This window comes from Argentina anserina, chromosome 6, assembly GCF_933775445.1.
Source record: "Argentina anserina chromosome 6, drPotAnse1.1, whole genome shotgun sequence".
Lineage (NCBI taxonomy): Eukaryota > Viridiplantae > Streptophyta > Magnoliopsida > Rosales > Rosaceae > Argentina > Argentina anserina.
The window spans coordinates 9,341,734-9,413,822 of record NC_065877.1 but is presented as its reverse complement, the minus strand read 5'-3'; the positions used below and the strand labels follow the sequence as shown (position 1 = coordinate 9,413,822).

At 37.0% G+C, this 72,089-nt stretch overlaps 5 protein-coding genes across 6 annotated transcripts in view; 4 read left to right on the top strand and 1 right to left on the bottom strand.

The window, feature by feature from the left end:
• Nucleotides 1–219, top strand: part of LOC126796823 (uncharacterized) — a 2,965-nt gene extending 2,746 nt beyond the window's left edge. The window contains exon 5 of the mRNA XM_050523549.1: nt 1–219. This exon is cut by the window's left edge and continues 529 nt beyond it. Coding sequence (XP_050379506.1) covers nt 1–219 — 219 coding nt within the window.
• Nucleotides 220–6,957: 6,738 nt separating this feature from the next.
• Nucleotides 6,958–11,794, top strand: LOC126799681 (probable CoA ligase CCL10). The gene is made up of 6 exons (XM_050526924.1): nt 6,958–7,951; nt 8,241–8,430; nt 8,567–8,712; nt 11,295–11,362; nt 11,463–11,565; nt 11,657–11,794. Exons 1-6 carry the CDS (start codon nt 6,995–6,997, stop codon nt 11,768–11,770), a joined length of 1,578 nt encoding a protein of 525 aa, XP_050382881.1. The 5' UTR covers nt 6,958–6,994; the 3' UTR covers nt 11,771–11,794.
• A 16,218-nt stretch (nt 11,795–28,012) lies between these two features.
• LOC126796822 (uncharacterized) lies at nt 28,013–28,975 on the top strand. The gene is made up of 3 exons (XM_050523548.1): nt 28,013–28,076; nt 28,221–28,330; nt 28,421–28,975. The coding sequence occupies exons 1-3, from the start codon at nt 28,013–28,015 to the stop codon at nt 28,973–28,975; spliced, it is 729 nt and encodes a 242-aa protein (XP_050379505.1).
• A 17,678-nt stretch (nt 28,976–46,653) lies between these two features.
• LOC126799296 (tryptophan N-monooxygenase CYP79A68-like) lies at nt 46,654–50,215 on the bottom strand. Of its 2 annotated transcripts, XM_050526467.1 has the most exons (3): nt 49,781–50,215; nt 49,086–49,675; nt 46,654–47,422 (listed from the first exon to the last, which is right to left on the bottom strand). In XM_050526467.1, the coding sequence occupies exons 1-3, from the start codon at nt 50,142–50,144 to the stop codon at nt 46,793–46,795; spliced, it is 1,584 nt and encodes a 527-aa protein (XP_050382424.1). In that variant the 5' UTR covers nt 50,145–50,215; the 3' UTR covers nt 46,654–46,792. The 2 variants fall into 2 exon arrangements, with proteins under 2 accessions (XP_050382424.1, XP_050382425.1); XM_050526468.1 differs by lacking the exon at nt 49,781–50,215 and having other exon boundaries at nt 46,654–47,403; nt 49,086–49,221.
• A 7,966-nt stretch (nt 50,216–58,181) lies between these two features.
• Nucleotides 58,182–61,031, top strand: LOC126796821 (zinc finger BED domain-containing protein RICESLEEPER 3-like). The gene is made up of 6 exons (XM_050523547.1): nt 58,182–58,266; nt 58,352–59,987; nt 60,174–60,481; nt 60,626–60,692; nt 60,786–60,804; nt 60,921–61,031. Exons 1-6 carry the CDS (start codon nt 58,182–58,184, stop codon nt 61,029–61,031), a joined length of 2,226 nt encoding a protein of 741 aa, XP_050379504.1.
• The last annotated feature ends 11,058 nt before the right edge of the window (nt 61,032–72,089 follow it).

Here is a 72,089-nt window from a genome sequence, read left to right as displayed (position 1 = left end):
TGTTTGCCCTACGGCGAGCGAGTTGATGGTCATGGTAAATGGTCTGCTAAATGGGAAGGTCCTTTTGTGATTGATCGAGTAATGGACAAGGGCGCTTACTATCTTCGCGACACTGATGGGAATGTTCACAGGAATCTCATGAATGGTTGCCATCTTAAGAAGTACTTTCCTAGTGTTTGGGAGTATGAAGATCCACCGGCAGCGGTGCAATCCCAGTAACTGGTGTTCGAACTTAGTGTTTTCTTGGTTTCCATCCTGTCAACCAAGTCAACAAGGGGGCAACACCATGGATAATCAGTACTTGTACTTAACGGTCGCGAGCCCAGAAATTTTTTAGAGGCTCGCGAGTAGCACTTATGGTCGCGAGTGTTATTTACCCTCGCGAACCCATAATTTTTTTTTGAAACTACGCGAGTTTCTGAAACTTTATGAGTTTCTTAATTCATGCTCCGGCATTTTTTGTAACAGCATTGGACCAATACCTGTGGTTAAGAATATGTTGTAACTTTTGTTATGCAGTAATAAAACAATACATGTGTTTTTGAAACAAGTTGTGTTTTATTCATATGGCTTTGTGGCCAGAAACTTTATACAAGACCTATACTATTACATGTGAGCTTTAGCAAGTTCTGATACCATCTATGCTAGGTGGAAAGGTCTTCGCGATTCCTCCTGTTCATCCTACCACCGCGAGAAACTCGAGATTAAGTTGTACCGCTTGAAGGCCAATTGGAACCAGCTTGGTGCCAAACATAGGTTCTAATTGCAAGACTGGTGGTAGCATGAGGGATCCAGAACATTGATTTGTACACTTCTCCCCGGGTTCCTTCAAAGAAGAGAGATTGAAGGATATTGCACATAGGAAATGCAACAGCTTGCATCGCGTATCAAAAGAGGTACGAAATGAGCATGAAGCACCTATTGGCTCTGGTCCTAAAAATGGCTACCTGCTTCCTGATGCCCGGCGATTAAAGAATGATAAATGGGGCTCATGAAAGGCTGCCATTTCCTCTCTCGCATTGTAATCCTTCACCAGGAACAGCTCTTAATGTAGGGCAGATCTCTAGTGCTGAACTATAAAGAAGGGAGGATGTGAGGGTGGAATAAGACTCCCACCTCATATTTAAGGGTAGAATAAGGCTCTCAAAAGCTGTTATAGAGTTTGCAAATCTGGAGGATGAAACTTAAGAAACCTAAGGGGTTTCGAGGGAAGAAATGGAACAGACATGGTTGGAGGCTGCAGAAGAGAGTGTTGTGTGTTCTTACCTTAGGGTTTCGTTTTATAGCAGAAGAAACTTGGATTCAAGGTCTGAGATTAAAGATACAGATTGGGAGATCGCGCCCGGGATTTATTGCAACAATAATGGTCAAACTGAAACGATTTGAGCGTTTCCCGATATTGATTGCTCCTGTTTTCGAGAGTTTGCATGCAAAATTGGACGGTGGTGAGTTAAGCTGGGCTCTGGCCTTGGGCCTTTACTTGGGTTTTTGTCGGGTCAAGGAGACTCAAGTAGAGTGAGCAAACAGAGATAAACTGTAATTCTTACTATTAAAATACTTTGGTGTTCACATTACATTCTATGTCCGACAAGGCGGATATCTAGGAGAAGTTTTCCAGTATCACTAGCTTTATTGCAAATCAGGTTGTTGATCCTCCTTTCCTCAGCCTCAGAAACTGCCAGTTGCCCTTTGCGCTCTTGTACTTGGGGTATGGTACTTCTTATCTCTTCCTCCACAGCCTTATGCTCTCTAGCTTGCTCAGCTTCAAGCTCCGCTATTTGTTGCCGCAATGCGCTAATTTGTTGCGAACGGCTGGTCTTGGCATGCTGAAGCTTGACCTTAAGTTGGGCAGAGCTTTGCGCAATGAGGTTTCGAGCATCAGCGTTGCGATGCGACAGACTCTGGGATTGGTCCCTCAAGGCTTGCCATTCTGCCATGAGGCATAAAATTGTGCTTAGTGCCTGTTCAACCTTCGCTACTAGGCTGAGATCAGGTGAGTGCAGTTTGAGGTAGCGAAGGGCATCTTGGACCTTAGCTAGGCGCGCTGGATCAGTTAAATCCTCAGCAGATACCTCCGCAAGTTGTGCCCGGGCCTGAACAAGTTCTTGAGACGCTAAGGGCGTCAAGGGGCTGGCAGGACCTAGCATATCATCCAGAAGGTCTTCCAGGGATGGACTAGAACGATGCTCTGATGGATTAACAACTGGTGTCGATCTAGAGGCTGCAACAGTTAGAATGATTAGCGGGCTGGAAGTAGTCAGGATTGCTACAACCTGCAGAGGGTAAAGAACAGTTAACAAGACAGTTAAGTGTTTACAAGACAGTTAAGTGTTTACAAAGGGGAACATAAACATATAGACCAAGAGGTGGTTAAGGGTTTTACCCCATCAGATTGAGAAGAAGGAACATTGTTTCCTGAAAGGGGTTCTGGTGCAGCATTATCGCTCGCTGAGTCCGCATTCGCGAGGGAAGGCTCCACATTTTCACCTTCGCGGTGAGGGCTGGTCACACCTTCTTCATCTCCTACCTCATTCTCCAGACTTTGAGTTGAAGAGGAGTGGGAGAGTACTGCTGTTGGGTTGATTGATGTTTGTGGCTCCAAGGTCCGAGTGCTCGCCACCGTGTTGAGAGGAGTAGCTTGAATTGGTTCTCCATATGCGATCACAGCCTATTGGATGGCAGTCGCGACTCCCATGGTAGGTGAATGAGCTTCCGCATGAGCCTGTGTAGTACATCATTGATTCACATACGACCAATATAAGATAAAGGAACTACATCTTAGCAAATAACAAAATGTTGCTTGGGGGGCAACCGTGTGTTTAACTACTTACAGGAACGTCTTCCATCGTGGTTGCGGCAGCATGAGTGGTAGACAGAGGTGGTGAAGTTGGGTTCTCGCAAACCTACAAATCAAATAAGAATCAGTCAAAGTGGTTCATGAGTGAATATCTAGTTGGAACAAATAAGGTGTTCTTCTTACTTCAATTGCTCTCTTTGGGTTGCTGGTCCCAGTTACTGGCTCAGGGTTGACCTGGTCAGCTGATGCAAGCGGCATTGCCTCAATCGCGAGCGGGGCAGAGGTGCTTGAGGCAGCTATTCTTCTCCTCTAAATCAATGGATGATCACAGACGTTGATCAGTGGCGAAGGTTGCAACAGCCTTTAAGATTGTTAATCAAATATGGATGAAAACTTACAAGATTGAAGTCTATGGCGTCAGGATCATCCTCGTCGTTGCAGATTCCATGGTTCTCCCTCGTTTGCGGCCTTGGGAGGAGGAAGCACCAGCTGTGTTCTCAAAAACCTGCAACATGAACCGATTAGCGGTTTTTAATCAATGATGGAATAGAACTGTGGGAGTTCTAAGGAGAGTTAGGATTTTACCCTTGAAGGGACAATTATTGCGGCATTTGGAATTACTGTCCGCAGCAAATCCTCATCACCGGGAACCTCAGGATCTTCTTGCAAGTATCTTCTGAGCCCAGCCTGGAAGATGTGTTGGAAGATGACTCGCGATCATTGCTCCACTGGCCAAAATTGATCTTTCTCCACCATTGGGGGTAAGACTTGTCAACACGGAAGCAACGAAGGATACTCCCACTTGTTATCACAGGAAATGGTGTAGGTCGCAGCTGCGATTGGTGCCCAGGATTGGCGGCAGTGGCAGGAACCATGGGGCGTCACCATGATGAAAACAAGTTCAGGCTCTCAATGGGAGGGAATTGAACCATTTGAGCCATGCAGAGTTGCCTCACGAATAGATAGGGGGCATAGAGTTCCATTCCAGTGCGGGGGCGTCGGGGTAAGTCCGCCATCGAAACAGCATGTTCAAACAGATGCTGGCTCTCCCATCATAGCGTCTGAGGATTAGAAAACCTCCACGGAGGGCATCAGGGTGAGTGCGGTCTAGGAGCAGCCGTGCTGAGTCAAGAACAGAGGCGTCCAGGGTGTAGAAGTACTCGAAGCATGCTGCATAGCGAAGAGTGAAATTGGGCTCCAACCCAACAAATGCTTCTCCCAACACCTGAGTCAGGTGAAAGACCCTTGCGTTTTCGTTCCGCAATTGCACAAAGTAGACCTGGATCCAGAAGTCTAGAATCCACATAGGCCCAGAGAGCTTGTGATAATCGAGGGGTTCCATAGTGAGCGAGCGCATCATACAGTAGAGTTCTGCCAGAACTATTTGTGCTAGGCCCACAGTGTGGCCATTGTAGAGGAGGGTCGCGAGTTGCAGGTGGTGCCCAGTCATCATCTTGGAGTTGGAGCAGAACATAAACTTTGATAGCCAAAATTCCAAGAAGGCGATTCCAGCATTGACAGTATGATTGCGATTAAAACTGGAAAGCCAGGAGCCATATGATTGATAAATGCCAATCGCGCGGGTGGCGGTAACCGGACATTCCACATCAAGATAATCCTGATATCTATAAGGCTTGGTACCAACTGGTAGACCTAAGATAACATATATGTCTAGCAGAGATATACCCATTTGACCAAATTGAAAGTCGAAGGTATTACTTGCGGAATTCCAGAAGCAAGCAGCGATCATGATGGCACATCTGTTGCCTCCATCTTGGGTCAGGTTGAAGAAGAGATCGTTACATTCCAAGATTCCTGCTGCTTCCTAGATGTTTCGATCGATCAAGCGGCGACCTTCATACGATGTTCGCATGGCTGTGGAAACAATGGGCCATGCTCCAACGGGGGACCCGTGATGATTGTGCAATTTCCATCCATTGAAAGTGGCTGGGGTGTTCCTAAAGGTAAGCGGAGGAACTCGCGAGCGGTGGTGATAGTCATCGTGGATGTGCTCTGGGATTACAGTAAGAGAAGGGCCCAAGAACACGGTGTTGTCGTCATTCACTCCAATGGTGGTGTGATTGGTGGGTTCATTGTTTTGGTAGCCAAGAAGAGGCCTTGCACCTTCCTGGGCATCATTGTGATTGGGTCGTGGTGCCATGATTGTTGAAGGTTAAGAATTTGGAAAGAGGGCTTTCTGGGTTTCCTGATGATGGAGCAATCGGGTTGGATGAACTGGTAGAGTTCGAGATCGCGATTTATATAGGAATTGAAGGGGTTTCTGAAATCGAAACCGATTGAGTTATGGGAAGAGTCGCGTCTGCTCGATTGAAACTGGTTTGAGTTTCTAAAACAGTAAGTGTTTCTCGCGTACTTCAGCTCGAAAGGTTGTAGTGATTTGAGGTGAGGTCGCGCGTCAGTTGGCAACGGGAGAACGTAAAGCGTTTCGAATTTTTTTTTTTTTTAAAAGATAACCGTTTGGGTTTTTCTTCTAACCATTTTCAATTTCGCATGGTCTTCAATTTCAAGGCCTGGGGGGCAATGTTTGGGCCTAAAATAGTACTCCGGTATTATCTAGACTATTTAGGCTCGTGGACCGGTTAGTTGGGGAAAATTTATCATACATCAAGATTACCTACCGTGTTAGAATAGATTTAGGGGACTATCGCTGTATAGAATCTGAGTTGATTAAGGAAGGTGAATCTAGATCAACTAGTAGGTTCTCAAGACTTGATCCGTAAGAAAGAACAATTTGTGTTCTCTATATAAAAGGGTCGAATGTGCAGAATAACACACAGAACATCAAACAAACTATCGCGCAACCGCATATCAAATCTTCACACAGAGTAAAAGTCCTATTCGCTTCGGCAACCAAGTCTCACATCGGAGCGGAGCTACCCAGATGCACGCCTCGCGCTGCATGTAGCAAACAAGTCTGATTAACCTCGGCATCTAGAGTCAAGTCCATCGAGTCGCTAGCCTAGCTTCTAGCAAACACAAAAGCCTGTACTAGTCAGCAATTCCTTACAGCGAGAGAGTCCTGCTATCGACGACGCAATATAAGCTCTGTTTTTCCCCAAACGGTCTAAAGTAAGATCAGCCATCTACTTGAGGTGGAGTGAAAGGTACCTAGCAACTCCGGTTGTGTATAGGTCATTCGAACTTCAGCAGTTTATCAGCAACTGCGGAGTAATCGTTTGAGACGAAGACAGTACGTGAGCGCAATCATCGTCAAACAAAGTAAGAGTTGTACCTAACTGAAAGGTTCTGGCACGCCGGCAACAACAGAGAACGAAGGTTAGAACCGTCTAGGGTTCAATACCGGGACTTACTGATTGTTCTCTGAGGAGGATCTTTTTTCCCAGCTCGAACACCGATTAAACCTCACAGACATAAAAATCTTATTCCTCCGCCACAACACCTCAAATGAGACCACCATACTTTCCTCTCCAAATTACTTCAACTCCATCATCGAGCTACCGTACTACGGTGGCACGATCTTCACCTCCTCAAATTCAAGCTAATTCGCATCCAACCACAACAATCAATTCACATATCCTTCTTTTTTGTAAAACAGAAACTGCCGGGGATGAAGATAACGACGGTGGTGCCGGGTCGAAATTTTATGGAAACCTCAACGGCTCAACTCCACTGATTAGCAAGAACCGCATATTCGTTTAGCTTACATAAGTGGAGTGGATAAGAATGAGGAAATGTAGAAGGAATCTGGTCAGAACTTGATAGATTTCGCGGTGGAGTTGGTTTTTTTAGGTATGGGTTCTAGAGGGATTTTCTTATTCTCATTTAATTTCAAATGAAGGAGGAGAAGGACATATTCAAAGAGCAAACAATGAAGCTCTAGCAGAGCAGCAGAAAATGAGTGAGAGCTCATGGGTGCGTCCATAGTGAGAAATCGTGAGTAAAAAATAATAATAGAAAAAGAGAAGCCTGAAGTAACCAAATTACCCCTTAAAATTACTAATTTAATGGCATGTATGCATATTAGGTCAAATATATTTACTAAAATTTATGTTTTGAAAGTTGATGTATTGAAATTCATAATGGCCCTTAAATTTAATGTACTAAAATTTTAGTTGACATATCTACTAAAATTTAATGTATTGTTCTTAAAATTTTCCCAAACAATTTCATCAGAAACAAATACTCCACATTTTGATCCTCAGCTCCCCAAAAGCCATGGCAAAGTCCTTCAACTCCAAAACCGGAATCTACACGTCCCCCCGGCCTCCGGTTCACTTCCCCGAAGACCCGAACCTCTCTCTCACCTCCTTCCTCTTCCAATCGTCCTCTTCTTTCCCTCACAGCCTCGCCCTCGCGGATGCCGACTCCGGCGAAACCATAACCTTCCTTCAGTTCAAAACTCTCGTCTCCAGGCTCGCACAAGCCCTCATGAAATTAAACATCAAGAAAGACGACGTCGTCCTTATCCTCTCCCCAAATTCCATCCACTTCCCCGTCTGCTTCTTCTCCGTCGTCTCCATCGGAGCCATTGGCACCACCTGTAATCCTCTCTACACCATATACGAGCTCTCAAACCAAATCAAAGACTGTAACCCTAAGCTCATCATCACCGTCCCGGAACTCTGGCATAAAGTGGAGAGCTTCAATATTCCAACTAAGTACTTCTCCGACTTAATCACAATATCAAACTCTATTTCCGATTTACCGGTGGTTAGTGTCACACATAGTGATGTTGCGGCTCTGATGTACTCATCCGGCACGACCGGGAAAAGCAAGGGAGTGATTCTAACTCACCGGAACTTCATTACAGCGTCGTTAATGATGACGTCTGACCAGGACCATTACCGGGAGCCGAAACACGTGTTTTTGTGTTTTGTTCCCATGTTCCACATAATGGGGCTGTCGGTGATTCTGTATTCGCAGCTCAGGCGAGGCAACGCCGTCGTTTCAATGGCCAAGTTTAATATTGACAAGGCGTTGAAAGCGGTAGAGGAGTACAAGGTCACTCAATTGTTCGTCGTTCCGCCGGTGATGATTGCGCTGACCAAGCAGAGTGTGGTTAACAAGTACGATTTGACTTCGGTGAAGTTAATTGTGTGCGGTGCGGCACCGCTTGGAAAAGAGTTGATGGAGGAGACGGCCAAGAATATTCCTCAGGCTGCCGTTGTTCAGGTTCTTGTTTCACCCCATTTAATTACTTGTCAATTTGGTTCATATGAAACTTGTAGTACGTGCAAGCAAATTGCCGAGTTTCTGTTTTGGGAGAGCGACATGTGATACATGTCATGCATGTCTGTCTAATCCTATAACTAAATGCATAAGTTTTCCATTTCAATATATATGCTACCAACTTTCAGGTGTAGGCCATTTCATTACATATTTTGAGCGACTCTTAACTGGCATGTATATCTAATGTGATATGGTATGATTGAATTTGTGCATACTTGTTGTATTGTTGCAGGGATATGGTATGACAGAAACTTGTGGAATAATTTCACTAGAGAATCCAAGAGAAGGATCTCGATTTTCTGGTTCAACCGGGGTGCTTGCTACTGGAATTGAATGCCGGATAGCTAGTGTAGATACCCTCAAGGCTCTTCCCCCAAATGAATTGGGTGAAATATGGGTTAGAGGACCAAATATGATGCCAGGTTAATAAACTTAAATATAATCATGTTTATCTTTGATTAACAGTGCATATCAATTAGTACAATCATCGCTTTCTTCGCTTGAGAACTTGACTAATTAATATTGTGTTTTATGATACAATTAATATATCAATGCCAGGTTATTACAATAATCTGGAAGCAACGAAGTTGACTATAGATGTACACGGGTGGGTACACACCGGAGATCTTGGATATTTTGATGAAGAGGGGAGATTGTATGTTGTGGATCGACTGAAAGAGCTCATCAAGTGTTATGGTTATCAGGTATAACTCATAATTGGAGTTGTTTGGCCGAGCATACCTGATAAATTAATAGCTTAATTAGTTTTTAGAGCACTGTTAGGGAGTGATGTCAGATTTAACTCCATAATCTTATGTGATATGCATTTTGACATTGACACGTCAATAATTAAAATAATTATTAAATATCATTTTAAATGAAAAGACAATCATATCTTTATTAATCAAACGGCTCTAGTTAACTATAAAAATTATATTTTTGTGGTTTATTTTTTATCATTTCTTTTTCATCACGATAATGCTTCTAAGAAAATATGCTTGAAATATATATATTATATATATTGTATATCCGTCCCTATCCAGAGTGAACCTTCACTCTGAAATTACAGAGTGAAGTTCCAATTTTAGCACACTTTTCGGTCAAATTTTTTCATCACAAGTGATTCAATATTTAGGTATGATATTTAAGATTATCTATGCAAAATTTCATCCAATTCGGTTATCGTTAAGGTATTAAAATTAGATTAAATCAATGAACGACTTAAATTTGTTCAACGTAAACTATTCATGTAAATCTCAATTTTGAAAGCTCAAACCATTGTTAAATTGAATGAAACTTTGCAGAAATGATCTTGAATAACATACCTAAAACTGGAACTTCACTCTGTAATTTCAGAGTGAAGGTTCACTCTAGATAGAGATTGTATATATATATATATATATATATATATATATATATATATATATATATATGTGTGTGTGTGTGTGAGTGGGTGTGCGTGCAAAAAATATTTTCAAAATTAAATTCATCTAATAAAAATATAAACGTGTGTATCATAAAGAATTTTGTTAGAAAGTTTTTCATACTTTTGTAATCTAATTAATAATTCGATATAAAATATATAGTAGTTGTAGTAATTTATTATAGCCATTAATATAATTCATAAATGTAAATAAAATTTAGAAACTGAAAAAGTCATTAATTAAATTTGAAAATTTCAAGAAAATATTTAGTGACAGAAAAATGAGATTTTTTTGGGTAAGATTCTTAATTAAGAGGATACACAAATTCAAGGATAATTGATTAATTTAATTAGATGAAAACTTTTTGGTAAGATTTTTTTTGTTTTGGTAATTAATTATAACTTAATTATTGTTGAAATCATCTTTAATAAATAAAGGATAAAAAATTAAATTACAAGGATATGATTGTCTTTTCATTTAAAATAAAATTTTATAATAGTTTAATTACTGACGTGAAATGGTGATGTGACATACTACACAGGATTATGAGGCCAAATTTGACGCCATATTGTGAGAAATTTTTATATGCCACTGTAATATCACGTGTTAATGTCTAGTGGTCATCCTTACTTGTTATATTTCGACATGTGGATTTATTATACCAAAATTATAATTTAAGATATTTTTATTATTTGTGAAATAACCTTCATGGGTATTAATGATTTTGAACTAGGATTTCGGGTTTAGAGTTTAGAGTTTAGGGTATAGGGTTTTAGGGGTTTACGGTTTAGGGTATTCGACAAATATAAAAAATTATTTTGTTGGACGTTTAGGGTTTAGGGTTTATGGTTTTAAAGGTGCGATAGGCGAATGCCTCAAATTTTTTTTTAGTTCAAGATTTTGTTTTTGAATAGACAATTTTTATTTAAAAAACTATTTTTTTGGACGGAGTCTTTTAGATTTTAAGATTGAGACTTTAGAAATACCACCTCTATCAATCCCCTCTACTAAACCTCTGTTGGTGTTGGAGGGGATGGTGATGATGACATTTAGATGATGATTTAAATGGTGATATTTTAATTTATGATGATGACGATTTTGAAGTTTGAAATTATTTCAAACATTGTTCTTGTTTTTTTATATATATATTTCAAGACTAGTTAGTACTTTAATATATAGATTTATGTTATGCAAGGTGATTTGATTAATTGCATGGTTTTGATATGTATTTATTATGAAGGAATAACCATTTATCATGTATATTTTGGTTACAAATCATGTTATATACAAGACTACATATAAGATTAATCAATGCACAAGTATATGAATTCATACATAAGGCTTACGTCGTTTGCCTCAAGACTTACGTCTTGGTGAGACTTTTCCGAAAACGCCTCGGTTACGCCTTAGTCTTTTAAAACATTGAAAAAGGACAAATTAATTAAATGTGGACTGCATGTTAGTTTATTCATCCGTCTTAACTAATTAATTGTCTGTTACTCTGTTTACTAATATCTCCTAATCCTCAAGACTTGTCTAATAAGTGCATCGATCTAATTTATCTTCATTTTCTCTTGTGTACATAAATGTGTGTGTGTTCGTTTATATATATAAGCATTCCCAAAGTACTTCTCCATTTTTAAGCAATTCCTTGTTGACCATGCATGATCAATGGCGGAAGCAACTTACTGCATGTAGTTGTTTTGGGTGGGTTTAGAAAGTTATTTCATGCATATATAGGAGTTACTACTTTCAGATTCCATGCGTATGATATGTAAATACTGAAATTTAAAAACAAACTCCTATACAATGATATAAAATGATTATGAAATTCGTCTTTTTTGCCTTATATGATGATAAAGGTTGCCCCAGCAGAGCTTGAAGGGTTGTTACTCTCTCACCCTGAAATATTGGATGCAGTAGTAATCCCGTAAGTAGAGACTTGTTCAACTTGAACAATTTGTATATCCACTGCGATTTATTTCTCCAACTGCTTAATTTGGAATTCTGCCTTCTATATCTGATTGCAGATTTCCAGATGCTAAAGCCGGTCAGGTTCCGATTGCTTATGTTGTTCGTGCACCCAATAGCCTGCTAACAGAACAAGATATCCTAAAATTTGTAGAGAAACTGGTATGGCAAGGCGCAAAGCGCTCTTCCTTGTTTGCTTAATTTCTTGCGTACGTGTTTCTGATATGTTGCATGTCCTTACTTTAATCGACAGGTTGCACCATTCAAAAGATTGCGGACCATAACTTTCGTAACCAGTGTTCCCAAGTCGGCTTCCGGAAAGATTTTGAGAAGGGAGCTTATACAGAAAGTTCAGTCAAAAATATGATTTCATGATGATTTGATGATACAGTCGCTACAAGAAATAAGGGCATATATATATAACAAATGTGCATATAATAAATGTCCCATTTGGTATCTATAGAACATATATATAAGTCTCTATTGAGCTATATAGACACTTAGTACATTTGTGCCTTTTGCTAGTGTTTTTATTGCTAACTTGGACATTTAATTTATGTGTAACCAAATATTTATGTAGGTCTCATGATTTCTCATACTAGAAAATATAGTACAAACATCATACATTTGTACAAATACACTTCACCAATTGGGGACACTTAACAAATTGTCCCCATTTGACTTTATTTCTTTTACTTTTCAACCCCTCAAAAACCCAATAGAGACTAGATTGAAAAACTAGAATCAATATTTTTCTGAAATATACAATATCAAATATCAAAACAGTAAATGATATAGCAGGAATTTCAATCAAACAATCTCATATTTTCCATTCAAATCTTCTAGTTTGGATATTCAACAATACATCAACAAGAATCCAGTTTTACATTTTTCTCTCCCCAAAGCTAATATCCAATCAACAAGAATCCAGATCTTGCGATTATTAGAGAAGAAAGCATACAACAATGAACTTACCAATATATGTGGTGAACCCAAAATACATGATCTTATGTAGGTGAATTGGTATATCGTTTGGAATGTCATGATGAATTATGGGCCTAAATGCAGGAAAGTTTTTCTTATCACCAATAACACCATCTGCCAGCACTGAACAAATGATTATATCTCATGCTGTAATTGGACTTTGATCTCGATCATAGCTTCTCTTTAGCACATATCAAAGAAACTTACCAGCACTAGTCATCCCAATACCATTGTCAATAATGGTCAATGTGTTGTTGGTCTTGTCGGGGATGATGTGGATGAAGAGCTCTGGTTGAGCCTCAAGCTTGCTCTCGCGGCCAAGTTTTCAAATCTAATCTTGTAAAAAGCATTCATAAATAAATCACCATATATAAGCAAAAGCACTATTTCATTGAATTAAAAGAAAGTACAAATTCAACTAAAATTGAAAGAAAGTACAAATTCAACTAAAAATGACACTCAAATACAATAACCCCTTAGAGACAGCTACTTAACATCTTCGCAATCACACAAAGCACTTTAAATATAACTCAATTACTTGAATAAGATTATCAAAGCATGCACTCATAACTCATTGCTCGTATACTATGCACCCTACCAATTTGCTGAGGGAAAAAGCACTGCAAGTGGAGTTAAAGTTAGTAACTGACCAAACAACATAAATGAACTTTATATATGAAGTTATGTACTTTTCCAATGTTTCTCTAACGATTAAGTTCAAGCAAACAAATTACCAAATTTCAGGTTGAGGTGATTAGTACAATTCTCTGGAAGGGTCTTCTTTGCTCCCTTCAATGTAATTTTATTTATTAGTTAAAATAGTTCAATAGCTATTAATAAAAATTAATTATTTTCTTTTGAGTATAAATGTTAGATTTTAACTGCATAATATCAAAATAAACAAATTTAATTACGAGCGAACTACGCTCCGTCAAAATAAAAACAAAGTACTAATACAAAGTAAAAAATGTTGCAAAAAGTTGAACCAAGTCATCCGGTTTTTATTTTGGAAAAAACATATTGCTTACCTAAGCTAATTTGGCTTTTAGCTTGTCTGCACGGTATGCATGCCCTGTATTATAGAATTCTCCCTATAGTAGCAGGTTTTTATTTTGGAAAAAACATATTGCTTACCTAAGCTAATTTGGCTTTTAGCTTGTCTGCACGGTATGCATGCCCTGTATTATAGAATTCTCCCTATAGTAGCAGACTATTTCATCGCGAAGGGAAGTAGTGTTGTTCTAAGTTGTTTAGCCCTTGGACGCAACCCCAAAGTCTGGGAAAACCCATTGAAGTTTGACCCTGACCGTCGTATAAATGGAGATGCCAATCAACGAGTGGAGCTGGATCGAAGAACATGAATTAAGGTTCATTTCATTCACTACCGGAAGGAGAGGTTGCATGGGTAGTGCACTTGGGACTACCATAGCTGTGATGCTCTTAGCCAGACGTACTTCTGCAAGGATTTACATGTTAAACCTTGCTTACCTAGCCTTTGTATGCACATGCTAAACCTTGCTTACCTAGCCTGCTGCTATATACCCGTTTTAGCTACTATGATCCTAGAGTAAATTGCATGTTAAACTCTAGGATAGTTATTAATAAAGGTCCTACCATTAGTATTGGGGTAAATTAATATATAAAGAAAAAAGGAGAAACTTTGAGGTACGATTTGAATCGTTTCCTTAATGTGTTATTTGCCCCTACTCAATGAGTTTGCTAAATGGTTCTTGGCAAATCACTAATATAACAAAATTGAAGAATTCCCTTAGAAAATACTAGAAGGAAATTGTATGATTAAAAGAGGAGGAGAAGGAATAAGAGAGATCGAGTAATGGCAGAATGATTTGATAATGCAAATTGGTGGCATGTAGTGTTGTTTATATAGAGATGAATAGATACTAGAGACACATTTTCATCATCAACAACTGCTCTCTCTTGAAGAGGTATGTACCTTTTGAAATACCTCAATATACATATCTGATTATAATTCAAACATCACATCTCTTCAACTATATATATATATATATTGTAATTACCAATAATCCTCCCCAATTTCATATATATATATATATATATATATATATGAAATTCATATAATTATCTTCTTTCAATTCTCTCCAAAATATAGCCATACATATATAATCACGCATACAAGTAAGGTGTCTTTCGAATTAAACCTTCAATTAGTGTAAGTAAGTCAAAGCATCAACGAAAACATTGGTACCACACAGATTACAATGAATTTCCTTGAAGCAAATTCTGCTATAATTAAGCACTATAATGGCCTTGTGCTTCATCCTGGTTTCATGAATATGTACAAAAGAAAACCCAACTTTTGGTAGAAGCGGCACCACTTCTTATATTCATATAGATGAGATTTCTTTCCATGTCTTTGCTACTATAGACACCAAGCTATAAACCTTATTAAAAGAAATAAACTCATCCTCTACAACGTAGCAGTTTTGCACTGATCATCTTGGAATAGGCTTTGTAATTAATTTTAGTGCTTCTACAATCACATACAATAACTTGTTATTACCCATTAAACTTTCAACTAGTATTTTTCTAGAGAAAGTTGGGTTACTATTACTAGTGATTTAAATTAAGGGTTTTAACCCCATTCCACTAGATGTTTTAATAACTAAATCTCTCGAGAGTGCTTTCGTAAATGGATCTGCCAAGTTATTACTAGACTTAACATAAGTAATATTGATAATTCCATATGTTATCAATTGTTGGATATACTCATGTCTCAAGCTAATATATCTAGATTTTCCATTGTAAATCTTACTATATGCTCTAGACAAAGTAGCCTCATTGTCGCAATACAAAGTAATGGATAACATTGGTTGTGGCCACAACTCTATTTCTAATAAAAAATTTCTAAGCCATTCTGCTTCTTTGCCAGCAACTGCTAAAGCTATGAATTCTTATTCCATGGTTGAATGTGCTATTAATGTCAGCTTCTTAGAATCCCAAGATATTGCTCCTCCGGTGATTGTAAAAATCCATCCGGATGTAGACTTATTATCATTAGCACTTGTGATCTAACTTGCATCTGAATATCCCTCAAGTACTGCTGGGAATTCAGAATAAGATAACCTTAAATTTATGGTTCTTTTTAAATAACCAAAAATTTTACTAATTGCTTTCCAATGAGCAATTCCAAGGTTACAGGTGTATCTTGAAAGTTTGCAAACCGAAAATGCAATATCTGGCCTTGTGCAATGTGTTGCATACATTAAACTTCCCACTGCACTAGCATACTCAAGTTGGGCAACTGATCTACCCGAGTTACTAAGTATAGTACCATTAGTCTCATAAGGGGTTGTTGCTTCTTTTATTTGTAAATGCTTAAATTTAAGAAGCAATTTCTCTATATAATGTGACTGACGCAACGCATAACCGCCATTATGCTTCTTTATCTTAATCCCTAAGATAATATCTACTTCTTTCAAGTCCTTCATCTGGAACTTTGATTTTAAGTACTCCTTAGTTTCAATTATGTCATTCATATTTGTTCCAAATATGAGTAAGTCATCAACATATAAACATATAATGACACCATAATCATTTGTAAATTTAGAGTATATGCACTTATCAACATTATTATGTCTAAATCTAAATGACAATATGACATGATCAAACTTCTCATGTCATTGTTTTGGTGCTTGTTTCAAATCATATAATGATTTGACTAATTTACAACCTTTATTTTCATGTCCCGGGAGAACAAATCCTTCCGGTTGTTCCATGTAGACTGTAACGACCCCAAAATTTCGAGCTTAAAAACTTAAAATTTCAAAGTCGTTAACACAAAATAATCTCAATGAAATCGAAATCATTTAAAATGTCACAGCGGATCAATTCTGAGTTCTCAATACAACTCAAACAACCAATTATTACAACCCAAATTTATAATCCATACATAAAATGGAAATGTAATAATCCTCACAATCACTCACAAATCTCACAAATAAAACCACGCTGAAAACCTCACCACAAGTAGGATTCGAACGACTTCGAGCCTCCGGAGTTGTCACTCAATCTCCACTAATCGACACCTGCGGAATTATCCCCTACACCATCGGATTGGTGCACCGGGATTGTAAACACAAACCCGGTAAGCTTATAGCTCGTATGAGTAAAATGAAAATATAATCGTATATCAATATATACGAAAAATCACAAATCATCAAATATAAATGCACTCATGAGTCAATGGACGGCCCATCTGGTCGTCCCAAAGAAATATAAAATAAAACGCTCATGAGAAATTAAGTAACCCTTCTGGTTACCCAAATGCATTCATATTACGGGTACCAAGAACGCTGGTACACATCTGTTACCCCTCTCGTAATACACCGCCGATATTGGATAGCCACCCGCTACCCAACATCCAAAACAATCTGAGTACCCATGAGCAGATAACCACCCGTTACCTCACATGCAGTACTAAGGCAGACAGACTAGAGATCTAACTCTATCGTAACTTTCGCCCGGCCAAAGGCTAGGTTTCGACTTGCCAAACACGTACAATAATCTCACATCATATTGTACCAAACATCAGATCCGAAGACAATTCACATTTTAACAATCTCAATGTCAAAAATCACGTACAATAATCTCACATCATATTGTACAAATCAAAATCACAATAAAATCATAACAGTATATTATATAGCAAACTATATATATATACGTATTTATTTACCATTTGTACGATGTATATATATATAATTCATTATATATTATACATGTCATAATTTATAAACACGTCCGAAGACAAAACGTTTAACAATCTCAATATTAAACTCACATGCTTGTCATCGAAATGACCTATTTCAAATGAATTCATAACAGTATATATTATAGCAAATCATATATATATGTACTTATTACCATTTATACAATATATGTATAATTCACTATATTGTATACTTGTCGTATTTCAATATTTAAAACTCTTGCAAAAATCTTAAAATCACCGCAAGGGTGGATTCATAAATATGTGAGATTTTACTCACCTTATCGAGTCGAGCGTAATCCCACAATTTCCGAAGATAATTCTTTTCTTCGCTTTATAGATCACCTTGAAAAGATAAGAAAAAAATTTAGAAACATTTCGTAAACCTTTAAATGCCAAAACAGTAATAATCGGTTACTGTTAAGCAATTTTCGGTTTTACGAATTTACAGTTCACGGTACTATTCACTATAATGTTCATGTATTACTGTACAAATACACAAAATAATACGTATTTCTATACGTATACATACAGTTTCTGTACGTATACATAATGTTTATGTATTTTTGTACGTATACATACTGTTTAAATGTAAATACAATCTCAGTAAATAAAATTTACTAATTACCTTTTTACAATTACTGAAAGTAATTTAAATTTACATTTACTGTACTGTAAATAAAATTTACATTTACCGTACGTAAATAAAATTTACATTTACATTTACCGTATGTAAGTATATTACCAAAATACCCTTCTCGGAATCACTGTTCACACCTCCGTCGCATGTGGCGGTGCGTGGGGTGCACGCGCCACCTCCGGCAGGCCGCGCCACTCACTGTGGCAGCGCGTGGGGCACACGCGCCGACGCCAAACACGGCGCGTATCACGCCACCGCTGTGCCCAAACTCTCCCCCTCCTCCCCCTCTTCCTTTCTACGGTCTCCGACTACCCCTAGGCTGCTCCACGCCCTCACACGCGCCGCCTAAGGCGGCGGTATTCATCATTTCCCCCCCCGATCTCACTCGAATCTCCCTCACAAATCCTCCAAAACTTCCACACATCACACAACAACAATCACAACATCGTTTATAATCGAAACCTCACCTATTTTGGATTTGGAGGCGCCGGAGCTCGTCGGAGGGAAATGGATCGCAGGCGGTGCTGGGTACCTCGAGGAGGGCTTCTCACGGCTCGAGTTGCATCGAACTTGCTAGCTTGCAGCGTCAGAAGGTGGAGAAGGTGAGGATCGCGTGCTTGCGTCGGCGGAGGGCTGCTCGCACGGCGAGGGTTGTTGCAGGAGGTTCGGTGTAGCTTCACAACGACGGTGGCAGTCGCGTCCTGCCCAGGAGAGGAAGGAGTCGAGCTTGCGGTGGTGTTGGTGCCGACGGTGAGGGACGTCCCTCGGAGGAGGGAGATCGTCGGCGTGCCGAGAGGGTGAGAGAGAGTCGCGAGGAGAGAGAGAAAACCGAGAGAGAGAGAGAGAGAGAGAGAGAGAGAGAGAGATGATGGAGGCGGAGGGAAGAGAGAGAGAGGGTTTTCCAATTATGGAAACCCTAATCTCATAAATACTCTATTTATACTAGTTTCCAAATCGGAAACTAACTTTCGACGTTAATAACTTTTACGTACATCGTCCGATTAGAACGCGTCACATATCCACAAACTCGTATCGACGCTCTCTACAACTTTTGTGAAGAAAGTTTTCGCAACCGAGCGACGGAATAAAAGTCGATAATTTTGTTCGGAAACGTAACGTTTTTCTTATTAAACGTTCCGAAAACGTTTCCGTTTTTCGTTTCAAAGCATCGCAAACAATCACATTCGTTTTAATCGAACTTCACAACTTAATAGAATTTAAATTAAACCAAATATTGTTTGGAAATTTAGGGTTATTACATAGACTTCTTCATCCAAATCGCCATTTAAAAATGCAGTTTTCACATCCATTTGATATACATGTAAATGATATAATGATGTCAATGCAAATAATACTCTAATGGATGTGATTCTAGTAACTGGTGCATAAGTATCAAAGTAATCTATTCCTTTTTTCTGCTTAAAGCCCTTAGACACTAGCCTTGCTTTAAAAGTCTGAATAGATCCATTTGTGTTGTATTTCCTTCTAAATACTCACTTACAGCTTATTGCTTGTGATTCTGGTGGTAAATCTACTAAAACCCATGTCTGATTTGAGATTAATGAATTCATTTCATCATCAATAGCCTTTTTCTAGAAGGCTGCATCTTTTGAAGCCAATGCTTCACTTAAACTTTTAGGATCATCTTCTACATTGAAAATAATGGCTATTTTCTTCTTTATTTTATTTCTATCTCCTTCTACTAAAAATACAATAGACTGAGATGAAATAAAATCTGGGTCTAGAGTTTTTTTTTTTTCTAACTCTCTGACTTCTTCTAGGTTCAGTAATACCTTTAGGTTGTTTTCTTTTCTCATTTTGAGAACTAGGATTCTCATTATTCATATGTGCATCTCTATAGCTTACATCAGAATCATCATCATTGTAGAACTTAGTTTCTATAAACTGTACATCTCTAGACTCAACTATTGTATTAGAGTCCTTATTCAATAATCGGTATACCTTTGAGTTTTCTGCATATCCCACAAATATGCTTTTAATCCCTCTAGGACCCAACTTATGGCAGTATGCCAATAAGACCAATGGTGCAAACATTGGTGGAAGATGGTGCTGGATCAAGTACATTTAAATTGCAACTTCATTGAAGAAACTAACGATTACAATCGTTTAGAATGACATCCCGTGTCATGACGGGAGCAGTTACAAACCAAACATGCTCTCACAAGAACATAAATCATACTTGGCAAGAATATGAGCTACTTGGTTGGTTTCACGCTGAGCATGAATCACCTTAAAATTTGGATACCTAATCATAATCTCTTTCACCTCATCAAGGATAAGGCCCAAGCTTGATAGGTCAGCTGAAGCTTGATTCAGAGCTTGTACTAGCAGCAAACAATCTGTCTCAAAGATTACTTTGGAAAAACTAATATTTTGTGCTAGTTTCATACCTTCAAAGAGAGCCAATAATTCTGAATGGAATGGTGATGACAATTGCAAACAAGGTTTGTCACTCCCTACCAATTATCATGAGATAATGACATTGAATTACACATCAAGTACATTGAAAAACAAGAGATATCCTTCCGTACTACTCAAAAGGATTAGCTCAAAGCACATGCATAAAAGTGCATAGTTCCGTAGATCAAAGGGAATTATTGAGATACATAGACAAAGTCTAGTAGAATCTTTAAAAACGAGATTTAATATCAGAAATAACCCAATTAGTAATAGAGGCATGAACTCTACTGATTGTCAATCACATAGCCACTCTCCTTAGCATCACCATCATGTTGCAAGCACACCCAAAGAACACTCAATAAAGCGAGCAACCTGCTTCATAAAAGGCCACCGTCATGCGCCGCAGCCTAGAGAACTACACGTGAAGATAGAGGAAGACGAAGATTCTTAGACATACAAGTGAGAAACCCTTCGTTGTTTCTCTCTAGTGAGAGTTTTATTTAGCACCAGTGGTAGGACCTTTATTATGAGTTAACCTAGAGTTTAACATGCAATTTACTCTAGGATCATAGTAGCTAAACCGGGTATATAGCGGGTATATAGCAGCAGGCTAGGTAAGCGAGGTTTAGGATGTGCACACAAAGGATTGAGCTTAAGAGGGTTTTTCTGCCTCAGTGAGATCAATCTTATCCACATGGGTGGCATGCTCCATGTAAATCCTTGCAGAAGTCTTGCTAAGAGATAGGAAACAACCTCGAAGAACGTACAGTTTTGAGAGTTAAGTAGCAAAATCTCAAATCTACAAAAATCTATAAAGAAAATGAAAGAAGGAACAAATGAAAAAAATTAATGAAGAGGAGTTGGCAAAATTATAGCTAGGACGATCAAGATACCCTCACCAAAAGGGTAAAATACACTTAAGTTTAGTAAACCTAAACTACTCGAGTGGAGAAAACCCAAATCCACAAGAGACATGAAGATGTTAAGTAGAATCCTTAGTAAGAAGAGTACAGTACCAGTACAATACTAGTACAATATCAGAGAAGCATCTGCTCCTAGGTTCATAGTCAATGAGATATATAAGAGATTATCTTTTATCCTAGATTCATACATATTCAAGATCCTAGAACTAACAATTCCGGCTACAAGTGGAGAAACATACATTAGATTAATCACTTCTAAAGAAGTGAATAAAGCCATTCAGAAAAGGTACTATTACATGCACATTGGAGCTATTTTAAGTTGGTATAAAACTCTTAGCAAGAGATGAAATAGACTATTCCGTCCTATGTGTTTTAAAAGATGATAAAATAACATATTTCAAAAAGAGTCTGTTAGGAACAATTGAAGCTTCATTGTGCAACAAAGTTGCATATTTTAATGTCTTCCCAAAATTTACCACTCATTTAAGGGATGTAGCTCATTATATGAGACTGAGAATGAAAACAGATGGAATTTTGATGAAAAATGAGATGATGGAATTTATAATAGATTATAGAAACTATTACAAGTTGTTGAGTTCAAATGAAGCGCCCAATACCAAATTTATAAGCAGTCCTGGGCTTATCACATCCATACTTGCCTATCCCAAAATAATTCTCAGCAAAAACATGTCATAAAATTGCATGAAGTCACATTTCCGAGGAAATGGAATCTATCTCCTCTAGAGAGATAAGTTCAGAGCTCAAATGCTTCTGTTTATGAAGATATGGGAGGAAAATTTAGCTTTCAATTCCTTTACAGGTACTCTTTTGCTGGATATGATGAGGCTAGTACCTCTGAATCAAGAGCCACAACCTTCCACAAAGAATCTTTCGAGGAAGAAGACTCTAAAAGACCTCTAAGAATTCTTATATCAGAGGGATTAAAAGAGCTTTATGTACAAGCGGAGACTTCTAATTCCATATAAGGACTATAAGAAATTATGAGAAAAATTTCTCAAACCAGCATAAAAAGAAGAAGATGAATATTTTTCTTTATCAAGAAGCAAAAAATGAGTCTGGAGAATCATCCATGCATCCAGAAACTGAAAACACTAGACCAGTACATAAAATTCAAAACATCACAAATCATCTAACAAAGATCATTTGAGAAAATAAGATTAAACTTCCAAAAGGACAAGTCCCTACAGGAAGGATGGGAGAACGAAGCTCACAAAAGTTCATCTTTACATAACCAAAGTGGGGACAACCTGTTTCTGAAATAGGTGTGTACTTAGATTTTTACATAGTAAGAGACAAGAGAAAAGCTATAAACAACTGGGTTGCTAGCTTAAGACTAACTCAAGCTCTTGTGTTATCTAAGTATATATGAGGATGCTCATGGATACTATGAGGCAACCTTGACAGGATTTCTCCTGAAATTGTATAATTCCTATAAGCAAAGCTCGATGTCGGCAAGTTCGGAAAATAGACTTTCTCAAACCAATAGTCCTATGGACTTATGCTATGCCAATTTATGCTTAGTTTCATGGAGACATAACATGGCTTTGTGAGCAAGCAAAAGAAAGAGCTAGAGCAATATTCAGAAATTGAGTATTTGTAACATGAGATTCTTCGAAGAATATATGAATGAGTATCAAAATTACTACTGCACAATTGGAGATATTAAGAATAATGATCTCATTTGAACATACTACATAAAGTTACTAAAACCTTGGAACAATGCAGTAGCTCAATATCTCGAAGAAAATCTCCTTCCTCAGTTCACGGTTGGTGGAATAGCAAAAAGAATAATGGATCTCCTAAGAAAACAATGCACTGAGAATCAAAAGTCAAGAGTTGTTAAGAAACAACTCAGAGAAGTTGAAAATATGTGTCATACGATTATGGATGTTCCAACACAGTGGGGTTACCATATCTCAAAAGACAGAAAGAAGAAGCACATGAGCAAGTTCTCTGGTAACTTCTCAAGCAAAGGACATGAACGAAAGTTCAATTCGAAAAGGTACAAGTTCAGGAAGAAATCTTCCAAACTAAAATCTTCTGAAGATAAGAAAGAAAAATCATCTCCTAAAAAGATATTTTTTAGGAAGAAAAAACCAAGACAATATAATTCTTCCAGAGATGCTAAGAAGATATGCAAATGTTGGCTCTGTAAAGCTGAAGGCCATTATGTCAATGAATGTCCTAAGAAATATAAAAGGACTTCTAAGACATTGGTAGTCGAATATGATGAAGCTATAGAATATGCAAACTTGAAATGGTTTGAAGTCGCTTATTCTGATGAAGAGATGACTATATATATTCTCTTGAATAACCATCAGATAGCGAAACAGATAACACTTTAGAAAGCTCTGAAGAAGATGAAGATATAGGATGTCGTCCTATATTTTTATTACAAGTCCGAAATTGGAAAGAAGAAGAAACTGATATTATAAGTATTTTCCGTCCAAATCTAGGAGCATTCACATGTGATTATTGCAAATGTGATGATGATAGCATGATACCTATGAGTTGTGAAAAAAAAAACAGGTGAAACATATCATAGAGAATGCTTCATAGTAGAACTAAGAAGAAAGACAAAAGAAAATAATGCTCATACCTTAGTTGACTATGAGTATGAGATGTTCTATGAACAGGAACAAGATCAAGAGCAAATCCTCAGACAGAGTCTTGAGAAAAATATTGAAAAAATAAAGATAGTAACTTCATTTAGTAATTCAATATCAACAGAAGTTTGGGTTTCTTCCTCTTAACGATACATCCCGTAGAGGGCTAAATATCGTGATTGTTCGCCTTGCACTTGGCTATCGTAGCCCTAAATCACCATTTTGAGGTCCAAGTAGCCTAAAAGGCCACTACATGCATTATTAGGTCAACAAGGGTAGTTCGGTAATTTCAGTGATTACATACTATTTTCCCCTATAAATATGCCTCTCATCTCCACAACAAGGTAAACCTCCACTCTCACCTCTTCTCGTACCTAACTTTACATGTTCACCTTTGTAGCTAACTTAGGTATCAGAGCATTGAAGACCGACTAGCCCGATCTTCACCCAGTAACGTTGTGTGCTCATGGTTTGCAGGTGACAGAGTGCTTTCTCAATTCGCCAGAATTTCCTTACCGGAATCCTGCTGTAACACTTCCAATCAAGAAGAAGAGGAAAAGATAATCAATCCTTTTATGAAAGTCACTGGTGATTCACCACAGCCATTAAAACAAGTTCAGATAAGTGGTTACAGCAACTACATAAATGTAAAGCTGAAGTTTCCTAATTATAAAAAAATATCATATACATGCATTTGTAGATAGTAGATCATCATACAGTCTAGCAAGAAAATACGCTATTCCTAAATAATATTGGAAAAGTTCTGATAAACTAGTCATTAGAGTTGGAATGAGAAATAATGAGGTCAAAAATGAACATCTTTGCCAAGAATGTTAAAATTTACTTAGCTGGCGGAACTTTTATCGTCAAGCGATTTTGGCAATGTGAAGGACAAGAAGATGATTTGTTGATTGGGAATGATTTTCTCCTTCAGCAAGTTGTAACTCAAACTCTGGATATGCTCGGGTTTGAAAAATACAACAAGTCTTACTGGGAATCCAAACTTATACAAGCAGTAAGAATCACAAGAGAATGGTTCACATAACAATATAAGAGATCCCAAACGAAGTGTGGTGATGATCACAAGCCAGGTTATAAACCGAAAATGCAGCCGATTTTGTTGTTAAAAGATCAACTAAAATACACCAAGAAATAATAATAGCTGAGGAGACAAGTTCAGAAGATTCGGAAGACTCAGAATCAGAGAATGATCCTCGGATCTCTGATAATGACAGTGTCTGATGGAAAAGAGGAATTCATAATGGAACAGAATCTCAAGGTATATGGCAATAAGGTTGATCAAAAGAAGGTTCATACTCTTATAGAGATTGAGAATTTACCGAAACCAGTAATAACTGAAGATCTTCAATTATACTGGGAAATAGATCCAATATATTGTGAGCTAATGATGCATGATGCAAATGTTATTTGCCATGTGAAAACAATTCCTCACTATAGAGAGCAAGATAGGAAACAAATGGAGAATCAGATTCAAGAACTTCTTGAAAAGAAGTTAAATAGGCCGTCCAATAGTCCTCATCTTGTTGTAGCTTTCTTTGTGATAAATCATGCATAACAAGTAAGAGGAAAAGCTCGAATGGTGATAGATTATAGAGATGTGAATAAAAAAACCAGCAAGTTCAGGTGAAAGTTCTCATCAACAAACTTAAGTGAGCAAGAATCTTCTCCAAGTTAATTCAAAGTTAGGATTCTGGCAAGTCAAAATGCATCCTAGTTTCATACTATTAACTACTTTTGGAACTTTTTAAGGACACAATAAATGATTAGTTATGCCCTTTGGATTAAAGCAAGCTCCTTCCATTTTTCAAAGAAAGATGGATGATATATTCTAGCCTTATGAGATTTCTGCATAGTTTATGGCTGTGTTTGGTAATGCCTTTCACATCAGTGATTATAAGTGAAGCTGCAATCTTGTGTTTGGTAACTCAACTTATTATCTCCGGCTTGAAGAAGCCATAGTTTTTTCCATAAAAAAGGAGAAGTAGGTTCTCCCTTCCTTCTAAAAGCCAGAAGCTCGATCATTACTGTAGCGGAGGTTACTGTAGTTTAATGAAACTTTCGTAATCCCGATAGGTACCCTCATCTCCTTCAACAAATTACGTTGAATTGCCACAGAAACCCTTCAAGTATCTCTCACCCAAGCGCCGCTCTCACTTGTTCGTCAATCCCTCTATCTCTCTTTCTCACTGAACATCTCAGCCCCTCCCTTTTGTTCATCAAGCAATATCGATCTAACATCAAGGATCCAAGAATCAGTAACTAAGCAACATATATTTGATTCTGGGTAAGTCTATTAACAATTTCAGTTTCAGATTTCTCTAATTTTGTTGTTAATATGGTTTCAAATATATTATGGGTGGCTCCAATTTGGTTTATGATTCGTTTCATATCATGGTTCAAATCTCATACCTGGTTGTGTTTGATTAATCTGAAACCCGAGCGGGTCATCGCTTACTTGTCCCTCTAAAGTCAGTCAGAGACACCCCAAGCCTCTTATTCTTGAAGGTTAGTTTCTGGTTTATCCAATTTCAATTTCTCTGCTTGATTTTTGTGGTCTGTGGCAATGCTCATCCTTTCGATGATGGTCAAATTAGGATCTGAGCTTCGTGTTTTGCATGTGATTGAATTGATTTTATATTTCTAGATTTGATTGGGTGTTTGACCTTCTGCAGTTTCTGGGTTTGCATTTATGACTGAATTTGTTTATGTTAATGTTATGGATTGTGTCGAAATTGCATGGCTGATTCTGATTTTCTGTGTTGATGATTTGCCACTGTCAGAAGTGATAAATGGTGTCAAGGAACGACTGTTTTATACTAATAGCTTTGAAATGATGTTCCTGTTTGTTTGTACTCTACAATGAAATAATGAATTTACATACATAGTAGGAATTAGAAGAATAAGTTTCAATTATACTAAAACACCAATGTGGTCTGCTTAAAAAGAAACTAAATATGGACTTTACAAGATTTCAGGAAGGAACTATGAATTGAAAGACAGTAAGCTAGAACAATATAACCATACTCGCAGTTGTTCTAGCAACTAGAGCCTCTTTAAATCATCCCTTTGCTATGTTAATATCATTTTGACTACCACCCTCACTTAATTAACACACTATATACTTGTAATCAGAAGTCTTAGAATTGGTTTCTAGTGACAAATCATGTTACAAATGCAAGGGAGAAAATCTATTTTGCACCAGAGTCTAGGACTAAATATGTAAAGTGGTTCAGTGAAAAATTGGTTTCAGCAAACCAGAACAAAAACACTGCACCTATATGTTTTAGCAAGACAAAAGTCACAAAATGTTATTCCTAAATCATGTACATCAATAAAACTCACAGAATTTGTATCAAGAGCACGCATAGAAGCTCTGTCTTCATTTCCTTGACCTGAACCCGGAGTCATATACACAACCCTAAGCTTGCACTCCTCTATTGTCCTTCCATTATCCTTGGTGAACTGGATGGAACATTAAACAGTGCACAATGTCATTAGTAGTTCAGGTAGAGCACGGTAATAAGATATGACGCTAGTATTCGACTTAAGCTCCTTACAGTGTCTTGTGGAAGTTCATTAACATTAGAATTTGGAGGCACTACCGTACTCGGCCAGTGTACTTTTAAGATACTTATATGCCCTCAGAAGTTTAGTGAGTTTTCCAGTTGGTGTATTCCTAAGATGCCTCCGTATCTTATTGGCTAAACCAGTAGGGAGATCATTTGTTTTGAAGTGTATTCCAAGGATACCTTCATATTTGTTCGAATTTCTTACTTTCAATGTAAAGTTAATAACTGTTAAAAGCAAAAAATGAAAACTGTAAAACTGTATTCAGTAGCACCTCTGATGACACATGAGTTCCAAGCCTGTATAACACCAAAACAGGTTTAACCTAAGGAAGAAAAAGTAGAAATTATGAAAAACAGGTTTAACAAAACATACTTCTTGCGACCAAAACAAAGTATCATTCACCAAAAGAACTCGTACCTTGAAAGCGACATGGTTTTTTGTGTTGTTGATGACTTTAAGGTCACAAAAGCTTTGGTTTTCCAGCTAAACTGATCAGCAAATAGGAAATCATCTTTATGGTAACATGTATAGCATGAGAAATAAGTGTGTATCAGTTACCAACTTACCTTTTAACTCAAATACAGTAGTAGATTAAACACCAACTTTCATGAGTGAAGTTGAGTAATATTTTGGTTTATAGGCTAGGAGTTCATTTATCTAGTGTATGGTTCAAATGGCAAATTCCAAAGAACAAGCGTGTTGGAATGAGTCCTTAGTAGAAGTTTTTGTTGAAATATGTATCAAGGAAGTGCATAGAAATTCGAAGCCACAATCTCATTTTACTTCAGAAGGATGGAATACTATAATCACTTCCTTTGTTGAACAAACTGGAAAAGATTATACCAAAAAACAGCTGAAAAATAAGTGAGATGCCCTAAAAGATGAGTGGAGACTATGGAAAGATCTGAAGAATAAATATACCGGTCTTGGGTGGGATCCCAAGCTCAACACTGTTGTTGCGACCGAAGAGTGCTGGAGTCAAATAATTGGGGTATGTGAATTTGTATTTTTATATTGATAATTTATGTCTAATGGACTGTTTTGTCAAACATCTTATGATAAATGTAATTTTTTTATGCAGAAAACCAAGGAATTTGCAAGGTTTAAGAAAAAAGGAATATCACCCGAGTTTGAAACCAAATTGGATATATTGTTTTTCGATATTACAGCTACTGGAAAGCATGCATGGGCACCATCTTCTTCAATCCCTATCCCTAATAGTTCAGAGGAAGGTGACAATGTTAACTACGTTGAAGGTAGTGGTGACTCTGATGAGAGAGATGTATCTAATTACACTCGGTCCTCTAAGAGGAAAAGAAGTGAGAGAGCTTTGAAAGATAAAGAAAAAATACCAAAAAAGGTTGGAGGTGGTGCACAGTTGGCCAAAGAAATTGGCATAATTTGTTCTGCAATTGAAAGTAGAAGTACATCATCTTCAATAGTCAGTAATGCACGCACTAGTATTACTAAAGTGATGAAGGATGTCACCTCATTGCCTGGAGCTGAGCAGGGAACCAGATTGTGGTTCTTTGCCACTCGATTGTTTTTAAGTGCAGAGAAGAGAGAGATGTACTGCACTATGGAAGATCCTAACATGAAGTTAGGGTGGTTGCAATTTGAGATGAATGAAAAATAGGCTTAGGTTATTCATGAATTATTTTTAATTTCGTGTTTTTATATCATACCTTAAGTTTTAGCCAAGACTATGAGACTATTTTTTATCTTTCCTTTTTTCATCATGTCATACTCTTTCTATATTCTTAGATTTGAAGTTATATGAAGAATATGTGTCTCTATTATATTGTTGGTTGTGCCTTTATATGATTTACATGTTTAGCCATTGAAATCTGCAGATCTAAATTATGAACAATCCAGGTGATGATGATGAAGTTGAGGAGGAGATATTCATGCGAGCTGTACAACTTAATGCTCTGCTGATTCAACATTATTATGATAAGTATATTCATAAAACTCCTTGCATGACATCTTCTCAAACGGGTTATAAGTGGATAATGGAAGTTTTAGGAGGCAATGAAATTCGGTGTTATAATGCATTTAGAATGCAGAACCACGTATTTTATCGCTTATGCACTGATTTGGAAATTATAAACAAGGAGTTGTTAGGTTCAAATAGAACTAGTCATATGGAGATCGTGGCAATGTTATTGTATTTGTTAGGACAAGGATGTGGACTTAGGTCCGTAGGAGAACGATTTCAACATTCCAATGAAACCGTTTGTAGATATATTGGAAAAGCCTTAGATCTTATGTGTGAGCTAAGTAATAAAATAATTAAACAGGACGATCCTGATTTCATTGGCGTTGCACCAGAGATAATGAGGGATAGAAGATACATGCCGCATTTTAAGGTATTTTTCATGTTTACTTGATTGTTTTTTAGTATATAGTTATTTATGGTGTGACAAATAATAATATTATTGACAGGATTGTATTGGGGCTATTGATGGAATGCATATTCCCGCTTCAATAAGTGATGAAGAAAAAGCACCATTCATTAATAGAAAAGGAATACCAACACAAAATGTCATGGCGGTATGAAATTTCGATTGCAATTTATCTTTATTGCTGGTTGGGAAGGGTCTGCTCATGATACAAGAGTGATGCAATCGGTTCTTCGAAATCCTAAAATGAATTTTCCTCATCCTCCACCAGGTAATATATTAAATTTAGTTAATCTTTGTTGGATATTCATGGTTAAAATGTCATTTTAATAAATTTTATTATATAATAATTTTGTAGGTAAATATTATGTTGTGGATTCGGGATACCCTACGATGTGTGGATATTTGGGACCTTATAAAGGACCAAGACAACACTTCCAACAATATCGTAGGCAAGAACCAAGAAATAAAAGAGAATTATTTAACAAAACACACTATTCACTTAGAGGTGTTATAGAACACACATTTGGAGTTTGGAAAAAAAAAGTGGAAGATTTTAAAACACATGCAAGGATATTCATTCGAGAAGCAAGTCAAAATTGTCATTGCTACTATGACACTTCATAATTATATTAGAAGATATGTGCATCGTGATAGACATTTTGTTCGAGGTGAAGAAAGTGAAAATGGTGAAGGAGCTATGGAAGAAGAAGAAGATGATGTAGAAGAACAAAACCATCATGGTGCACAAGAAATGGAGACATTAAGAAACAACATTGCTCAAAGTTTGATGGTTGCACGTTTAGAATGAAAATATTTACATTTATGTAGTTACATCTATCCAATATTAATCATATGAAACATTATTTTTTTAAATCAATTTGAAATGATCTTAAATGTCCAAATTAGTCATTTGAAAATTAAAAGCATAAGTCATCTTGTGTTTACCAAACGTTCTGCCACTACTTCTGCCACTAAAAGTCACTTATAAAAGCCAGTTTACCAAAAACTCAGCTACTTTACTTATTAACTACTTATTTTCAGAAATAAGTATAAGTCAGCTTATCTAATAAGCCCAGCTGCACCAAACACATCCTATATAGATGACATTTTAGTTTTTTCTATGACTATGAATGAACATCTAAAGAACCACGAGAAGATTTACAAGCTTAACAAAAAGGAATCATCCTTGGACAAAGAACATTCATCTTATCAAAGGTGAAATTGATTTTCTTGGCATACATGTCAAAGATGGAGAATTCATCTCCTAAATCTTATTGTCAAGAAGATTAGTCAGTTTTCAGACAACATCCCAGACACTAAGTCTTTACAAAGATTCTTGAGAGTTGTTAATTTTGTGATAGACTTTATTTCTCACGTCAGTCACCTCACTGTTCTTCTCTCTCCCAAAACAAGCTCTAAAAAGAAGTGGTCTTTCACGACATATGATAGCAATACTGTCAAGAAGATTAAAGAGCTAACGTAGAATCTTCCACCCTTGCAATTACCTGAAGAAGGAGATATGATCATGTTGCAGATAGATCCACATGATTACTAATGGGCATGAATTGTTTTAGTTGTTGCCCCAGATACAAGTCGTGAAAAAATTTGTAATTTCATGTCAGGAAAGTTTAATCCAGCAGAATTAAACTATTCCACTCGAGACAAGAAAATATTTTATCTATTAAATCCATTAAAAAATTTAAAAACTACAAATTAACTGATGCAGCTAATAGAGGAAGGGTCCTTAGATGACAGATTTTTTAACTCAATATGAATATGATGTTGAAATGGTTGCAGGAGATAAAAACTACTTGTTGAACGCTCTTACTAGAGAAATGGTGATGTTCGAAAAAATCGTAATCCCAGAAGTAGGAGACTATACCCTAAGGAAGAGTTTGAACATACAGAGAAGACTCTGTGGGAAATATACAAGAACGGAGACAAAACAGTTGGACCTCTGCATGATGGACCTGTTTATCAATACATTGTTTCCTACGGACTTGCTGAATCAAGTAAACCAACTGGGAAAGATAAGCTAAGGCCAACAAAGAACTGTGACCAACATTCGGATGATATATCCACATTGAAGGAAGAATCTCAGTGGTGACTTCTGAAGATGTTTCCTACTGTAATATCACACATCGACCAACGAAGAGGGGGTGCAGTGGCTTATATGTACATGTCCACCTCCATCTAACACGAGGCTTTTTGGGGGCTCAATGGCTTCAGAGGGGATGAGAACTCCAAAGTTAAGCTTGCTCAGGCTAGGGCGATCCCAGGATGAGTGACTTATTGGGAAGTTGCTCGTGAGCTCCCAAAAATAGTGAGGGCTACGCCCAAAACGGACAATATCGTGTTACGGCGGAGCGAGTCCTGGGATGTGACAATTTGGTATCAGAACCACTCAACGAGGACGTCAGACTCCTAAGGGGGGTGGATTGTAATATCTCACATCGACCAACAAAAAGAGGGTGATGTGCCTTATATGTACATGCATACCTCCATCTAATACGAGGCATTTTGAGGGCTCAATGATTTCGGAGGGGATGAGAACTCCGAAGTTAAGCATGTTTGGCCCAAGACAATCCCAGGATAGGTAACCCACTGGGAAGTTGCTCATGAGCTCCGAAAAACAAAATCGTGAGGGCTATACCCAAAGTAGACAATATCGTGTTACGACAGAGTGGTCTCGGGATGTGACGTTTAATATCCCACATCAGCTAACGGAGATGGGGTGATGTGTCTTATATGTACATACCCACCTCCATCTAACACGAGGCCTTTTGGGGGCTCAGCAGCTTCGGAGGGGATGTGAACTCTGAAGTAAAGCATGCTTGGCCCAGGGCAATCCCAAGATGGGTGACCCACTGAGAAGTTGCTCGTGAGCTCCCAGAAACAAAACCGTGAGGGCTATGCCTAAAACGGACAATATCCTGTTACGACGGAGCGGTCTCGGGTTGTGACACCTACGGACATGCTAAATCAAGTAAACCAACTAGGAAAAATAAGCCAAGGCCAACAAAGAACTGGGACAAGCATTCAGATGATAAATCCACATTGAAGGAAGAATCTCAGTCTGTGACTTCCAAAGATGAAAAGACTCTTAGGTGAGTTTTTGCTACATCCTAGTAATGCAACCACAACTGATCAATCTTGGGGTAAATGATTGGCTAGCCCATCTCAAACGGCAGACAATAAAGGCATATCAAGTCTGTTTATGGCTGATGTTTCGCCAAAAGCAGAAGAGCCCCTTTTAGGGAAATCAAGTTTCGTCAAGTTATAGGAACAAATAGGATTTTTCACTAGTATTTAAAGGGTTTTGATAGACCAATTTTCAGAACATAAAGGGTATTATCATTCAAGTAAAATATCATCGTGGACAATATGTTATATGCTTTCAATGATAAAATGAGTGTCATATGCTTCAAGCTCTTGAAGTATTAATAGAAGAAATGTATGGATATCATCAAAAGATAAGCAGGTTGTTATCGAAGAAATTCAAGCTCCAAAAGTAATGTACCTTGAGAATCCTAAAAGTGGCAAGATTCATATTTTATCCTTAAGAGAAGATGAATGATATAACTTTCATAATATTTTAGGGGATTCTAGGAAGATAAGTAGTTCCTAGCCCATATTATGGGAGATACCTAGTTGATGTTCAAGCAGAACATCCCCAGAAACATAAGTTATGGCTCGTGGAAAACGGTTTTGTTCACAACCTCTGGACAAAATCAAATGAAGATTTAAAGGGGTTTCCTGAGATAATTTATGGAAATATCAAGCACATTAGACCAGATGGATGAATCTTGCGATTAAAATTCGTGTCCACACCCTTAGAATGGACAGTAATCAAGGGAGAAATATGTTACATTTCTTCATATCATTATGTCAGATTGATTCAGAATTTGGCAAAGAAATCTTTTGTCACAAAGAACAACAGAAAGCATAATCAAAGCATTCCATAGATAAAAGCAATGACTATTGCCAGCATGAGAAAGATAGTCTCGAGAGATCGTAGTTCAAGCCTTCTAGCAAGTGGGGAACAAATACGGTCACCTGTTATAACCATCCCCCATCAAAGAATAGAAAAGAGATTGATTGTACTCTAGCCATTACCACATGACTAGAAAATATAGAAAAAGAAGAAAAACATAAGATTCTTCTTAATAATTCAGATCTTGAATCCGAGATAGAAGACTATGGCTTAGATGCTACAAAACATCTTACTTTACTTTAAAGTAAAGTAAAATCTAGTGGCTGCTGACGCTATAAAATAGGGATTTCCCATGTCTGCCACTTCATTTATATCAGATTTAATTTCTAGTTGGAGTCTGATACCTATATATAAGAGCTCAACCTTCAGAAGGATGACATCAAAAAAACTTGAGATAGAAGTTCTGACCACCTTTCAGAAAGATGAAGAGAGTCAGTCTATTGAGTGTTATAGTATATTGAAAGTAAAGAGTGTGAATGTATAGTATAATTTGAGTGTGAGTGTACTTGTTTTGAGTGAAGTATATATTACTGTTGTAATCATCTGGTGTCACTACAAGAAAATTTAATTTTACGATGCAAAATTTACGGCGTTCATTGATGCACGCCGTGAAAAAGCATCACTTACGACGTGTTTTTAATGCACGTTGTTAATCATGCAATTTTGCTAAAAAAAATTACGACGTGCTGCATTGCACGCAGTGTGCTAGTGCCTTAAATCTCTACGGTCGTTTACTTCACCAAACGCCTTGAACATTTTCAAATCTAATAAGAGTAGAAATTTGGTAGAAACATAAATCTAAACAGAGCTCTCTTCTCTCCTCCAGCTCCGGCGACGCCGACCTCAATCTTCACTCCTCCTCCTTCTCCTCCTCATCCGCCGCCACCAAGGTCTGCCTCTACGACCTCCCACCCACTTCACCTACATGATCATCAAGTAGTACTCGCTCGCCCAAGGCGGACGCCCCCGTCTAACGACGTCTCATCGCTCAAGTACCTATTGAAGTCGAATCTGACTGGGTCGGATCACCGGTGGTTAGAGTTTTGGATCCGGATGACGTGGACATGTTATTCGTGCCGTTTTTCTCCTCCCTGAGCTTGATCGTCAACACGAACCATCAGGCCACCGGATCGGGGGAGCCAGCGGTGTACAACGACGAGGAGAACCAAGTGGCGTAGCAGTGGCTGGAGGTGCAGGAGAGGAACAATAGACGCGACCATGTGATCATGGCCTATGATCCTAATGCTCTGTATAAAGTGCTTGATAGTGTTAGAAATGCAGTCTTGCTTGTTTGTATTTCGGCCAGCTCAAACCGGACCAAGGCTTGCTGGTGAAGGATATGATTGTGCCATGTTTGCACTCCATTAACACTTATAACGGTGACATCAGTGTCGAAAACCGCAACACCTTGTTGTTCTTCATGGACGACCCGTTTCGCAAGGAGGTATATTGTCTGTTCCTGTATGTAAAATGCTGAGTTTTTGATACGAATTGTTAGGATTACTTGTGATTTTTGAGGACAATCTGAATCGAGATATTAAAGACTGGTTGATGAGTGTGTATAATGTGCATATGCCAGAGCTAGCCAATATAATGTGGGTTTTGATTTTGTGTCTGTAGGGGGGAAAGATCCGAGATTTGCTTTTTCAGTGGCTTGATTGTGTTTTTATTTATTGAGCTGATATTGTGTTGATTAGTAGAGTGAAGTGTTAATTTCAAGCTTAAATGTTGCTAGTACTTTGGAGTAAAACATAAGAAGCCCATATAAGAATGAATCTAGTGAGTTGAATCTAGGGATAACCTGAACCGTTCTCACCTTGACTCACCTCTCTGAGAAGGCTGACGCGCGTCAACCTCACAACAATTTACTAAGTTATGCACATATCAAATCCAATGGAATAGATGAGTTGTGTATATCCCGTGTACTTAATAAGTTTCGATTAAAGGGTCACTTCTCCCAAATAAAAAAAATCAAAGGATCACGCATTTTCCAAGTTCTTCAGTTCATGAACGGTTCTTGTCACGACCCCTAAATTTCAAGTATGAAACTCAAATTTTGAAGCCATGAAAAACTCTAAAACAATCTCAATAAATCGAAATCATATTAAAGTCACAGCGGATCATTACTAAGTTCATAGTATAACTCAGTTAAATTGATTATTACAAACCAAATTTATAATTCATGCATTATATCAAATGGAAATGTAAAAATTCTCTCAATCCTCACCACAAGATAAAATAAAACAACTTCAACGTCTTTAGTGTTGTCCGTCAATTCCGCTAATCCACACATGCGGAATTATCCGCTACACCATCGAATAGTGCACCGGGATTGTAAACATAAATCTGGTAAGTTTTGCAGCTCGTATGAGTAAAACAACAATATAACTCGCATAAACATATATACGAACATACATAAAACATCAATCATAAATGCACTCATAAGTCATTGGACGTCCCATTTGGTTGTCAAATATTAACTGAAAATATATATACTCATGAGAAATCGGATAACCCCTCTGTTTACCCAAATGCATTTATAATACGAGTACTCATGAACGCTGCTACACCTCTGTTACCCCTCATGTTAGTACGCTGCCTGACATTAGGCAACCTCTCGCCACCCAATATCCAAAAAAATATAGGTATACATAAGCGCTGGTACACCACTGTTACCCCTCATGTTAGTACCCGGCAGACAGACTAGAGCTCTAACTGAATTGTAACTGTTGTCCGCCCAAGGCTAGGTTCTGATATGCCAACACGTCCGAAGACAGGTCCACAGACCACAAAAAAGGTTTTAACATCACTCACGTTAAAACCACGTAGAAATAATTATCTCATGATATTGTACAAATAAATCGACATGCTCAATAAATAAACCTCAACCCTATAATGAACTTATTCGCAACGGAAATTACGACAATATATAATATAGCAAAGCATATATATGTACCTATGTTACCAATTATACACATACACAATCCACTATATCATATACATATCATAGTTCATTCTTTTAAATTTAGCGTATTCATGAATCTTCGTAAGGGTAGATTCGTCATTGTGAGATTTTACTCACCTTATAATCTTGAGTGTAAATTCCACGATTCCGCAAATGAATCGTTTACTTGTTGTGTCGATCACCTAGAATAGATAAGAAGTGAATTTAGAAGCGTTACGTAAAAACCTTAAATGCCGAAACAATAAAAATGATTTACTGTTCAGCAATTTCTGGTTTTTACGAAATTAATGTTCACGTAATTACTATTCACGTATTAATGTACAAATACATATCAATTACATATTCATGTATAAGTACATACTATTTACGTATTTCTATACAAGTAATACTATTTATGTATTCATGTACATCCATGTACTATTCAATCATAAATACTGTCTCAGTAAATATTATTTACTGATTTATCCTTCAGAAATTATTTTTACAATTACTGTATGTAAAATAATTTTACATTCACCGTACGTAAAATAAATTTACATTAACTGTACGTAAATTACTTTTTACATCTAACGTTCGTAAAAAAATATTTTTTACAAAAATTACTGTTGAAAACTACTGCTCACGCGCCGTCGCACGTGGCGGCGCTTGGGGTACATGCGCCACCTCCGGCAGCCGTGCGTGGCGCTCACACGCCACTCACAGTGGCAGCGCGTGGGGCCCACGTACCGCTTGACCCGGCGCGCATGGCTTGCCCACCGCCGCCCAAATCCTCTCATTTCTTCCCCCTCTACCCTCCTACGGCCTTAGACCGCCTCTTGACCACCTCACCTGCCCTCACGCGCCGCCTAAGGCGGCAGTACTCCCTCCACCTCCACCTCCTCCGATTTTCTCCCAAAACAACCCAAATCCATGACAAACAACCATAATCACTCTATAAAGCTAACCCTCACCTTGATTGGATCTCGAAACTGTCGGATTTGTCGCCGGAGACTCTTGAGAGGCCGGCGGAATCAAATTGAGCAGAGGCGAGGGGCGAGTGGCGAATCGAGGTACCAATCTTGTCGTACATGGCTCCAGAGGTGAGGAGAGGTGGAGACGAGCTAGCCTCGAGCACGGGCGTCGCCGAAGGCGGAGTTCGAGCGGCGACAGGAGGCTCGGTTGGTCGCGCGGCTTCCCGGCGGTGAATGGGGACGTGTCGAGCTTGGGGTTGATTGCAGAGGGCCGTGCGAAGCTTCTAGGACCGGCGGTGAGGGACACGAATGTCCGGAGATGGGAGATCGACGACGAGATTTTCTGAGGGAGGGAGAGATTGGGGAGAGAGGGAGAGAGGGAGAGAGAAGAGAGAGAAGGAGAAGGAGGCGGGGGTGAGGGATTTTCGAAAATGGAAACCCTAATCCCTCAATTTTCCTTTTTATACCTTTTTCCAAATCGGAAACTAACTTCCGTCGTTAATAACTTTCACGTACGACATCCGATTCGGACGCGTGACGCATCCACAAACTTGTATCGACGAGCTCTACAAATTCCGTGAAGGAAGATTCCGGAAATGAGCGACGGAGTAAAAGTCGATTTTCGCGTCGCGGAAACGTAACGTTTTCCTAATTAGAGCTTCTGATAATGGTTCCATTTTCGATTTATAATGTCGCGATGCGAAACATTGCGGTTTATTAATCGTACAAAGTTTATAAATTTCTACCAATTCAAATAAATTGATCCCGAAAAATCAATTCATTACAGTTATACACTTCTACCTTGTCACTAGGGGTCAAAATATGAACATGATCTCGAATCACATACATGGATACAAAATCTGACGAGTGTCGACGAACAAAGTATGGACTGAACATAGGAACCCTGAATATATAACAGAAGAAGGACTAGATTCTGAGAGCACTAGGTGGACAGATAGAGTTCTGCAGAGATCATTCCGAAATGGTGATGCTTTAGCAAGCAAGCACCATTGATAATTGATTACGTCCTGACAATATAATGTTCACAACCACTGCCTCCTCATTTCCTCTCTCTCGTCACTATCAACATCTATGCATGCATCAAGCAACTGCTGCTACTACATACTACTCGCTCTCAATGTTCAAAATTTCTCCGATATTTTTGATATTTTCGATATTTCTATTTTTTTAAAAGACATATTTTAAGAGTAAATATCTTATTTTTTCACGTCTCTGCAATATTTTTCTGAAAAAATAAAATATCTCTGATATTTAAGATATATCCGATATATCTTCGATATTTTAAACAAATATTTGAAATTTTTTACTTAATTTTTTTATCTCAACTTAAGGATCTCTCGGACTTCCGGAGATGAGTTTTTGATTGAGTAATCACCTCGAGACTCGAAAGATATCAAAAATAAAACTAGAAGAGTAGTCATTCAATCGGCTAATTTTTTATTTTTCGTAAAATATATCCAGATGAGGAACGAATGTTCAAGTCTTAACTCTTAAGAGTCAAGTCATATCAGTGACAAGTGCTCTCTTTGACCTTGAGGGAATCCAAAATAAAGGGTCACATAATAGTCATATGAAGGCCATAAGAGGATATCCATATGAAGAGTGAGCTATCGAGTAATTTCAGTTGGAGGATTTGAGCAGTTTACTTGTGAAAGTAATTTTAATCACACTACCCAAGATGAGGTCATGGATCTAAGGCAAGTAGTTATAGTGAGCAACAACGGAATATGTGCAGGAGGAGGACAAGATGAGTCATTAATGATCAAAGTATTCCATTAGTTGTTACTCAGTTGTCTTAAGTTTTGATTCTATCAATTTAGGCACAGAACACTGTGAGACGTCAAACGAATCACATGAAGTCAATTATCAATCTGGTTATCATATTTACGATTATGTTCAATTTGAGAAATATATGATCAATCATTGAGTTGAATTCATTCTTACTTTATCTCATTCTCGGAGAAACTATCGATAACTCGAAAGAGATATATGACTATCATGTTAACCATTACAATTCGTACAATCAGAAAAGTTACAATGTGTATTCTGAAAGGTTCAACTTTTCTGATTGTTAATTGAGAATCACCAACTAAAGTCGGCTTCACTCACATGGCCTCCTTGCAGGAGTTTGGTGGGGGAAGGAGTAGCAATAGAACAATAGAGCTTAGACAACTCTCTTTAATTAGAACCTAAAAAAAATCACAAAGCAAAAGGTGAGCAACACACCTTAGAGATAGAAAGATGGCTGTATCTTCCTTTAATGCAGAATACTTTCAACTTAAGGTGTATGGCAATAACACAATGAAGCGTCAAGTTTCTGCCTATTCACAATAACAAAAGTTCAAACATTCAATTCAAATAAAAAACCCACCCCTAACTCGGAGAGACATAGCGGGAGAAAAGGACGGTTGCGCAACTCAACTCACCTGAAATCCAAAAGGATCAAATTGACTGGGTGTTCCCAAGGGTAATAGTTGTAGATGAAAATGGGAAGAAGCTTAATTCAGAGAAAAACCCATCAAAAAGTGAGAGGCGGAGATGGTGAAAAAGAGAGCTTCAGAAACAAAAGAAAGCTCCACAGAGCTGAGAAAGTGAAAAAGAGAGCTTCAGAAAAAAAGAGGCGGGAAGCCACTCTACTGCGATCATTCTGGAAAAACAGCAAGTCATAATTTAGATCTCTCACACATCAGCCGAGTTGTGGAATGTATGAAACCTTTCAAAAAAGCAAAAAAAAACTGTCAATTCATTTTGAAGAAAGAAGGTTATAAAGAAAATATAGACCAAAGACATTTTTAAAGGTTAGGAAAGTAAATATATGTGATTGATATGTATAGTATGATAATTGGCAACACGATGAATTAAGAGTAATAGTAGATGTTGACCTGCAAAGTCAGTTTGAAGAATGAACACAGTGAATTGATACTACATATAATGTGTTCGATAGGATGACTCAATGGGAAAGACCATTGAATTATACCATATAATGTTTGTTCAAATAAGACCATCGACTCTTAGTATTATATAAAAGCATTAGTTTAATTATATCATAGATAGTAAACACTAATTTTGAAAGCTAGTTTTTAGAATGAACATAGTGAATTGATATTGCACATAACGTGTTTGATGCAAGAAGCTAATTTGTTGTCAAGTTGTGTATGTAATATTTAAAATCTCCTGTGATTATAACTGCTTATAGGCCTTACCTAAAAAGAAGTTGTTCATATAAAACAGCTGATTCCTACTATTTGTTCCTTTGTTAGCATGAATATATACAAAAACATTAGTTCATTTTGAAGAAAGAAGGTTAGGAAAAAAATGCTCTCATGAAAAATTTCAGTCTATAAATGTATGAGATGCTATTATGAAAATAACTCAATCATACATGTTGTAGAATGGACTAATATTTTAACTAAATATGATTGACCATGCTCAATTGTGCATCAATAATGATATAATAGAATTTTGGATTAGTGATCAATTTTTGTATTTGATTTTATTTTCTTTTTGCAGTTTTTGTCTTTGTTTTGTTATGCAACATGCTAATTCACTTGAGGGTTATAATGTTCAAGCAAATGTGTCATGATTCATGTGAACATGAGGCTTTGTGACCATATGCAGAAGGTGTTTGATGAAATAATTGAGTAGATGCTCATACATGGTCTAAGTCTTGGAATGTATGAGATTCTTAAAAAATGTTAAGAAAGTATTAGTTTATTTTGAAGAAAGATGGTTAGGAAGAAGACATTGCCGTGAAAGAGAAGCTGAGCATGCTTATGATTATTTGTAATAACGATAGATATATTTAGTAGATGATCATATAGGATCTATGTCTTGGAATATATGATATCATTTAAAAATGTGAAGAAACTATTAGTTCATTTCAAAGAAAGAAGGTTAGGAAGAAGACGCTGCCATGAAAGAGATTGAGTCGACCATGTTTCTGGGAATATATGAGATCATTCAAAAATGTGAAGAAACTATTAGTTCATTTCAAAGAAAGAAGGTTAAGAAGAAGACGTTGCCATGAAAGAGATTGAGTCGACCATGTTTGTTATAGTATGTACGTGACTACGAATGACACAATTATTGAGTTTCCATTATAATTGACATAAAAAAAGAAATCGACTATCCCTTTTTCTAATTTCATTTTAGGAATAAAAACATCGATTATCCTTCTTCCATTACACATGTTACGAAATAGCTTTCCTGATTTGATATAAGAAATCATATCGTCCAATATCATGACGATCTTCTTGTTTGTAACCAGGATGTTTTTCAAAATACCGGGTTATCTCAATCCATTTTGGATTACATGTGAATGTAATAAACAAATCCAGATTTCCATAGTGTCGACAGATAGCCATGGCATCATGATAATTGTTAATCATATCTCTAGGGGAACCAGTATGTGAGCTTGGTAAAACTATTCTCTGTCCAATGTCACAACTATTTTCAACACCTGATGAAGGAGCCGAACAAATATTATTACTCTTATCAATTCTAATTGTATCCCGGTGTGACCGAATATAATCTAAACGATATTCATCAACAGTAGTATACGCATCAACTAAATATTATTGGAACAACCTTCCTCCCTTAAGCAAAGTGCTCATACGATAATTTCGATCATGGAGATAGAATGCAACATAGCTTCACATAAACATGTGATCTTTTCCATCATCCTCTTTTCCAAGTACAGGTTCTAAAGTTAGATCATTATGAAATCCATCTTCTCCGTACGGAAATAGTATGGAGTATTGCAATGACATTAATTTAGGATGTGTTTTTGAGATTCGCCGCAAACGTCCATCATTTGATTGAACAATAATATCTCTATTAGAATGAAATTCACCAATATCACTAGCGACTAATCCCCCAATTTCATCACTAATTGGACATTCATATTGACGATCACGGGCAGAAGAAGTCTCAGGAGCAATAATACGCATACTTAATGAAGGTATCAAATTAGATTCAAAGCGATCTCTAATAACCCGATATGTTCTAATCAAATCACTTAATTTATCAAACATCTAAATCAATGCACTCACAACCTCAGGTTTAATTTTATAAGCACTACATTGATCAACAATATTCAAACGATTTTGCACTTCATTTTGAGTATCATAAATATACAGTTGAGCAAATTTTGGTGTCTCACCCTCAGCAGGTAACATTGAGCTGATGCAATTGACCACAAATCTTAAATACATAAGGTCCACTTCCACTGTTCACACTATAATCAATTTTGGCTCCCATAGATGTATAAACAAACATTGAATTACAAACTCGTATATTCTCCCTAAATATCAAGCTAGATCGACAATTTGCTGGATCCAAAAGTCTGTCAACCATTTCAGGAGTTGATCTCAGTGGTGGAAGATTAACTCGTCCTTTCTTGCAACACCCAGTATAGACCAAAGGCTCTCGTTTAGATCTCCGTTTAAGAGCCTCACCACCCCAGAAGTTAGCTCCACAATGCAAACATTGGTGGACATCATCACCATCATCATGATAAGTAATTGGGTATGCTATTAGAAAAACAAAACACAACAAACACTGAATACTTATCCAATTATATAGAAACAACAGAATTAAAAAGAGGACCAAGATAAAAAAAACATCATACTCCTTCTGCCTCGTTGATATAATGCATGTCCACACGCATGCACATTCCTAACTTCCCTGTCACCTAAAACAAAAATAAAAAATAAAAATTTTAAAACAAAAAGAACACATACAAATCAGAACAATACAAACAACGACATATAATACGATTAACAAACAGAATAACAACACATACCCAAAGATTCATCCTCTATTCTATCATCTAACTCATAATCCATGTCACAATCAAAATTAGAATCAACATCCATTGCAACTTGCCCCCCACCAGTAGTTTGACAACCAACATTAGGTACGACACCACTGAAACTTGGCCTACACCGTTTAACACATGCACCCGCCACTGCCACCGCCACATCAACATCAGCAGTAAAAACATCATCCTGGTATTTTCTTCCTACACCATTATCTAATGGAAACACAGAAAGCTGGAATAAGTACATATCAAAATAACCAACAACCTCAAAACATATCATGAACCACTACTCTAATTAAGTGAATGTATCAGCACTTGTCATTCAACACCTTATAAGATGTTGCAGTATGAAGTTACTAATCAAATAAGCAAACCAGTCACTTCCAAACACATTTACAAATTCCACTAACTACAATCATGTACCCCATCCAAACCAAAGCAACGCCATATCTAAATCTACTATCTAAGCTAACTACTAACCCAAAGAAAATAGCATTTAATTATCATTCAAACGACATGTCTGACGCGAAAGTGGGTATTATATTAATAAGATCAACACTCGCTTACGTGTACACAATTTAACTGACCAAAAGATTATGTTTACATAAAACAGAATAACTGTGGATGTGAAAGAATACACTGCAGCGAACATGCTGCATATTTGGTCAAGAATCAGCTCAAAAACGTCATGCACAAAGATATTGTACATGACTTCTAATCATTTTACATGCGTCACGCTATTTGAAACTAATAATACTTTCACTTGAATTAGAAACACCACACTTAAGCACATCACAATGTACCACATGGCAACATAACAAAAAAAAAAACTAAAGATAAAATAAGAATGAAGTTACAAATCCAACCAATACCCATTGACTTACAAAACAGTTGAATTTTTATTTATCACAGACACAAAAATAAAAAACACTCAAAAAAACTGCTAGTTTGATCACACCAAAATATATTACAATCATAACAAAAGCAAATTAAAAAAATGAAAAAAATTGCAAAAACCACCTCTTGTAAGACTAACATCACCAACAGAAGGTTCGCCATGTCCCACAGAATTAACTCCATCTGGATAAACAACAAACTCTGTTTAAAAAACCAAAACATTATAAACAATAACACGACATACATATCACAACAGAAACAATTAAAAAAGACAAACATGTAACAAAACCAACCTATTGCAATACCACTATCATTTTCAGAAGGCCCACCCTGCCCATCCAAACCAACTCGATCCGGATCAACAAAAAAAATTGTTTCAAAAAAATGCATCCTTGCTGACGTTCTCTTACGCGATGCCATATTGCCTATACTAAAACAAAAAAATAGACAGTCAATAAACAAAAAAATATACAATTGAAGAAACAAAACAGAACCCCAAAAACATTATCCGACTCTTTATCAACCTAGACACAAACAAAATTGAACCAATGACTCCATTGCAGTTATCGAACTCTCCAACACACTCATATCAAGATCAAACTAATATAAATCCAAAATCAAACCATACACCAAGTTAATAGATGAACCAAATGACCAAAACATAAAAATCACAATTAAATCAACATCAAACAACTTCTACTATAACCTGACATTTGAGAAACCCACCCTATCTCAAATCTAGCACCAAAAAACTACCTTCAAAGCCTGCAAAACAAAATACAGAATTAAAATCCCTACCACATTATCATAATTCTATAACAAAAGAGGAATGAGGTCCTCCCAATCTAGACATATAAAAGCAACTGTGAGAACTATGATAAGAGTTCATATAGAAGGAACCAACTGCATTAAGATTAAGCCAAACACTGGGTCCTGATATGTTATTAAGGAAATAGTGTGATAATATTCCTATTACTTTGGCTGGCTTATTTGTAACTGCATTAAGCCATTATAATTATGTCAGCAAAGGAAATTATAATACTGTGTTTGAAATAGTATAATGTCACACCAATTGAGCTATCGTAATTATGTCAAGTAATATGCATAACCATATACCCACTCCCATGATTCATTTCCTCCCTATAATTAGCATTGTAAAAGTGATGTTTCAACCCTAAAACCTAGTAAAGACACCAAGCAGACTCCACTCGCTGAAAATATCACTTGGATGATTAAGCTGAGGTCTCTAAACTCATAATTATAATTCTCACTTGAATGTCGAAACTCGAAAAATCAACAGTAATTTATCACAGCTCAATATAATTAACACGAATTCAAACACAAAATCACACATAACCTAGCTTAATCCATAGAAGCTAGGATTAAGCAAAACACAAATCCAAAAAAAAAAATTCGACCCCAAAAAATCAAACAACAACATCAATAGAAGCCAAACATAAATTCAATCACCGGCAAAGAAAAATCTACAACGAAAACACTATGAAAAAAGAATGACCAGGAAAATCAAATGGGATGAAAGGAAAAAAAACTACAAACCTGCAACAGTCCAACCAAATCTCCTCCGATCTATCAGAAAACTCTAACCTAGTCAATAAAGAGCAGGCTATAAAGAACGTAAAATCAAACCCAAATCCAAATTGGACCCAATCCCCGAGCTCGAACTGAAAACACTTCCTCAATCAAATTTTCGGGTGACATCAGCTTTAGAAGTTTTGCGATGAATAACTTCTAGAGTTTGATCGGGAAGCCTCGCGTATTCAGAACCATAACACAAATCAATCACCGAATAAAATCCTCCTCCTTTCTACCGAATTGTAAGCAGATGACACATCCCCTTTCTTTCTTCACACACCTCCCTTTTCTCTCTCCCTCTCTCCCTCTCTGTCGATCTAAGAAAAGTAACGAAAAAAGCCAACCCGATAACCCAATAGCCCAACTTGACCCAGTAGTATTTTTGTAATTAAATCGAGAGCTATTGTGAACAGTACTAACCCTGGATGCCGAAATTAACTTTAGTAAATATATTCGCTGGAAGCACATTAAAGAGCAGAGTTCACTAAAACAGAGAATTAATGAAAATAAACAAGGATATCTAGCTGTTGGGTCTACGCCCCGATCATATAGCTGTAGCCGCGCGGCGGCGCAATCATGTTTCAAGCACACCGAGGTCCCAAACAACACAGTCGTCGCAGGTCACAAGCTTCAAGAGAGACAACCATTACGCGCCATCAAGAGAACTACGAACTTGTGCAGAAGAGGAAGAATATAATCCCAAGACAAGCGAGAACCTTTCTCTCTAGTGAGAGTTTTATTTAGCACAACTATTAGGACTTCAATTACGAACTAGCCAAGGGTTTTATTTGTTATGCTAGGAACAGCTTAAATCGGGTACATAGCAGCAGGTAAGCGAGGTTTAACATGTGCATGCAAAGGATTGAGCTTGAAAAGGGTTTGAGCTTCAGTAAGGTCAATCTTATCCACTTCCGGTGGCATGCTCCATGTAAACCCTTGAAGAAGCCTAGCAAAAAGCATCACAGTGATGGTAGTCCCAAGCATACCACCCATGCAACCTCTCCTTCCAGTAGTAAATGAAATGAACCTTAGCTCATGTTCTTCCAACTCCACCTGTTGACTTGCATCTCCATTAAGATGACGCTCGGGATCAAACTTTAACGGGTTTTCCCAGACTTTGGGGTTGCGTCCAAGACCTAAACGACTTAGGACAACACTACTTCCCTTTGGGATGAAATAGCCTGCTACTATATCATCAGCAATGGAAACATGGGGGAGATTGAATGGTGCAACTGGATGCAGTCTGAGTGATTCTCTTGCACAAGCCCTTATGTAAGTGAGATGAGGGATGTGAGATTCTTGCACAAGTGTGTCGATTCCCACAATCCGATTTAGTTCCTCTTGTGCTTTTATAAGCATCCCAGGTTGGTTCAGCATTTCTGATAGACCCCACTCTGCTATACTGAAAGGATTGTCCACTGTAGCAAGTTGTAGTTCCTAATCATCATAAATCATTGATACACAGTTATATATGTCCACATGAATTACTACCATTTTATGTACAAACTTTTATTTTACAACAGTTATTACCATTTTAACAAACACGAATTGGATAATGGTATATAAAGTTCACCATTACTAATTAATGAATGCCCTTTACTCGACCACGAACCTGTTTCACTCCAATGTAAAACAAGTTCTTAGCTTGCTAATGATAAATAAGGTTCTCCAAAACAGGTTAGTGTTTGAGTTATTATAGATATCTTAATGCTATTGAACATATTCCATTATATCTTAGAATATTATAGACTCAGTTTAAGAATTTTTTCGGCGAAATGAGATGACCCAAGCGGTAAGAGCATCATCATCTTGGAAGTAACTAGGTTATTAGGTCCTAAGTTTGGTCACGAATGTGGGTAGATGTGATTCCGTGGATCCTTAGTTGTGTATTTCTTCAGTGTTATCATATGAAATTGATGCAATTACTATGTTAATTTAGGACTTATTTGACTCTAACGCGAATGTGGGTAATCCGTAATTAGACCATTTTAAGTGGTAATCTAACCTAATTTCTTTTAATTATATATGATTTAATCTCAATCAATGAATATTTATAGATTAACGACCTCAATTAAATAATAATGATCTCCACTCTTGACTCAAGACAAATATAAATTGCTAGGAATCTCGCTAAAAATAATATTTCTTCATACTTTTTTTTTGTTTCAACGAATATAAAAAGTAATTATTAATTATTTAAATCTTAAAAAATATCACTAAATAATTGATCAACTATTAAAAAAATAAAATATACAAATCAAGGAAATTAATTCCAAATTTTCCAATTTGAAGTTACTTTTAGGCATCTTTTAAAAATTTGAAAATTAAATAAGTACAAGAGAATTAGAAAGGGCCAAATTAGTAATCCATCTGAAAATAGACATAATAGCTAGTCAAACTACTTTCTCAGCAAAAACATTGTAATCAAACTATGTCATAAATATTTTTTTATCCAATTAATAATTCTTATCGATCCTAAGGTCATAAATTTATAGATGTTTAGCTGTAAGTTGATGAAAAATAACGTTGAAATTAAGTATCAATTTTAGATAATTATTATATATATCCGTCACATATCCCACGTGACATACTCATTTAATGTTATTGGTTCAGTTTTTACTGTGATTGTTTCTGATTGGTTCTTATGTGTAAATAAACTTTTGTCATTTTCACCGCGTGCATGTTAATTATACCGTGGCGTAATATGATTGACTGGGTACAGCATATGACAACACTTGTTTTAATATTATATTTTTTTATAATATATAATTCTACGACTTATAAGTGGAATCATCACGTTTAAGACAGAGCATGATCTTAAAAGTTGTGGATGTATACAAATTTAGATTTAATTGGACAAACTCAGTTCATTCATAGATCTAATATAGTTTCAATACCGCTTAATAATTGCAAAAATGAGGTGAAACTTTGTGGAGTTGATCATATCATTATATATATATATATAGCTTTTAGGATATAATCGAAATATATAATCTAAAAAATTAAGAAAATTTGCCCCAATGAATAAATTAGATGAGAGAATATGTATATATATACACACACGTGTATATACATATATATAATATGAAAACCATGTTACTGTGATTTGTGCTTTAATTTCTTCAGCTGATAGTAGAGGATTTCCATTTTCATCTTTAAGTAAGATAAAAACATCAAGCAGGTCCTCCTCTACAGGCTCCTCGATCCTCTTTTCTTGATAAGAGGACCTCCACTTTGCTACTCTCTCGTCTATAATAGGATCTTGATATTGCTTGATAGTTCTCAAAGCATCCCTCACCTTTTTCTCATGTCCATCTATGTCGAAAGGTCTCAACCATGGAAGGTAATCCGATACACAAAATGCATAAACATGCAAGACTATTGTGAAAAGCGCAGAGACGTGTCTTTCTTCTTCCAGTCCAGGTCCTCCATCCTGTCTACCTTTGCCAAAGTACCTCGTGTTGAAGAACATCCTTCTCATCACATTTGCCGAGTAATGTTGAGCTGCAGTTCTCACATTCACCACCCATCCATTGTCGGTTTTCGAGCACTGACAGTAGAGGAATTTCATAAGATTATCTGCTTCAATGTTTCTCTTATCTAGTAGCCACCTTAGTCTTGATTGATTAAACACGTCGGCAATCAAAATTCTTCTCATTTTCTTCCATTGATGTCCCATAGGTACAACACCTGTCCACCAAGAAGTATGAAGTAGTAAAGATTGATATCAATGTACATGCATGCAAGATAGAGAATATATAATTTTTATTGAACTTCACTCTTTATCCACTGCACCTGTTGTCAAGTACCCACTACTTATGAGGTGAGTAGCCATAGTAATTGGTCTTGATGCGAAATTTGCATCGTGTTTTTTTAAAAATTCTCTGGCAATTTCAGGTGATTTAACTGCGATCACATGAACACTTCCTAATCGCACACATGCAATGTCAGTGTTGACCTGTTTTAGAATATCATGTATCCATCTATATGCTGGTTTGTTCCTCCACATCTCTGGTACACATCCAATGATTGGCCATGGATTTGGTCCAGGAGGGAGAGGGGGAACTGGTGGGTGTACTACTCGCAATCTTTTACGGATAAGAAAGCTAAAGACGATGGATAAGGCAAGGATTAGCAATGGCGCAATCGTAGGAATCATGATGGCTTATCAGTGCTATGATGAACAGAGTAAGAATAACTGAATAAGGAGAGGAAGACGAAGGTGATCAATATCTTGTATTAGATGAATGTGTAATTTAAACGAGAGACGCCACACATTATATAGTGATGTTACCTTGGTAAGTTGTGTGGCCAACAATGATGCCACGATACGTTTGGTGGTCCGGGATTCCAGACTTCTTGCCAACATTTTGAACATTTTGAACATTTTGCACATGTAGGCGTTAGTCTATTTTGTCTTAATTACTCTTAATCAATTATTTGACTAGCACATTTTGCGCATGTAGGCGTTAGTCTATTTTGCCTTAATTACTCTTAATCAATTTATTTGACTAGTGGTGCTAGTCTATTTTCCATCATTATATTTGTTAATATTATTCTGACGAGCGGAGACTAATCCGATTTTGTGAGAATAATTATTAATTAAAGAATTTTAATAACATGTCCATGCATTGGATTTCCTTAATATAAAAATGGGGAAGTATAATTATTTATTTTGTTTAATATTTGATCTTCGTCCACTCACTTAGTTTTCGTTTTAAATACTTTCCCCTATTCTTTTCGGTTTCTATCTCCCAATTTGTAGGAAAAGCCAGAGGAAGTTAAATGTACCTGAAGCTGAGTCATAGTCAATCAGGCCACTTCCGCTAAAAGGTTGTTCTTTGTATTTATTGCTCTGATACTCTGTGGGATAACATAGATCGATAGAATAATAGGTCTCTTTTAACATTGTTAATAGTGGAGTTTGATAGATGAATTGGGAGCCCGGAGGCTCCATATGTTGAGGTTGGTCCTGAGTTTATAGAAGTATCCTTTTATGCATGTAGGGTTGACCACTTTCAAAAGAGACTGCTGAAATTTTTGGTACACCTCCTTAAATAGTGGTCTATACGACTTACTCTAAGTATTAAGGTAATATTTGGAGTGGGTCGTGTCAAAGCAAGCATGAAACAAGAGTTCAAGTGCGTCTGCTCTTATTTTTTTCATCACCTATACAGTTATACCCTCTCATTCTGTACCTCGAGTGTAATACCCTGTTATTTTCCGACATTTAGGACGCAACGTCTCGACATTTTTTTGAAATGTCGAGTTAGTAGTTTAACACTTTGATATTAGACTATACGTCACCATGAGCGCGGAAATATTTTCGTAATATTTTTCCGTTGCCCAATTTATTTTATACTATTTTACAAAGTTTTAACTTGTTTTAAAAATTATTTTCAGAGTTTTTACAATTTGGTTTTATTTCAGAAAATCTTTTTTACTAACTTATATTGCTAACCATTAGATCTCTTGATTTTTACTCTCCTCAAATTTGAGCCGTCCATATCCTAGGCTTTATGTATAGCCCACTCCCTCAGTCCATCTCATTTTTCCTTCAGCTCTCTCCCTCACCTTTTTACTGTTTACTTTTTTACTGTAAATTGTTTTACCTAAATAACCTTTTTATGGTTTTATAAATTACTTCTAATGTTTTACTTTTAACCTTGAGTTATTTTAAGCAAAACCTAACTTTAAAATATGGCGACAAATAACGTAACGTCATGTTACGATTAAACGTTAATTCTGATTTCCACCCAGTTCGGAAATCGAGAACTTGTTAATTTAGAAATGTGTCTGAAATATGTTAATAGCCCTCCTGTTGTGATATCGAATGCTATGGATTTTCTGATAGTTATTTAACATCAAACAGACATTAAATTTAATGATTATCACGTTTCTCGGGTTTTGATCGACTTTGGTCAACTCGGTCTAATTCTTGGTTATACTAGGAATGACTTGGTCAACACCAAGTCAACCTTGGACTTCTCATGGTCAAATCAGGAGAAGGACAATTCGACCATGATAATCGTCATATTTTTGTAGTCGAATCGTTTAAACGACTAACCCTTTTATCAAACGAAATTCAAGACTTCATCGCTTTTGGAAGTCATGGATCGAAGTTCGACGTTGCTATATCAGGTAAGCGGAGCCGCCTGTTAGGGTGAGCCGCTCTCTTCAAGTTCAGTCTTTTCCAATTCGTGTAATGTTCTATTTGTTTCTATTTCTTGTGTTTTATGTCTATATCCGCATTTTAGTCTATGCCTTAGGATTTACATAATTCATATTTACTATTTTACCAAGGCTAGACTTCATTCATATATTATATTTCTTGAGTAGACCCCCCAAAGAGTGAATGAGAACCTAGAAATAGGGACACCCTCGGTGTCGATAACCGTAAACCTCCGGAGAGGCAATACCCTATTATCATTTTACATTGCGCACTATATTTTACTTTAGGGTATTGTCTTAAATAGACACTCTCGCTCACTTATTGTTATTATTAGCAATAAGGGTAGTTGTCCTCGACTTAAGGGGTGACACTATTCCCTCCTAGTCACTAGGCTCGGTCCAAATTACTAAAAATTACGCGGATTATTATTCTCAAAATATTCTATCTATTTTGATGTTAGCATATTTTCATATGAGTTTCTGCCAAAAGCAAAACATTCTTAGTTTCTATCTTTTATTATTACTTGAGCGCTCTGAATATGTTTTACATATGAGCATTACCACATTTTCTAGTTTTCAAACATGTTTCAGTTGAGTTCGACCCTTTCCGGGTTAGCGAGGACGAGTGCTCACCCTTACATTTTCAGGTACCTTAGTTCGAACTTAGAGGAGCTGATCCTGAAGTTAGATGAGGCAACACATAACATTCTTTGTTCAACGTTCATGGTTTATTGATCGAGTTCACCTCCAAAGAGTCATTTGTTTGCTCGATGGTATAATTATTTTCTTTATGCTCCGAAATGTTATAAGATAATTTGTTGGGTTGCATCCTTGTTTCTGGGAAGACACAACGAATTCTGAGCGGGACTTTCAAATCCTAACTTTTGTGAAGGAACCAATCAACTATGCAAGTTTATTTTCTTATATCCTTAGGTCTCATGCCACCTTCCATAAATTTTGAATGGGTTGTTTGTTTGTAAATTGTCAACTCATTTCCATCTACACTGTTCAAGCTATTTAATTCTTACATTTCAGCCTTGTGGGTTTGGGTTAGTAAATGGTCAACACGTCTATTCAACGTGTTGGTTATTTGCTAAGTCGGATTCACGGCGATTATTGCCATGTTTCCGGCCTTGAACATCAAGTATGCCCAAACATATCATCATAAAATAAAACATCACGAATCATAGCTTATAACCGAACACCTTTCATTTTTTCGGTGTTCGAACACCGACGAGTGTGCTTGTGACACCTGGTTTCCCACTATCTTCTATGAACAATTAGAATATACATAATTAAATTCTTGCACCAATTTTCCCTCTTTTACCCTCCTCTCTAGTTTTCTCTCTCTATTCTTCGTCGTCACCTTTGTGTTGAGCAAAAGAAAACATAGAGAGAGAGATGGTACTAGAGGCGGATCAGGATCCAAATATTGTCTAGACTAGCTTTTACAAAGAGACATTTTTTATGAGGTTTGGAACAACCTGAAAAATTAGAGATAATAAAAAATCTTTAAATCAATCGGAGCACATATAAGAAAAATTATAATTCAAGAATCTAGAATAAGAAATACGTAGAGAAACTCCAGTCAAGTTGAGCCGAACTAAAGAAACAAGGCACTTAAACGTTTCATTCCTCTCACACTCACCTCCCACATCCAACAATGGCGGACAAAAATAATCTCAAAAGACCAAAATGTTTACTAATAAAAGAGGATATGAGATGGCTCTGATGTCTGAAATCTGAAAAGAGATTTAGAAGAGGTAGAGACTAGAGAAGTAGAGATTAGAGACCTAAAGATTGATGGAGGCTTCAGCGTAAAGAAAGAAGAGAAAACTCTTTTTTTTTTTGGCTTCATGGAGGCTTGCTACCACTGCTAAGGTTAGATGTTTTTTTCTTGTATGGGGTAATATACTATATATATACCTATGTTGCAGGATGAAAAACTGTATCTTTATTGAATGATATGCGGGCATATATATAGGCATTACAAAACTACAATCTCGTATGATTCAGAGTCCTAATCTATTACAGAAAGGATAATCTATCTCCTAACATGAAACCTATTAGGCTAAGACACACACAAGGGTATGATAGTAATTCTCCCGGAACACTCCCTCTTGTGTCGCATGCCTAGGTTGCATGGTGCACACATCGTTGCCTCGGTAAAAACCTTGTCAAGTAAAATAAAAACCTCTTGGGTAAAAACAAAAGCTTGATCGAAGGGAAAAAGAGCACAATGGTTGGTGTTCCTAGAAAGTATGAACTAATGGTAGGTGTTCTGGAAAGTAGACACATAAACCTTTCAAACGTACCAAATTCACTATATTTCATTGAGCGAGCTGTCTTTTAGGTCTCGTTGAAGTTGACCTACGAAAATGGAAAAATTCTGATTTGTCACATTCAATGTGTCTTTCACAAAGGAATGGGGGAATGTACCAATGAATGACTGATTTTGGTCTGAGACGGAACCGTACGCATCCTCTACGCTACCAGTGTCGACTGCTACACCAAGGCGTACGTTGATGTTGCTAGAGCTGCTAGAGGTGTTGGTGTGGATAGGATTTTTGTTGGTTCACTAAGTGTAAAACTAAACCCATGTCAAATGAGCAATGCAAGTCCAATGACGATGCATAGGCGCACAGTTAATCACATCATAATGAAAGCAATAGTGTCCTAACAACACTTACATGTATGAATCCATAGCTCATTGAATCTCTTCATCATCAGTACTTAGACAAAATCGAGAATCAAGAATTAGCTTTCATATGAACACATATGGGTATGAGTTCTTGCAACCGATTGTACTACGTTCTCTCGAATGTCGCAATCTGGTTACATAAGCTCTCCGTGGTCTGGAGGCATTTAAAGTCTCTTAGGCACTCTCATATCTATGTCAAGATCCCTTTACATATATGCAATGACCACTATCATATGGTGCAAATCAGTTTTCATGGACACTACTACTGATTAATTAGCGGAAAGCAATTATGACCATTACGAGAGAATATGACTCATCGTAGCCAATACTAGCATAATGAGACAATCTATGCGCTATAGGCAATGTTCTAAATATCCCGATATATCCTCGATATATCCCCGATATATCTCTAATATTAAGAAAACGATACGATAAGTTGCTTATCGGTCTATTATATCGGTCAACCCGAAAAATCAAGTCAAATGACAATATATCGGGTCAAACCGAGTTTGACCCGATATATCGGTGCCCTTTTTTTAAAATATTTTTTTTTTAAAACCACGTTGTTTTGAAAAAATAATTTAAAGAAAATGAAAATTTTGTTGATAACATTCAATGACGAGAGCGTTTATGATGAATGATCATCTTTGTTTGACCCGATATATCGGTGCCCTTTCTTAAAATATTTTTTTAAAACCACGTCGTTTTGAAAAAATAATTTAAAAAAAATGAAAGTTTCGTTGATAACATTCAATGACGAGAGAGTTTATGATGAATGATCACCTTTATTTTTATTAATTAATATTATTTATGTATTTTAATTGTCAAAATAATTAAATAATTTTTTTATGAAGTTTATTTAGTAGATATACTTCTATAAGTTTTAATTTCTCAAGTTTATTTGGTATATTTTGATGTATATTTTTATAATTATATTAAATTTAATTAAAAATTAGCAAAAACGATAAATCCGATATAATCCGATATGTCTCGATATATCCCCGTTATATCCTTATTTTACAAAACCGATACGATGCCGATAACCGTTATTTAGACCATTGGCTATAGGTATTGCAAATATCGCATGACTTCACCATTCTCATTACACTTACGAACAATGACTAACATAATAAGTCTAGTTCAGTCTGTATTGATTCTTTCCACTTCGGTCAAGTTGCTCGTCGTTAATACTTTACAACGGAATAAGAGCATAAGCAAATACATCATCAATCATGGGAGATAAATCTATTAAACACATTCGCGCACTGTATACGATCAATTTGTGAGATTTCTATTCTTCTCTAACATTAACAAAAGGAGTATGTAGTGTCCCACAAAAACTTAGTTGATACACATGTTCAGAGAATATCTCTTGATGATGGGCGAAATACTTGTGCCTACGCACCTCGCTTCTTTCTAGTTTTTGATTCCAAAGAATAATGGTCTCCCCCTTATCTACGTAGGAGCCAAGACTGAAACTATGACCATTACCAGTCTATCTTTGCGTTTGCCGCCCTTGTTTTGTGGTGCAATACCACGGGCGCCGACAACACCACAGCGTACGATGGTGTCATCGCCAGCTTCCTTCCCACTATCAGGAATGGTGTCAACGGTGCTAGGACCAGGTCATATGAAATTCTCCCATATTCTGAGAGTTCCAACCTTACCATCACATCACAACATTTATGTGCGATCTCGTCACTTTCGCAATATCGGTAAAGTCATTGAGCATCGAATCTTTGACTTTCTGGAGGTCGATAATGCGTTGCACATTTGCTCACTTTGAGTAGTGCGAGATCTTTATGAGACATAGTGTCATACCACGATAATTCTTGGCGTTAAAACCGGAATGAGAGTATTCATATCTCCCCCTAACGACGGGAAGTATGTCTCATCAAAGTGACTATCTGCTAATATCGCAGGATAGATATCCACGGTTGTAGATTGGAAATATCGGACAAGTGTTGGTGATTCATAAATCATAACCAACCAAAATACTTAAGCGTTTCAAGTAGACCCATCTGAGATATGAAAATGGAGGCACATTAACAACGTCACCAAATAGGCATCAATGAAAAGAACGTTGGGATCGTATCCAGTAACCGTCTGTACGCAATAAACGCTTGGTGAGTTGTGGGTCTGAAACGAATAAGTATCGCTGCATGCAACATCATTACATATCTCCAAGCAAATACCGGCAGTGAATGAACATGAGGAATAATATGTTCAACGACGATCCCAGTAGACATGCAAAACGAAATCATCAAATTCGTGGAGGTGAACTCTCCAACAGTATCCAATCAAATAGATTTGAGAGGATGGGAAAGGTGGTGAGCCCTTAGTATGATGATCATAGCTAAAAACTTTAGTAAATACAACGTTCAATGTGGAAAGTAAAGCGACGTGTGACCAACGCGTCGATGCTCTTAACCTATACCATTAAAATACCGAAAAATGTCCAAATTCAGTTGGATATGGTCCACGAATGTCACCTTAAATACTTTGTAAGAATGGAATGTTCTCGGTTAGAGCCTTAGCAAATAAGGACTTCTTTGAAATCTATCAAGAGAACAAGCTTTGTAAAATGAGCAATGGGCATCCGAGATTTTCATAGATGCATTAGAAAACACGGGAGGCATCACAAGCTCATGTGAAGGAGGGGATGCCGCCACCAACAGCCTGAATGCTATGGAGCCGCCGAGAGTAGGGCTGGCATGGTTTGAGAATTTACCGCGATTACCGCAAAACCAACCAAGCCAATTAAATTGGTAACTGACATAGTCGGTTACCGACTTTTGCGGTTGGTTACCGTACCAATTATAGACCTGGCGGTATGGTACGGTAATAGATTTTCATTACCACGGTAATTACTGTACCGACAGTTAATTTCCTCATACAGTCATACCTCATTCGCAGCTTCAGCCTTCAGCGCCTCTCACTCTCTCTGTCTCTCAGCCCTCTCTGGTTCCTACTCTCACTCTCGCTTACTCTCAAGCTCGACCACTCTCAGCCGTCTCCGTCGCTTCCTCTCGAGATCAACCACTCTAAGTCGCTGCCTCTCTAGTCTCTCGATCTCTCTCGATTCTCTTAATTCTCTTCGATCTCCGACCAGATCTCTTCCATCTCTCTCAGACAAGCTCGTCGCTGACCTCAGACAAGCTCGACCTCTCTCGACTTCTCTCGCACAGGTAATTGAACTTCGATTTGAGCTTTGATTTGAGCTTTAATTTGATTCTCTCTTAGATAACTCTCCCTCTTTCTAGATTTCTAGGTTTTTGAGCTCGATAACTCTCCTTATTTCTGTGTGTGAATTATAGATCGAGGATGGGTCGCCAAAGGATTAGGATGATCGGAAGCGCATTAGGGAGGGGTAGGCAAGGCATGCAAGGGAGGGGCACTGGCGCACAAGGTGCTATCTCTTTCTCAATTTATGTTTTGTACTTTTGTTCAAAGGGTTTGGATTTTTATTGTTTTTTGTTTTTCAATTTTCATAGTGGATACAACATTGTCTCATAGTAGAACTAGTAGCTCATCTCCATCTGTTCAATCGACCGCACATGTAGAGGAACACAGAAACATATCCCTATTAGGACCTCCCCCTGCCCCTGAACTACCTCCACGCCCTCCTCCTCCTACCCCTGCCCCTGAACCTCAACATGAATCTCAACCAGAAAGTAGCTCACATCCTTCTTGTGGAAGAAAAATAAAAGAACCTGTGAACAAAAGTCGTCTTTGGGAATTCTTTACTCGATGTAGGGCACCAAATGGTGAAGTAGATCTGGAATGGTGCACCTGCAACACTTGTGGTACTGAGGTATTGTGTGCAGTTAGGAGAAATGGGACAAGTTCAATGTGGAACCATGTGAGGAAATGTGAGTCACACCAAATGTATGGCGAAGCAAACAAGCAAACTTCTGAATCTGATTCTAAACATGCCAAGCTAAACTTAAATAATGTGTCTGGAGGAAAACCTCATAGGTTTAACAAACAGAGGATTAATGATCTGTGTATAGAGATGATAATAAAGGATGAACTACCCTTTAGGCATGTGGAGAATGATGGTTTGAAGGCTTTTGTTAATGAATTACAACCGCATTGGATTATATTAAATAGAAGGCAGGTTGCCAAGAGTGTATTAGATAAATTTAATCATAAGAAGACAATTTTGTTGAATGGCTTGAAGGCATCAGACACAAGGATTTCAATCACCGCAGACACTTGGACATCGATACAAAACATCAACTACATGGTTGTTACAGCTCATTTTATGGATGTTGACTGGAAATTGCACAAAAGAATCATAAACTTTTGTCCAATTGTCAGTCACAAAGGTGATGATATTGGTAGAGCGGTGGAGCAATGTTTGAGGCAATGGGAGATCTCAAAAGTGTTTTCCATCACTATCGATAATACATCTGCTAATGATGTGGCAGTGCAATACATGAAGAGAAGGTTGAAGGGTTACAAGACTTTGGTTAAGGATGGTTTGAAGGAATTGGAAAAGGGGATTACAACAATATGGAATTGTGCAAAGTATGTTAGGAGCTCATCTGCTAGGCTTGATAAGTTTAGGGAGTTTGCTGGTTTGGAGCAATGCATGGCTAATGCAAATGTTCCATTAGATGTTATAACAAGATGGAACAACACATTTCTTATGCTGCAAGCTGCTTTGAAATATGAAGCTGTTTTTGGGAGGATGGCAGAAGAAGATGCTTTATTTAGAAGCTATTTTGAGGATAAGATTGGACCACCGAATTATGAAAACTGGAGGGATGCTGAATCGTTTTGTTTGTTTTTGAAGAAATTTTATGAAGCTACTATTAAGTTGAGTGCATGGAAATCAGTGACTACAAACATATTATTTGTGGAGATGATTACATTGCAGACTGAGATTGACAAGGCTTGTGACTCTCCTGATCCGGTTTTGAAGAAAGTTGCTTTGTCTATGAAGGCTAAGTTTGACAAGTATTGGGGCAGCTTTGAGGTGGTGAACAAGGTTGTCATGATAGCTAATGTTTTGGACCCAAGATACAAGTTGCAATGGGCTAAAGTGCCAATGAAAAAAGTAAAAACAAGTCCCCAAGTAATTGAATCCATAGAAGCTGACTTGAAGAAGGTCTTGATGAAGATGTATAATTAATATAAAGGTGAAGAAAATATTGATATGATTGGGCATGCTTCTAGTAGTGATATGGCTGAAATGGAAATTGAAGATTTGGATGAACTCGATGAAGTTAGCAGGGAGATAGCTAGGGAGAGGGTGGCTGAGCAATCTTTGTGCATAAGAAATTAAGTTGATCAGTACTTATCTGATAGATATGTCAACCTTCTATCTAAGGGTTTTGAAATTGCTAAGTGGTGGAAAGGCAATGAGGCAACCTATCCAGTGCTATCAAAGCTGGCCAAGGATATATTTGCTATTCCTTGCTCAACAGTGGCATCTGAAAATGCATTTAGTTTACGTGATAGAGTTGTTGATCCTTTTAGAGCATCATTGACACCGAGAATGGTGGAGGCCCTTGTGTGCACTAGTGATTGGCTAAGGGCCGATCCACCAAACCTATACAGGGATCCTACTGAAGAAGACCTAAAATTTTACTATGAGTTAGAAGAACTTGAGAGAGGTAACTAGACTTTTTACATTGTGAATTGATATGAAATATCATACCTTATTATTATTATTATTATTATTATTATTATTATTATTATTATTATTATTATTATTATTATTATTTTATAACTATGTGAATTTGGTTTTTTTTTTACAGAAAGTGGTTTCAATGATGGTCAAGTTTTTGAGGCACCAACCCCAATAGAGCTTATTGGAAGTTTTGGGCAAAATAGTGTGTAGCAGTCAATTGAGGTTTGTGATCCATTTTTCATATGGTTGTTTTGTTTTTCTTTATAGTTCTGTGGGTCTTGAACTAGGGCTACAATTGGGGTCACTGTATGAAAGATTGATTAGCTGCCATTAGTGTCTTCATTCACAGCTCATCATGTTTCAGTGTTTCACCATCTGGGTGTTAATTAGCTGCTAAATTATTGCATTGCTGCATACTATAGGTTGTTGGCTTGCTGCATACTACACCTTTCTCTCAGTTTTGTGTTTTCTTGTTTGTTAATGGCAGAAGAACTGAAGAACTAGTGAACTACAAGGGATGGTTGGATGACTAGGCATCTAGGCAGATAAGCAACCTGCAGCCTTGCAGTAGTCCAGCAGTCCAACAGCTTGTTCTCAACTATGTTTGTGATTTGTTAATGTGTTATTGAACAATTTGAAGTTTTGAACTGTATTTGTGATTTTGTGGTTGTAATGTTGTATGATTCACTTGTATGAACCTTGTTAAATTGGTTTTATAACTCTTTGTTGATTATTTCATAGCAGGAAACCCCTAAAAGATTTGGGTCAGGTCTTATTTTTCATGAAAAAACTGGCCCAATTTAATGTTGGTAAAAGCCCAACCGTACCAACATGTACCGTACCGTACCAACATGTCGGTATACCGACTTTGGTGGTTGGTAATGGTAATAAAATTTTGTTTACCGTACCATGCCAGCCCTAGCCGAGATGGGCAAGCTCGCCTGACCGTGCTTGGCACGGATAGGCACGACCTCACCGTGTGGAGCACGGGTGAGGTGGTTTTCCAATCGCTTCGTGAACATGAAAAATAGATGATCATGTGAATTTCAAAGAACTCGAATCATCATATCTCGTTCAAAATGACCAAAAAGGATCATGTCAAAACTAAGAAGACAGCAAAACTGAACCCATGATTCAAAGAATGTTGAGTTACATAAATCTACTGCTATAGGCTAACAAAGCTACTGCCGAAGTTTTAAAAAACTATTGTCAATTAAATCTGACATATTTATTCCTCTCCATTCTTAACACAAATATCAAGATGACAATTCATCAGTGGCATGTAGGGCCTTTGAAAACTTAGCAAGGCACGAATATATAAAACATCTTCGCACGAGATCCGTAAAACAACTACCTACGTTGTAGAACAGTGTGGGTGGTTACGCAATTAGCAAGACACTCGATTTCACGATGGGACATTCTCAAAATAAAATTAAGAGAGTCAACAACACGGTGAACTTCTTTAGAAAATACACCGTAGAATATTGTAAGAAGAGGTATTAAAACAAAGTCCAATCCCATCGAATGTATCACATGGTAATAAAACTACATTCTTCAACTTAAGAGTTGGAAAAACATGGTATTGGAGCAGTTGAATACCAAACAATTAGGGTGGTAAAAACCATCCAATTGGTGCGGGTGGTCACCAATAATAATAACATCGTTTGAGCTATGAAATGACTTGGAGAAAAATCGGAAAATTAACCAGAAACCCATGTCAAAATAACTCAAAACCGGGTGATATTTGGACTTTAAAAAATGTGGCAGTAAAAACTACCGGAAAAAACGACGTCAATTTTGACGTTCCAAGGTCCGTTTTCCAAATTTTAAGGTTCAAATTCACAATGCAGTGCTATTGGGGTCCCATGTAACCCAAAAGTGGCCAATTTAAAAACCATGGAGTTGAAAACGTTGACCATTCATGCTAAGTCAAGGCAAAATAAAATTCTCACGAGATCATCTTGTAAACAAGGAATACGAGAAATTTTATTGAATATGCCAATATTTAATACAACACAACTAAGCTTCCAATTCCAATAGACAACTTAAGCTAAAGTCGAGCAAGAAACTTGGCAATGCCAACGTCATACTTGTAAACTATAAAACATAGTCAAAATAGATTGACTAATCAAAAGTCTGTAGTAACAAAATCTTGCATATCAGATCGGGCGGAGTCTTAGCTTGAGGCTCAAAAATTTATTTACTTGAGAATGGAAGAATGTTACATTTTCATCTCTAAAGTTCCCTCAATAAATAGATACAAGTGCCAAAAAATGGCATGTGTTTCTTGGATGTGTAGCATTCATCAAGGTCAACTTTGGTAATACAACGTCATAGACGTTTATTGAATCATTTTAAGTGTGTCCCATATAATTTGCTATTTTTGAGATCTTTTGTCAGCAAATAATGTTACTTCAGAGTAATGGATTTCATCTCAAATAAATGAGTACGTCGACTTTGAGATTCTCCTTTATAGACATGAGTTTAAGAAAACTCAAACATTCAAATAATAGTCGCGATGCCGACGCATCCATAAGAAACGAGTGTTGTATAGGTTTCAAATAATCGAAACTATACAAGTATGTAACCGGAATTAGAAGGGTTGTGATGTATGTGCTCACAAAATAATCGATGCATATCGGCGATTCTCATGATCGCACCCAAAACAGCGGTGTACTCAGACAACCACACGAAATCGATTTTTTTCCTTTAAATAATAACGTGACTCCCAGGACCGTCACACGAAAAACGTCGACCAAGAGGGGAATCATATCCCTCTTTATTGTCATCGGCGTTATAAGAAAGGCCGGAAAAAAGACATGAAGAAGGCTAATAGCGCCCGATAATTTATATATATATGTTCAAAAGCGGGAACGTTAATGAAAAATTTACCTTTGAAGGTGTGGAGATGACGAGAGTAGCTTCTCTTGAGCGAAGACTTTACTTGTGAAGTTCGCGTATCTTGCGTGAATATACGCCGGCGGGGGGGGGGAGCAATCTTGAAGGCTTTGATGCGGAGACTTGCGTGGCAAAAAGATGATTTGGCGGAGCAAATGCAGAGGAGACCCTATGGAGCTGCGGGGCTGCGGGGGTCTGCAGGGGCTTGCGTGGCAAAAAGATGATTTGGCGGAGCAAATGCGGAGGAGACCCTACGGAGCTACGGGGCTGCGGGGGTCTGCAGGGGCTGCGGGAAGGGGTTGCAGGGATCGGCAGGGACTACAGGGGAGGGGTTGCAGGGGTCGGCAGAAGGCTGCATGGAGGTCTGCAATAGCGGCGAGTAGGAGCGGCGGGCAGGGGTTGCAGGGATCGGCAGGGACTACAGGGGAGGGGTTGCAGGGGTCGGCAGAAAGCTGCATGGAGGTCTGCAGCAGCGGCGAGTAGGAGCGGCGGGCAGGGGTTGCAGGGATCGGCAGGGACTACAGGGGAGGGGTTGCAGGGGTCGGCAGAAGGCTGCATGGAGGTCTGCAGCAGCGGCGAGTAGGAGCGGCGGGCAGGGGCTGTAGCCGACGAGGAGGTTGCCGGAGGCCGGAGACAAAGGCGGCCGGCGGGAGGAAAAAAATTTCTAAGGCTCTAAATGTTCAGAGTTTTAGGGCAAAGTGCGTGATAACGTGTTGCATGATGAAAAAGTGTATCTTTATTGAATGATATGAGGGTCTATATATAGGCATTACAAAACACAATCTCGTAGGATTCAGAGTCCTAATCTATTACAGAGATGCTAATCTATCTCATAACATGAAACCTATTAAACTAAGACACACAAAATGGTAGAATAATAATTCTCCTAGAACAACTTAAAGATTTTAACATACAAATCACTATGGACTTGAGCCCAGCTCGCCCTTCAAACAGGTCCGCCGTTGGATGGTACTGATTGAATCCCAAAGACATTTTCTTCGTGGTCCCCACATCAAATCATCTAGAGACATCTAAAGCTGGTACTAAATCCCATGCAACTAGCTTTCATAATTCCCAGGACATGAAACATAGTTCAACGGAATCGAAGAAATATAGATGTAATTGATAAGATAGTCAGATAGAGATGAAATTTAATCATGGATTTCATAGCTTAAGCTTGTTGCTTCTTGTACGATTGGATTCCAACCTACAGAGATGAGAAATCATGGGTGCTTTATATCCGTTGTTTTGAAATAAATATGAAGAATTTGGGTGTGGAGAGGTGCATATGAATGCCACATGCTAGCCATGCAAGTTTTGACATCTGTCACGTGACTTAGGTGCTGCTGGTGCTCATACTCTTAAGGGTGGGCATAAAAAGTCGAAATTCCGATCTCGTCCTAAAATTTCTAGGGATGCGATGAGACGGATGTCTAAAAACGTATGTCTCGTCCCGTTTCATAATAGTTGGACGGGACGTGGGACAAATAATTTATATCCCGCTTCGTCTCGTCCTGCCCCGCTTTAAAATTCATTTGAATTTCAACCATCAAATATTTCATCATTATTATACATTTATAATTTATGAGAACACCTTAGATGCATCTGATAAGCAAATGACTAACTTCAAAAAATAGATCTTAGACCTTGGTTCATTTCCTAAAGATAAACAAATCTTGGTTAATTTTCTCATTAATATATGGTTCGATTTATATGATATAAATAAAGACGATTTGTATATTGCAAATTTCTATAAACTTAGCAATCATAACACTACCAGAAAAAGTGACTCAGGTGACAATAATAAAAAATCTTTGTCACCTAAGAAAATGTAAGACGACGAAAATGGTTTCGCCACTTAAGTATAACAAATTGTCACCTTAGTGAAACTTAGACAACGAAAACTAGTATTATCATCTAACTTAGTAACTAAGTCAACGAATTAATTTTTTGTCATGTAAACATAGCACTTAGATGACAAACTTATACTTCGTCGTCTTAATACTACTTAGGTGACGAGTTGGTCTTCTTAGATGAAAAACTTATTATTGCATTTCATTGATGTTCAAGGACAATTAAAGACTAATAAAACCCATATTAATTTTTTAAAAAAAGTTCAGTTTCATTTCATCAAAGGTTCAATCTAGAATATTAATTAACAAAATCTTAAAATTAAAACATGCATGCACATCCAAATATTGGTTAATATGGTAAGGAATTATGACAAATTTCAATTTGACATAATAATAATAATAATAATAATAATAATAAAGGATAATATTATTTTAAATTGAGAAGTTTAATTTTACGTCATTGAAGTAAGATATTTTGTGGATTCATATTGAGTTGATATACTTATTTAGAAACAAATTAGCTGTTGTTTTGATTTAGGGTCTTAACAAAAAACCTTAATTACACATCAATTAGATAATTAACATTAATTTAGATCAATGAAGTAAGGGAAACGTACTATCAGTCTAAGTGAGTAATTTTTTTTATTGAAGGAGTAAGTGGTATACCACAAAGCATATATAATTCATAACCTTATAGAGTATTAATTATCTTCTAGAAGTCAGCAATTTCATTCCATGAAAGTAGATATTAACATTAATATAGATCAATAAAGTAAGGCAAACGTACTATCAGTCTAAGTGAGTAATTTTTTTATTGAAGGAGTAAGTGGTGTACCACAAAGCATATATAATCCAATACCCTTGGCCATGTCAGTGATCTGCGTGAGCCCTATTAAATCAATTTCCACCGCTGATTACACACACAACTACCATCAATGTCCGTCCGATTCTCCAAAGTTGTATCCTCTTCTTTTTCCTTCTCCAAAATCGTCTAGAAAACCCACATGTTAATTCTTTCCATTATCACATCTTTCTTTCCCTCAGATGTGATCTCTCCCTATATCTACTCCCATGTTTTCATTTTTGTTCAAAACCAGGCCAAGTCCTTCTTCTTTGATGGATTGGGTTTCAAAGAATGCTTGGCTGAGAAAATACTCATGACTATCGATCAGGATCTCATCGGAGCCGTTGATATTTTCTAGAAATCAAGGCCAACTACCGTAGTGCCGTCATCTCGGGCTATGGACGGGGAGGTCGAGATTGAGATCTTGACCGATTAGTAGAGGTGGTTGGAGGAGTGGGGGTTGGTGAGGACAATGGCTACGAAGACTTCGAGAACGACGAAGGTGGAGGACTGGAAGGGAGAGGAGGTGAATAGGGTGGAGGCAAGGGTGCAGTGGTGGTTTCAACGACATCGACTTCAACTTGGTGAGTGCTGACAGCGTAGGTGGTGGTAGTGGTCGTATTTGAATTTGGAAGAAAAGAGATGGTGACTTGGTGGTTGTGGTGGTCGTTTCAACGATGTTGAAGCGTAGGTGGTGGTTGTGATAGTTTTAATGGTGGGAAGTTGATGTGGTGGTGGATTAAGGACAATTAAGATTAATGAAACTTAATCAATATACCAAATAATCTGATTAACTACAAAAATGATATTTACTAATTAATATCGAAAATACAATAATAAAAAATAAAATAATATTGAAAATATAGTATACAACAATAATACAAAAAACAAAAGACTAAAATTGATTCTTTATATAAATAAATTCAGAAAATAACAAAATTTATTAATTAAGGTGACAAATATGATTTGTCGCTTAAGTATCAACACTTGTCACCTTATTTATTAGACGACATGAGTTATTTTGTCGCCTAAACTCTTTTACTTAGACGACGAATGACTTATTTTGTCATCTAAATACTTGGGTGACATCATCTACTTGACGGAATTTAGATGACGAAAATGTCGTCGTCTAATGATTTAAGACGACGAAAATATGATATTAGGTGACGAAATGTCGTTGTCGTCTAAGTCATTAATTCTGGTAGTGTAACCTATATAATCTTATATATAATATAATTATATATGTTTCTCTTGTATGATAACAGTATAATTTTTATGTACAATATCTATAACGCTATAATTCGAATGATTTATTTAATTTTATAATAATTAAACTCACGGTATCGAAGTACATAATGAAGGAAATTTGGAACAATCTATATATGTCTATTCTATTATAATAATTTGTATTAAAATTTAATTTATAGTAAATTAAGTATTTATTATTTAAAGTCTGGGAATGTGAGATATGTCCGGTCTCATTCCGATCCCAACAAGATTAATCTCGGGTGTGACGAACTTTTAAAAATACAAATCTCATCTCGAATTTAATAAGTGAGACATGACGCGAAATTAAGCTCATTCCGTCTCATCCCGTCTCGTGCCCACCTATATTGACGGTCCACCGAATAGGCTCCCTTCTTCAAAAGAAAACATCAATGAATAATTGAGACTGCCTCGTCGAACCAAATATTCTGGACATAAGGGCATATAATGACAAGCAAAGTGACCCAAGTCGAGTGACTATTTCTTCATGAAAACAGAACTGATTACATACCAACCTTTTTTTTTTCCGGAAAGAAATTGATAGACACCTTTCATGTACTAGGAGTCTAGGAGTCTTAATAGCGGTCAATATTCGATGAATAGCCAAGTAGGTACTAGCTCATAATCGTCCATCCCGACTTCCACCTGCAAACAAGTCTATCTATATCGACTAATGGAAATAAAAATTAAATGTCACGCTGATATTTCCGGTGTAAAGCAAATTTGTCGTTTATTTTTTAATTATTAATTATGATTAACTACTTTATCTTTTATCTTTGTAATATTTTTATGATTGATAATTTAATTGAATCTGATATTTCTGGTAAGTGGTAACCTAGGACTCTGATCCACGTATTCATATGATCAAAACCCAGAAGTGTTTTTTCGATTACCCACGGGACTCTTCTTGTTTTTCTTCCTCCTCCTCCTCCTCCTCCTCCTCTGTTTTTCGATGTTATTTGCTTCATTTTCAACTTTAGGCCTAACGCCAGAAAGTTTATTTGTTTCCTTGTGATTTCATATACCTATTTTGCTCGAGTATTCTCGGAACAAGAGGCAAGATGGTTCATTGATGGTCTTCCCTTATCTTCGACTATGTTTACTGGGTTCATAATCTTTGTTTAGTGAGAATACACAAATCAGTCTTGTGGGCAATGATAGTGTTGATTTTGTTATTTATTTTTTAAAAGAGTATTGGAATCCCATATTCACAAGTTCTCCATGTTTACTGCCTTTTTTATTGAGTTAGAGAAAATAAAAAATTGCAAAAAGTGAGATATTTTATACTTAACCTTGGTTAGATTGTAGGAATAAAATAAACATGTGGCATTGTTTTAAGAGGTGTGCATGATTACGTATATTTTTATACAATGTAATTAATATTGTAGGAAAAATGGAATTATCTACTTATTTCATTGATACTCCCATTTATATAGGGATCAAAATTACAATAAAAAATAAATAGTAATTACAATGGTAATTAAGGCTACATAATAGTTATTGATCTGTTATGTCCGTTGATCATAAACGTCATTAGCTCATTCTATTATTTATTTTAACAATTGCACACTAATGGTGTTTTTCCTTCAACACTTCCCCTTGTGCCGAGATGAAGATATAATGGTGCATAATGTGTTGTCTCATTAAAAATCTTGCCAAGTAACAAAACCCAATATGAGAAAATAAAACCTTGGTTGAATGAGAAAAGAGCACAACGCACCTATTACATTTGAGGTTAAAATATATGTGCTAGACTCTTCCTGATGTTTCCACCTCCCTTGATCTTTACATTAATCGTGGGAGCTTTGATAACTTTTGCATTTTTACTTTAAGTATTCATCATTACCATGTCGTATTCTCTTTTCTGTATAGGGACTAAATAAGCCTAAACTTTTAGATATTGTTGTTGCGTGGGCGCAAAGCTATACAATGAATGTGAGGCCGAGTTTGCATACTGTGTTTAAGTGCAATAATGCGTCTTTGCACTTGTATAGAAAATATCATTTCTCAACACTTATTCGTCATCTTCTATTTAGATGAAAACAGATATATCTTTAAAGACTTCGACTGATTATGGGAGTTATAGGACCTCACTTTTAACTTTTAGAGTGTCTGAAGCCGATTGATGGTTGATCATCAATATTACAGTCCTCAAGATCCATTTTGAGGCTGTGTCTTCCTAAGGATCTTTTTCATTCTCGACTTATGATTTGCAATGGCGATATCTTTTTAGTTCATCAAAAGACTATGCAAATCTATATTGAATACGCAATGACATAGTTCATCTGATCCCTATTCAAAATCAAGTATTTACTTCGTGCACGTTTTAAATTTCTTTTGTAGCGTAACGTGGTCTAGTACCATTTATTGGGTGAATAAAGTATGTTCTATGACTTTCATGTATATCTCTTAATTTCGATCTCACATAGAGATATCTTGTTGCAACATTCATAAGCTGCATTTATCAGTTTTTCGAAAAATTACTAAACTGATAAATTAGTGGAGTGCAATGACATCCATTACGAGAATATTTCATTGTGGTCCATTACAAATGAATATTTTCTCGTAGTCGGTTCCAATGCGTTTAGTGAGAGACATGCGCCATAAGGTGAGTGTATAATAGGTTTTACACTTGCGATGTCGGCTTCACCTGTCCAAATACCTATCTCTTTGTTAGTGGACTTTAGTTCTTGCTGGATCACTTCTTTCCATTAGGCCAAAATTACTACGTTGGTATTCCTCAACGAAGTGTGATTCGATATCAAGACTCAATATCCTACATCCTCATGTGGTTTGTATTTGTAGAGATTTCTATATATTCAAGGATTTATTCTAACATCTGAGGCGTCCCCCAATGATAACCAAAATCCAGGAAATTCTCATGAGGTAGATTTGAGATTATGGATCAATGGATCCAATTGTGCCAAACTCGTTTTCTTCCTTTGATCGAGTATATATCGAACATAAGGTGGTCTCCCCCTCTTCCTTGAAGAGCCACGGCCTATGACACCATTTATGCCACTTTATGGTGTCAACATGCCACTATCTATGGTGGAAACGCAATGCCCAACTCCTTTTGGGTGACGTCATGTCCTCTTCTTAGAACATTGAACCTTGCAAGCATATTTACAGCTAATATATGTGATCTCATCACTTTGTTCAATAGTGGGGATTAAGATGAGACACAGTGGGGACAAACCATAACAATTCATGTCGTTCCACTTGAACATTCTTTGTTCTTATCTTCCCCTAACGACGGGAAAACTGTCTTATCAAAGTGATATTCCACATATCTAGCAGAAAAAGAGATCGCTTGTTAAGGTTGTCATATAGCGGACTATCTGGATGCTCGTCTCCAATAAGAACACTTATTCATATTAATTGGCTTCACCATTATGCGATGTGGCGTCGCAATTCGTCACGTAGATTAATCTAGTTTACCTCAAACATTGTAGATCCAAGCTAATCCTCGCGAGCTCAAGTATTTCGATTCTTCAATGTTATGGATTGTAATTGCGTTTACAATAATGATGGTGATGGCCGAACATACGTGAATAAGAGATGTTTGTAAAAATTACATCAATCTAAACGAAAATATTGGTGCACATTACCACTATTAAGACTATTACTGCAGTCGTTTTCCGTGAGACCAAGTGAGTTTGTAATTAACATAAACAACATTTGTGTTAGTAATGAATGGTGTGATGACACGTGAGAAGCGTGTCGACATCTCAACCAACACCATAAAATATTTAAGGTTTCTGCAAATTGGTTGAATCAATCCACATAATTTTTTCATTGGATTCAATGAATTGTACGAACATAATGAGAATGCATATATCATTTGCATAAGATGGTCTCAATCCTAATTTCTTAAAGGGATAGGCTTTGAATGCTTAGCTTTACAAACATAATCACAATGGACATAAGAAGCTTAGTCTAGAGTTAGTGCATATACTTATGCATCAAACATTTTACAGTTCAGCCTTAGGGAGATATGAAATATGGCTTGAAATCACATCTTCAATTCCTCCATAAAATTATATTTTAAGGATTTTTACGGTTCTTTGTTTCTTTTGTTCTTGTTTCTATTTATCTAAGACGTGAGTGTCCGTATGTACTTCCTTAAATATACAGACGCACATATCACGACTTGGGTATCCCAGTGAATCGTGTCAAAACCCAAATATGTCAAAATCCCAAAACTCAATTTCTTTTGACGTTGTTGGATTCAATTTAGCAATTACATATATACTTGCTAAATAGACATATAAATTTCTTTAATTCTCAATTACATTTGCAGTCATTAGATATAATGCAAAAGAAGTCAATTATAATCTCACTAATTCTTTTCACATGAAATAGTCATTGACATAAATACTCTAAACATATAAAGGTTCGATTGTCTCTTGTTGGCTCTTGTTACATAAAGTGTCAATGGACATAGTTAAGGCATAAAAATGGAATATTAACTCAAATGCTTTAGAGTAATTGATAGAATCGTAAAGCGATATTTCCATCTCATAAGGTATGTACGTTGTGAATCCCGAATGATTATAAATTAGCGATCATTGATTAATATTATTTGTTATATCCACATATATAGTACTATTGTTCTTCAGTACTATTGCCGTGAGGATCGCATAATGCATTTCTTTGCATTTAGTTATCCATATCAAACTAATTTTTGTAAAGTTGTTTTATTTTATGCGGTACTTCGCAAAGTCAAA

What these genes read in the sequence shown, in the direction of transcription:
- LOC126799681 (XM_050526924.1), top strand. Translation starts at nt 6,995, where the DNA reads ATGGCAAAGTCCTTCAACTCCAAAACCGGAATCTACACGTCCCCCCGG. An exon ending in TCAAGTGTTATGGTTATCAG is followed by an intron (nt 8,713 to 11,294) that starts GTATAACTCATA and finishes ATGATGATAAAG; the next exon opens with GTTGCCCCAGCAGAGCTTGA. An exon ending in TAAAATTTGTAGAGAAACTG is followed by an intron (nt 11,566 to 11,656) that starts GTATGGCAAGGC and finishes TTTAATCGACAG; the next exon opens with GTTGCACCATTCAAAAGATT.
- LOC126796822 (XM_050523548.1), top strand. Translation starts at nt 28,013, where the DNA reads ATGGCAAATTCCAAAGAACAAGCGTGTTGGAATGAGTCCTTAGTAGAA. An exon ending in AGAAGTTTTTGTTGAAATAT is followed by an intron (nt 28,077 to 28,220) that starts GTATCAAGGAAG and finishes ATGCCCTAAAAG; the next exon opens with ATGAGTGGAGACTATGGAAA. An exon ending in GCTGGAGTCAAATAATTGGG is followed by an intron (nt 28,331 to 28,420) that starts GTATGTGAATTT and finishes TTTTTTATGCAG; the next exon opens with AAAACCAAGGAATTTGCAAG.
- LOC126799296 (XM_050526467.1), bottom strand. Translation starts at nt 50,144, where the DNA reads ATGATTCCTACGATTGCGCCATTGCTAATCCTTGCCTTATCCATCGTC. An exon ending in TAGTGGGTACTTGACAACAG is followed by an intron (nt 49,676 to 49,780) that starts GTGCAGTGGATA and finishes CTTGGTGGACAG; the next exon opens with GTGTTGTACCTATGGGACAT. An exon ending in AAATTAAAGCACAAATCACA is followed by an intron (nt 47,423 to 49,085) that starts GTAACATGGTTT and finishes TATGATGATTAG; the next exon opens with GAACTACAACTTGCTACAGT.
- LOC126796821 (XM_050523547.1), top strand. Translation starts at nt 58,182, where the DNA reads ATGGGTCGCCAAAGGATTAGGATGATCGGAAGCGCATTAGGGAGGGGT. An exon ending in GAGGGGCACTGGCGCACAAG is followed by an intron (nt 58,267 to 58,351) that starts GTGCTATCTCTT and finishes CAATTTTCATAG; the next exon opens with TGGATACAACATTGTCTCAT. An exon ending in AAGAAGGTCTTGATGAAGAT is followed by an intron (nt 59,988 to 60,173) that starts GTATAATTAATA and finishes CTTATCTGATAG; the next exon opens with ATATGTCAACCTTCTATCTA.